This window comes from Schistocerca americana, chromosome 2, assembly GCF_021461395.2.
Source record: "Schistocerca americana isolate TAMUIC-IGC-003095 chromosome 2, iqSchAmer2.1, whole genome shotgun sequence".
Taxonomy (NCBI): domain Eukaryota; kingdom Metazoa; phylum Arthropoda; class Insecta; order Orthoptera; family Acrididae; genus Schistocerca; species Schistocerca americana.
In genome coordinates this window covers 812658857-812730945 of record NC_060120.1, presented here as the reverse complement: position 1 = coordinate 812730945, position 72089 = coordinate 812658857, and positions in this window count along the sequence as shown.

The following is a 72089-nucleotide window of genomic DNA, read 5'->3' as shown; positions in this document are numbered from 1 at the left end:
TTCTGCCGTGGTCGGTTGATGAATTCTGTGTCAATTCCCAACGTTTCGTTCCCGTCTGCGGAGGACATCTTCAAGGGGGTCTGTAGCTAGATGGAAGGTCCAACACACCCACCACAGTCAGTAGCGAGCCAGTGTGTGTGGTGGACCTTCCATCGAGCTACAGACGGGGACGAAACGTTGGGAATTGACACAGAATTCATCAACCGACCACGGCATAACAGCCCGGATAATTATAATGGACATGGAATGCAATTCGCCTCCCTGTAGGATTAGTCCTTGCCACAGATATGTGGCTTCAAGTAATTCATCCACGAGAGCAGCTCGATGCAGACGCGTGTTATCGCCCATAAATATATAGATTAGACCAATTGCTGCTCCGAAAAGGCGAGCATGTGATTATTTACAGTAATCCTCTGTCAGCCAACGAAGATGTGCAGTCCCGTATGGCAATTCAACATGATGCCTCCCCACACCATAACGCCATCATCACAGACCTGGTCCCTTTCCATCATGTTCGTGGGGTCGTATCGGAGACCAGGATCTTTGGAGAGTAATGTGCGACGACAATCATTTTGCAAACTGAAGGAGGACTGATCTATGAAAAGCACATTCCTCCATTCATTCATAGTCATTTTTGATGTTTCCTACTCCACAGCCGGCCAGAGCGGCCGAGCGGTTCTAGGCGCTACTGTCTGGAACCGAGCGACCGCTACGGTCGCAGGTTCGAATCCTGCCTCGGGCATGGATGTGTGTGATGTCCTTAGATTAGTTAGGCTTAAGTAGTTCTAGGTTCTAGGGGACTGATGACCTCAGAAGTTAAGTCCCATAGTGCTCAGAGCCATTTGAACCATTTGAGCCTACTCCACAATAAACAGGTCCATCTCCGTGCACGAGTGAGCGGGCTGTACATGACCGCTCGTCTGCCAAACAGCCCTGCTGTACAAATCCTCCGATACACAGTCTGTCGGGAAATAGCGACTCCTGAGGCAGATGCAAGCTCTGCGGATATGGGACGTGCAGTGAGGTCACTAGTCTTGGTCGACCTCGTATCGAGACGATGTTTCTATCAAAGCGACGATGTACCCTGTCATATAGCAGCAGATGTAGGGCCATGTTTTTTGGACAGTAATATGAAATTGTCAGGCCTGCCCAGAGTCCCGATGGGAACCTAATGGAACACCTTTTGGATGAATTAGAACGTCGACATTGCTCCAGAGCCTTGTCCAACATCAATGCCGTTTGTTGTTTCGGATCTTCCCGAGATTTAGACACTTCTTTGAAAATGTTTCTAGCAGAGTTCAAGCTGACGTAGAGGGAACGGTGGATATATCCTTAATAATATCCACTAATAGGTCAGGGTACCGTTAACAGGTTGTTAGGAGATAAGTACAGATATCCCTATTGATGACTGAGGACAGTGTACTGAACAGGATTACAACTGCATTTACTTCATATGAAGATTAATGACTATAGCTATTACAAGTAGTATGGTTTCAGCTTGGTTAGTATCTCAGGTACGGGTGGCAAAAGAAAGCCATTAATGTTTTTCCCTGGGCAGCAGATCAGATATCAAAGTGTGGACGTGTGGATGCAAAACGGACAGCGTATACTGACGGGAGTAGTCGACTTCACGGTGCAGTTTCGAGCATGTAGAAAACACCTGGCAGTAAATTATGTTATGTATTTGTGGAAATTCTTTTAGATGCAGAGAAAAACAAGAAATAAACTGAATTCGGTTTATATTAAAGAACCATTATGATAATAACTGTACCTATAACATACAATGAAGACTTTCACGACCGAATGTTTCAGCTGCCGGGAATTCTTCCGGGTTGTATGGCCGTGGTCGATGGAACTCTTCTATCCCTGACGTTTCGTCAGAAGCACCTCCAAAGATGTCCAACGTAGCTTTGGACGAAACGTCAGCGATAGAAGAGTTCCATACAACCGGGAAGAATTCTCGGCAGCTGTACCTATAACACTCCGTACAGTAGCAGTCTGAGTGGTATTTGCCTTGCGTACGTAGGACGAACGAAATGTCTGATCATAAGTGAGAGGGACGGGAATGATCACTTCTGTTACGTCACAGTGTGTCCACGACGATGGATACGTTCCTTATCCTCTGTATAGTCCACTGAAATAAGCCGAGTATTGCGACAGGAAGTTAGAATCAGACGCTGCTGTTAGATCACAAATTTCGTCTCATTCTCTTTCCCAGAGGTGCAAGACTCACGGATAGAGCCTCAGTGGGATTTGAAAGAAACGGAAAAAAACTGTTTGGGATTTAAAAGACGCAATCGTTTGAGAGGCGCGGTACCGTGGGTCAATACTTGCAAAAGTATGGTATCAGTCGCGTGTAAATCGTCAGATACAATCAAGAGTTAACTTGTTTGCCGGCGAGGAGCCGTTTGGCACACAGCGACGTGTCTGGGAGAGACCGGCGGCGGCAGATGCTGGGACCACGCACGCAGACACGCGCCTCGGCGTGCGTGCCTCGGCGTACCCCGCCCCCTCCCTTCGCCGTCTTCCCCTCCCCCAGGCAGCACGCTTTAAATCAGGTGGAGCGCGCACGCACCTGCGTCTCGCACCTGGCCCCCAGCGCTTTCGGCTCGCCGGACGCACCCGCCGCCTAAATGTTACCGAAATCCATTTTTACGTAACCGCCTGTAATTAAAGTATTGACCACCCTCCCTGTACCCAGCCCATCCATCGAGTGGGGGTGAATAGATAGTAGTTGGGCCCGACGGGTTATCTTTTTTTGTGTTGCGAGCGGCTCCTGCCGCCGGCCGATGACCACCATCCGGTTGCTCTCCTTCCGGTACGCGAAGTATTTGTCGCGAGTTATCGTTTCTAACCTCGTTCCCTCCACTTTGCAAACCTGATTTTTCGTGCAGTTTTTCAGCGAGGGAGCTGCCAACTCCGGTGCGACTGTGCAGAGAAAGCAGTGCGTGTGTATAGGGAAGGTGCGTCGTTACTCCGAAAAGCCGCCAACACGGGAAACCGGACGGCGACCGGCCGCATTCTCGGGGCCAGACGGCCATTCACGCTACCGCGCCGGCTGCCGGCTGCGTGGAATCCACAAACTGGATCTGGAACAAAACGAGCAGAGGAGCGTGGCCCAGTGACCAGCTTGCGGCCAGGCAGCGCCGCCGGACACTCTCACTTTCGTGCAGCTAATGGCCGTGATAGCCGACCCTGCCCGGCCGACGTCAGCCGCACTGGCTTCCAGGATTTCCGTATGTGCAATACAGCGCCGGCCGCGCACATATCTCGTGATTTCATCTCCTGCTTGCGGCGGCGGGCTGCGCTCTCGTTTCGTATGCAGCCGCCCACTCCACGGGCCACACCGCAAGCTAGCGGCGTCAGTCCAAACTGTCGAAAGGAACGGATTCAGTCTCTATCGAGAGACGCTCTTTTGAAGTTAAAGAGTTCATACGTACCAACTCAGAGGGCCATAGACACGGGTTCCCAGGTAGGTGCTGTGTTTCTTAACTTCCGCAAGGCGTTTTTATACAGTTCCCCACAGTCGTTTAATGAACAAAGTAAGAGCATATGGACTATCTGACCAATTGTGTGATTGGATTGAAGAGTTCCTAGATAACAGAACGCAGCATGTCATTCTCAGTGGAGAGAAGTCTTCCGAAGTAAGAGTGATTTCAGGTTTGCCGCAGGGGAGTGTCGTAGGACCGTTGCTATTCACAATATACATAAATGACCTTGTGGATGGCATCGGAAATTCACTGAGGCTTTTTGCGCATGATGCTGTGGTATATCGAGAGGTTGTAACAATGGAAAATTGTACTGAAATGCAGGAGGATCTGCAGCGAATTGACGCATGGTGCAGGGAGTGGCAAATGAATCTCAATGTAGACAAGTGTAATGTGCTGCGAATACGTAGAAAGAAAGATCCCTTATCATTTAGCTACAATATAGCAGGTCAGCAACTGGAAGCAGTTAATTCCATAAATTATCTGGGAGTACGCATTAGGAGTGATTTAAAATGGAATGATCATATAAAGTTGATCGTCGGTAAAGCAGATGCCATTCTGAGATTCATTGGAAGAATCCTAAGGAAATGCAATCCGAAAACAAAGGAAGTAGGTTACAGTACGCTTGTTCGCCCACTGCTTGAATACTGCTCAGCAGTGTGGGATCCGTACCAAATAGGGTTGATAGAAGAGACAGAGAAGATCCTACGGAGAGCAGCGCGCTTCGTTACAGGATCATTTAGTAATTGCGAAAGCGTTACGGAGATGATAGATAAACTCCAGTGGAAGACTCTGCAGGAGAGACGCTCAGTAGCTCGGTACGGGCTCACTCTGCCAACAGCCGTGTCAAAGGGCTTTCTCTGGCCCTTGGGATGGCAGACTGTTCGTAAAAGGAGAAGAATCCGCAATGATCAATGGCATGAGGCTGCAGAAAGCAATGGAAACCACTGCGTTAAAGATACAAAGCGTTTATTCACAGGACATGTGGCCAGTGGCCCGGAGAAAGCGTTCGACAGTGTCAGATGGTGCAAGATGTTCGAAATCCTCCGCAAAATAGGGGACAAGCTATAGAGAAAGACGGGTAATATAAAATATGTATATCAACCAAGGGGGAACAATAAGAGTGGAAGACCACGAATGAAGCGTATGGATTAAAAAGGGTGTAAGACAGGGATATAGTTTTTCGCCCCTGCTGCTCAATCTGTCCGTCGAAGAAGCAGTGACGCAAATAAAATAAAGGCTCAAGCGTGAGATTAGAATTGAAAAAATGTTTAAATGTGTATGAAATCTTAGGGGACTTGACTGCTAAGTTCATCGGTCCCTAAGCGTACACACTACTTAAACTAAATTATCCTAAGGACAAACACACACACCCATGCCCGAGGGAGGAATCGAACCTCCGTCGAGACCAGCCGCCCAGTCCATGACTGCAGCGACTTAGACAGCTCAGCTAATCCCGCGCGGCATTAGAATTCAAGCTGAAAGGATATCAGTGTTAAGGTTCGCTGATGACATTGTAATCCCCAGAGCAAGTGAAGAAGAACTGCAACCTCTGTTGGATAGATGAACAGTCTAATGAGTACAGAATATAGATAGAGGATAAATTGCAGGAAGACAAAAGTAATGATAAGGAGCAGAAATGGGAACAACAAGAAACTTAACGTCAGGACTGATAGTCACGAACTACAGGAAGTTAAGGAATTGTACTAGATTGGCAGCAAAATAACCAGTGACGGACGGAGCAAGAAGGACATCAAAAGCAGTCTAGCACTTGCGAACACTTCATTCCTGGCCAAGAGAAGTCTACTATGTCAAACAAAGGCCTTAATTTGAAGAAAGAATTTCTTAAACTGAGTGTTTGAAGCACAGCATTGTGCCTCGCGGGATTAGCCATGAGGTCTAAGGCGCTGCAGTCATGGACTGTGCGGCTGGTCCCGGCGGAGGTTCGAGTCCTCCCTCGGGCACAGGTGTGTGTGTTTGTCCTTAGGACAATTTAGGTTAAGTAGTGTGTAAGCTTAGGGACTGATGACCTTGGCAGTTGAGTCCCATAACATTTCACACACTTTTTTTTTAATCACAGCATTGTATGGTAGTGAAACATGGACTGTGGGAAAACCGGAAGAGAAGAAAATCTAACCATTTGAGATGTTGTGCTACAGACGAATGTTGAAAATTAGGTGGACTGATAAGGTAAGGAATGAGGAGGTTCTGAGCGAATCGGCTAGGAAAGGAATATATGGAAAACACTGACAAGAAAAAGGGACAGGATGATACGACATCTGTCAAATCATCAGGGAATAACTTCCATGGTACTAGAGGGAGCTGTAAAGGGTAAAAACTGTAGAGGAAGAGAGGAAGACAGAGATACATGGAGCAAATAATTGAGTGCGCAGGTTGCAAGTGATGCTGTTAGATAAAGAGGTTGACAAAGGAGACGAATTCGTGGAGGGTTGCATCAAACCAGTCAAAAGGAAAAAAAAAAAAGCAGTCTTGTTGTTCCAGATGACAGGTGGCACAGATGCAACGAATAACTAAAAAATGCTTTTGTTCCCATAACGGTAGCAATTAGAAGTACTTGCACAATTTCCACGTAATTTCATTCAAATTTCTTTCACTTTTCATTCAAATATATTGTTAAGCTGCAAGACGTGAAGTACGGACACTCTGATAATACCACAGAAATGCCGACAGATGTCTAATAATCGACAAGAAAAAAATGTTGGTTTTATAACAGCTACTACAAAGCTAGTAAAATATTTAATGTTCTGTAACTAATTTCGACAATATTTCATTACCTGTATGTCATCATCCAGAATTCTTAGCTCTGCCAGCTAATGGCATTCAGTCGAGAGTAGTTTCCTTTAACAGGTTATCGTGTGTATATTTCCCTCTCATTTTAAACTATTCCCTGGACCAGTTTCTTGTTTACTTCGTGTTTAAAGACAGTGCCAGGGTCAATGTTAGAAAGCCTTTATCTGTAGTTGTAGCCATTCCCACCAGTGCCACAATACAGCATGTATGAAAAGTTTCTGCTTCGAAAGTAAAAAAAAATGGTTCAAATGGCTCTGAGCACTATGGGACTTAACATCTGTGGTCATCAGTCCCCTAGAACTTAGAACTAGTTAACCCTAACTAACCTAAGGACATCACACACATCCATGCCCGAGGCAGGATTCGAACCTGCGACCGTAGCAGTCCCGCGGTTCCGGACTGAGCGCCTAGAACCGCTAGACCACCGCGGCCGGCCTTCGAAAGTAAGTTTAGATTGACAAACATTGTTGCTTGACACCTCTGTGACTAGATAAGAGCGGCTTCGAAAAAAAGTTTGCTCTTTTGTTAGGGCCTTAACAAGTTGTTAGATGCTTCGCTGTCCATTCGAAGAAAGTTCATTTAATCATCGGGGTCTCAGAGCGATATTTCCTTTAGCAGAGTTTCATGGGTACTCTCTCTCATTTTAAGCCATTCCCTGGACCAGAGTCTTGTTTTCTCCTTCTCCTTCTTCTTTGTACATAGTGGTGAACTCAATGCGCCGGCCAGAGTGGCCGAGCGGTTCTAGGCGCTACAGTCTGGAACCGCGCGACCGCTGCGGTCGCAGGTTCGAATCCTGCCTCCGGCATGGCTGCGCGTGATGTCCTTAGGTTAGTTAGGTTTAAGTAATTCTAAGTTCTAGGGGACTGATGATCTCAGCAGTTAAGTCCCATAGTGCTCAGAGCCATTTGAACCATTTTTGAACTCAATGCCGGCACTGCTTTGTCTGCATTTGTGATCATTATCTCTATTGTCAAAATGCTCAATAACATGAACATGAACGTCTGGTTCAAAGTGACGTTATCTCAAACTTTTGAAACTTCCTGGCAGATTAAAACTGTGTGCCGGACCGAGACTCGAACTCGGGACCTTTGCCTTTCGCGGAAAAGTGCTCTACCAACTGAGCTACCCAAGCACGACTCACGCCCCGTCCTCACAGCTTTACATCTGCCAGTATCTCGTCTCCTACTTCGAAACTTTACAGAAGCTCTCCTGCGAACCCTGCAGAACTAGCACTTCTGAAAGAGAAATTCTGGATCTCAAACGTTTGTTTGTATGTGTACAGGCTTGTGTGACGAATACGAGGGTAAAAAAGAGCGAATTTGAAAAACAAGTTTGCTCTTGTACGGGGGCGTCCATAGGGAGACTAATATTTTCTCTGGTGAAAGGTTCCACTGACAAGCAGAACTGAAGAAACAGAATTCAGAGCTGCTAGATAGTATGACGAGATACATCTCAAACCATTAGAGCTTGGCGACCTGAGAAGGATGGTGATGCATAAGCTCTCAGCGATATAAGCAAATGACAAATGTGGACAGATGGACAGCCCGCCCAGCAGATTGCTGTCACTGTTGTCGTAGTAGGTGAGCACAGAGGACAAGATCAGAGGGATGGGAGCAGCGACAGGTGTTGTGGGTTGTGAGGAGCAGCGCTGGGTGCCGGCGAAGGGCGCGGATTGGGCACGGCTGCTGTGCTTTGGACGCAGCCGTCTCGGTCGGCGGCGGCCAACCTTGGCTGCCTCTTACACTGTGCTTCCTGCTTCTTGCACCGCCCGCTGACCCGCTGCAGCTATCAGAGCCCGTGAGGCGGCCAAAGGAAATATCTCCTCTCAAAAAGAATTGACGCAACAAGATCAGGCCAAAAATTTACTTGCGATACATGTCACTACCACCATCACCATTCCCAGTAAACCTGCAACTTACAAAATTCACTAGTACTTAGAGATGTAACAAAACTTTACAGATATTTACCTATAACTTTGTGCATATTCTACCACAATTTGACTAACGGAAATTAATAAGGCACCATCAATACCCTCCCACAGATAAGAGTTCCTTTCGCAATGACATCGCAATGAAGACCCTTGCAAAGGAACTGCAACTCTCATGAAGTTACAAGCCAGAAACCTACAGTGCTGTAGTGAAAATGCTACTGGAAAGAGAGTAGACAGCCATTAATTACACTACTGGCCATTAAAATTGCTACGCCACGAAGATGACGTGCGACAGACGCGAAATTTAAACGGCAGGAAGAAGATGCTGTGATATGCAAATGATTAGCTTTTCAGAGCATTCACACAAGGTTGGCGCCGGTGGCGACACCTACAACGTGCTGACATGACGAAAGTTTCCAACCGATTTCTCATACACTAACAGCAGATGACCGGCGTTGCCTGGTGGAACGTTGTTGTGATGCCTCGTGTAAGGAGGAGAAACGCATGCCATCACTTTTCCGACTTTGATAAAGGTCTGATTGTAGCGTATGGCGATTGCGGTTTATCGTATCGCGACATTGCTGCTCGCGTTGGTCGAGATCCAATGAGTGTTAGCAGAATATGGAATCGGTGGGTTCACGAGGGTAATACGGAACGCCGTGCTGGATCCCAACGGCCTCATATCACTAGCAGTCGAGATGACAGGTATCTTATTCGCATGGCTGTAACGGATCGTGCAGCCACGTCTCGATCCCTGAGTCAGCAGATGGGGACGTTTGCAAGACAACAACCATCTGCACGAACAGTTCGACGACGTTTGCAGCAGCATGGACTATCAGCTCGGAGACCATGGCTGCGGTTACCCTTGACGCTGCATCAGAGACAGGAGCACCTGCGATGGTGTACTCAACGACGAACCTGGGTGCAAAACGTCATTTTTTCGGATGAATCCAGGTTATGTTTACAGCATCATGATGGTCGCATCCGTGTTTGGCGACATCGCGATGAAGGCACATTGGAAGCGTGTATTCGTCATTGCCATACTGGCCTATAACCCGGCATGATGGTATGGGGTGCCATTGGTTACACGTCTTGATCACCTCTTGTTCGCATTGACGGCACTTTGAACATTGGACGTTACATTTCAGATGTGTTACGACCTGTGGCTCTACCCTTCATTCGATCCCAGCGAAACCCTATATTTTAGCAGGATAATGCATGACCGCATGTTGCAGGTCCTGTACGGGCCTTTTTGGATACAGAAGATGTTCGACTGCTGGTCTGACCAGCACATTCTCCAGATCTCTCACCAATTGAAAACGTCTGGTCAATGGTGGCCAAGCAACTGGCTCGTCACAATACGCCAGTCACTACTCTTAATGAAGTGTGGTATCGTGTTGAAGCTGCATGGGCAGCTGTGCCTGTACATACCATCCAAGCTCTGTTTGACTCAATGCCCAGGTGTATCAAGGCCGTTATTACGGCCAGAGGTGGTTGTTCTGGGTACTGATTTCTCAGGATCTATGCACCCAACTTGCGTGAAAATGTAATCACGTATCAGTTCTAGTATAATATATTTGTACAATGAATACCCGTTTATCATCTGCATTTCTTCTTGGTGTAGCAATTTTAATGGCCAGTAGTGTATTATGTTTACAATTATTTAACTCGCTCAGTTTTGCCAGCCGTAGCCACAACGGTTGCCGCGAAAGAAAAAATAGTGCCATCTTAAAATTCTGTCGCGAGGTCCGGATGCAGTCCCTGTTCAGTTTTTCAGAGAGTACCCTACGGCAGTGGCTCCTTACTGAACTTGCATTTGCCGCGAATCTCTAGCCCAGTGCAAAGTCCCAAGGAGTGGAAACAAGCGCAGATGACTCCTTTATGCAATAAAGGTACAGACCAATATCCGTAACATCAGTTTGCTACAGACTTCTTATAATGTAATAAAGTTTCTTCTAAATACAAAAGCTTCTTTCCACGAATCAGAAAGCGTCATGGTGTACATCTGCTTGTCATTTTCTCACATAACACCCTGCAAACATTCAAAGCATTTGACACGGTGCCGCAACTGCAGACTGCTAACGGAAGTACGAGCATACGGAAATATGTTCCCAGACGAGAGATAGACTCGAAAACTTAAGTAATGGAACTCATAAGAGAAAAGGGGATAGTCAGAAGTGCTCCAGGGAAGATGGTAGGACCGCTCTTATTATCTCTATATATAAATGATGCGACAGACAGGGTGAGCGGCAACTTATGGCTGTTTGTTGATGATGCTGTGGTGTACGGGTAGGTCGTTGAGTGACTGCAGGAGAATACATGATCACTTGGACAGAATTTTTATTGGTGTGACGAATGGCAGCTTGTAGATAAATGTAAATTGATGCAGAGGAAAAAATATCCCATTAATGTTCGAATACTGAGTTAGTAGCATTCTGCTTGAAACCGTCACCTCGACTAAATATCTAGGCGTAATGTTGCAAATCTGCATGAAACTGATGTAAGGATGGCAGAAAATGAACGGTCGACTTTGGTTACTGGGAGTACTTTCAAAAAGTGTAGCTCATCTACAAGGAAGAGTGCCTATAGAAAACTAGTGCTGCCCATTCGTGAGTACTGCTCGAGTGTGTGGTATCCCTACCACGTCGGATTAAAGGAAACCAAAGACGCAAATTGCTGCCCCGCGTGGTCAGTTCGCGCGGCTTCTCCACCCATCGGAGGTTTGAGTCAAAAATGGTTCCGATGGCTCTAAGCACTATGGGACTTAAAAAATGGTTCAAATAGCTTTGAGCACTATGGGACTTGACATCCGTGTCATCAGTCCTCTAGACTTAGAACTGCTGAAACCTAACTAACCTAAGGACATCGCACACATCCATGTCCGAGGCAGGATTCGAACCTGCGACCGTAGTGGTCACGCGGTTCCAAACTGAAGCGCCTAAAACAAAACGGCCACACCGGCCGGCTAAGATATATGAGGGCTCATATGGAGGTATATAGACAGTCGTTTCTCCCTCGCTCCCTATACCAGTGGAACAGCAAAGGAAATGACTAGTAGTGATACAAGGTACCCTCTGCCATGCTCCATACTCAGGCTTGCGGAATATGTATGAAGATGTAGATGTTGAGCCTACTATACCAAACAGGAAGGAGGAATCAGCTTCGAATAAGATGGCTACAGATTCCTTGAGACACTGATATAAATTTTTTGTTCCAAATTATTTAGACAATATGCGTATATTGATAAAACCAACACTGAACATTTTTACGGTCACCGAAAGGATGACAATATCTCAAACAGTTTATAATAAGTGGATTTAGTCAATAATACTTGGGCAGAGCATCTCGGCGTCAGATACGATCCCTTCTTCGGAATGCAGGGGAATTACCCAAAGACTGAAAAACCGACTATTCGCCTATGTTTAGTGACAGTGTAAGAAATCGAATTTTAAAGTGAATTAAATATATGAACTGAGGCACGTGCCAGTGAATATAAAAATATTTGGAAGTGCTGTACTACGTAGCATCACAACCGCATCTAAAAAGCTTTTTGCAATGCTCCAAACATGTTTCGTCTCCATTGGCAGAGCGAATACATTTTAAAATATCCCAGCGTAGTTCCGCAACAATTCAGCTAAAGTTACAAACGAGGAACGGTCTACGTACTCGAACTGCATTCTGAATTTATTGCTGTTGCAAGTGAAATGATATGCTTGATAAACTGCTTCTTACGAGAAAGGATAAGGAAGAAGGAAATGTTCTTCTCTGACAGTGTTCAAAGTTTTAGGACGGTAAATTCATTTTCGCACATAGCATTACAATATTTTCTACGGTAGCTATTACGATAATATGGTTTTCCTCGCAATGACACAACAAAAACATGTCAAATGTACTAACAAGAAAATGAAACCTCATTACCTTCCTTTTCTTCTGGCAGAGCATGCGAGTAAAGTGACAAGTGCTCGCAACGGCGAGATGAAATAAGCACGTTTGAACACGTTAACTTCTTACACGGCCCACTGAGCTCTTAGCTACAGCTCTTTTTTCCCTTTTTTCCTAATTTAGTGCCCTTAATTCTCTCAACAACACACATAGACGAACATGTAGCGAAGAGCGCGTCAAATAAAAGTTCTGGGGCCACAAGACAAATGTTCTCTCAGTGCCTGCCGGATAAAAAAAAAGTGGGAAAACGGAGAAAGGGTCCGGAGCGAGGAATGCAGATATGGGAGCAGAGCAATCAAAAAGCTGTTAGCTGGCCGCGGCAACTCCTGCCTGCGTCAAAACAAACAGCACGCCGGGCCGGGTACAACACATCACCCGCCGCACAAAAACCAGCTGGCCAGTGGTTACGCTGCACTCACTCATAGCCAGCGCCAAATACGAGATTGCTCTTCCCTGGAAAGATAGGCTTCCCAGCAGCAGCGCTTAGCTGGGTGCATCGTTGACTATGACGGTGAGGTTTAAACGCTACGGAGCAGCACAACCCGAGCAGCAAATCTGAAGATATAAGAGTATCATCAAACATTCCGTCAACTTTAACAAGACAAAATTTGGCAACGAATTTTTTTTGGTAGCAAAAGATTATGAATTTACGTCCACGGCTAACGCATAAAATACACTGATGAACAGCCCGTTGGCCCACTTTGGAACACAATGTAGGATGGATTTTGCATGGCATGGATTCGATAATTCCTTATTAGGAGGTATGTGGCACCAGATGGTCACGCAACCCCGTAAATTATGGGTTTTAATTAACCATCATCGTACAGGGAGAGGAGCGCACGGGTTTCATCTCTTTTTCCCTCTCATCATTGGTCTATTTCTACTCAGGTTCCTTGCGTTCTGTGGTCGCCTGTTCATCACTGATACCTTCGTGTATGTTATACATGGGCGTGCTGGAAAGTAATGCTTCTTAAAGATTTTTAAACGAAACAGACGTTATTAACACTGTGTATGTCACTGGGCAACAGCTGCTCGCGTCTGGTTTGGAGAACATTCTGGACAAGTGTGGATGATCTGACCACCCAGATCGCTCGACATGAATCCCATTGGACATTTATTGGACGTAATCGAGAGGTCAGTACGTGCACAAAATTCTACAAGCATACTTTGCATCAGCAACAATAATTATTGCTGTACCTACAGGAATTAAGGTATTCAGATGATTAGCTACACTATGTGGAACTAAATTCAACACTTTCGCAATTACTGACTGCTGTAGTGGCAGCAGGGCTCAATATTTCTGCAGAGGACTTCCAACGACGTGTTGAGTCCATGCTACGTCTGGGTGCTGCACTACCCCGTACAGAAGGTCCGACACGATATTGGGAGTTATCCTATGACATTTGTCCTCTCAGAGTATTGCGTGCAATTGAAGGCTGCCTAGCAATTTGTTGTTACCTTTATTTGATTGTTTCATGGCAATACCTCCAGTAGTCAGTTTCTGAATCCAGGTTCTGCTTCAGCTATCTTTTTAATGTCAGATCTGCAGAAGGCCGGTAAAAGTTTGCTGTCTGTTTTGCTTCCGCAATTCCGCAGTGTCTGTTGTGAGCTGTGAGTGCCGTTCTGGTAACCTGTTTTCTTTCCCCTATGTTGCAAGTAAGCCGAGTGTTACGTGATTCCTCGTCTGTATTAAGCTGGCTCCTATTGACAGTTGAACGAGAGTGTAAGGTGTAAGCAGCACAGCGCTATTTCGCTCCTGCGTACAGAAACCAGTTCTTTCACCAATTTGGTTCATATGTTTCTTATTATTAAATATTCTCCTGGTGTAACAGATGTATGTCCCGTTAAGTGTATCGGAAGCTTCTGAAGTAACGCTTTGACAGTCGTAAGTTTGATCTGGTTAATTAAGTTTTGTGTAAATTCATATCAAATAGTGAAAGAATCACTTAAATCCATTTGCGTTAAAACACGATAGGTTTTCTTAATTCCATCTTTTGTTTTATCTGAAACCTTTTATTTCAAATTGAAATAAAGGCAATAATAACAGGTCTCAGTGCATTAGTCTGGTGATTTAATTACTGTTAATGAAGAGTTGATTCGGTTTAAGGATTACTATTCCACCAAATTTCCTTAAAAAAAGAGAGAGAAGAAACGAGACCACTCTGGGAAATGATTTTTTCACAGTTTAGAAAAAAAAATTCTGGGTAACCAGCCACTTTACTGTCCGCGCCTTCGCTAACCTGTTCGATTTCAGGTCCCCAGTAACGACCTATACGGAATCAGCAGCGTAGAGACCTTACATACAAGAACGACCAAATGACGTGCAAACTGTGGAAGACAGATCGTAACTAATCACTCAGACGTGGAAGACACCTGCTAACGACCAGAATGCCTCCATGGATTTGCCCTCCCCCCCTACCCGCTCCCCCCCCCCCCTATCACCCAGCTGTTCGGGGGTGAAAACACACATCATCGTCTCTCTCTGACACGCACACACACACACACACACACACACACACACACACACACACACAAATAATGGATCATGCAATCACGCAGCGAATAACTAAGACTTGAGTCCAAAAGTTACATAGCCATAATATTGAAGACCTCAGATCTTTGACGACTTGTCGTTCCATGTCCATTATCTTCCCGTCATTTCTTCTCCGCCCCATTCTGGATATCCTGGCTGCCCTCCTTATTCCATCTCTACTTCCTGTAATCTGCTTCTCTGCCACTCCCCCAGGCTCCATCTGTTTGTATTTACTTGTATACTTTCTAACTTCCCAACTTTCTGTTTTTATATGAACCCACGTGGGAAAAAGTGGCCTGCCAGCCTGTCACACATTTACGTCGTTATGCCATGACTTGGGTCTGCTGTGGAGAACTACATGTCGAGCTGGTATGGGAACTACATCATCCACAGGGCTCCAAAGCGGGCAGCGTGACTAATACACAGTGGTCCACAGGAGGAGTTCTTTATTATGAGGTTTAGCGTATGTGGGTTTAACGTACATACATATACCCTACATCTTTCGCAAAGCATTGCCGATTATGGAAATTGTTTGTGCGATGTACTTCTCAAAAAACAAACCTGTGTTTGGTTTTTCAGTAATACCAATGTGCATAGAACAGATACACATTGCGTTACTGAAAACTCAAACACAAGTTTATTTCTTAAAAAGTACTTCACACAAATGGCTTCCATCATTGGCGCTGCATTGCTAAAGACATTTACGGAAGCTCCTTAAAGTACCCAACCATGTCTTGAGGAATAGCCTCTGCCTCTTCCCGGATTATGGCCTTCAGCTCATAGGTATTGTAGAGTCTCTGTGAAAAATTTTTGTTCTTGAGATGTTCCCAAAGAAATTAGGGGCTGAATGATAGGGTGATTTCACCTACCACGAGTCATCATTGAACCGTGAGAGTAATCGATGTGGAAAGAGCCCCCTCATTATAGTCACTGAATTACGGGACGCATGGGTTGTATCCTTGTCTTGCTGTAACTATATCGCTTTTAGAGGGAAACATTCATGCAGCTATGGAATGAAAAACTTGTTAGTCATGGCCGCACGCTGTTCGGAACTGACACTCACTGGCTGGCCGTTGTTGTCTTCGAAGAACATGGCGCAACGAATCCTATGGACTGTGCAGTAGCACACCAGACGGCGACATTTGGTCTATCCTGGGCTTTATGACCGAATAATATCGGAAATTTTGTTCATTGGAACACATTGAGACGAAAGTATGTCTCATATGGTTTTGCAGGAAGGCGCCATCCTGGTCAATTCTGTCCAGTACTGTTGTGCAGACATTTCACCTACTCACTTTATATCCTAGCCGTAATTGTTGAGCTCGTTGCAGCTTATAAGAAGGAATAAATCCTGTTTCACAGTCCTCCGCAAAAACATGCGAGGGATTTTTAATGTTCTGGAATGGTGACGGACAGTTCGGTGTGGGGGTTCGTTGCAGGGCAGCACGAACTCGTGAGGTATTTTCTGGTGTTCATATTCTCATTCCAGGTCTCTTTTGTTTCACACTGGTCACATAACCCCTCTCACGAGTTTGTTTTATCCATCTGGATATTGTCTTTTTGTCTGGAACAAGAAAATGGCGGCGTCTTCCACGGCGCACTGCGCGTTGAACCTTCGCAATGCTCTGCGCACAGCACGACTCCTCCACTGGCTCGATACGCACTTCCACTGGCCAACGTCCCATACTGAACTGAATGGCATGCCATGCGGGTCCGATTAGATGCAGTAGATGACGAGAGCACACATCTTAGTACGATTGCCAATTAAAAATGTATGTATGAAATTTGTTTGCAATTGCGAAATTTTTCTGACGTTAGTTCCACTAGATATGAAAATATTACGTACTGGTGACACATGAAAATTTGTGATGGATCGGAACAGAATTTCCCGCTTGTCACGAGCGGTCGCCTCATCACTTACGCTGTCCGAGTACGCTTCCAGGACTCACCCCAGCTTCCGTGTGACGATCGCAATACTAACGTCGTATACATTTGTCTCCTTGAAACCCAGTGGTGAGAATCCATGTCTAGTGCGATCGGTGGGTTCACAGACAGTATAATACACTACTGGCCATTAAAATTGCTACACCAAGAAGAAATGCAGATGATAAACGGGTATTCATTGGACAAATATATTATACTAGAACTGATATGTGATTACATTTTTACGCAACTTGGGTGCATAGATCCTGAGGAATCAATACCCAGAACAACCACCTCTGGCCGTAATAACGAACGATCTTGATACGCCTGGACATTGAGTCAAACAGAGCTTTGATGGCGGCTACAGGTACAGCTGCCCATTCAGCTATCAAAACGATACCACACTTAATCAAGAGTAGTGATTGGCGTATTGTGACGAGCCGGCTGCTGGGCCACCACTGACCAGACGTTTTCAATTGGTGAGAGATCTGGAGAATGTGCTAGCCAGGACAGCAGTCGAACATTTTCTGTATCCAGAAAGGCCCGTACAGGACCTGCAACATGCGGTCGTGCATTATCCTGCTGAAGTGTAGGGTTTCGCAGGGATCAAATGAAGAGTAGAGCCACGGGTTGCAACACATCTGAAATGTAGCGTCCACTGCTCAAAGTGCCGTCAATGTGAACAAGAGGTGACCGAGACGTGTAACCAATGGCACCCCGTAACATCACGCCGGGTGATACACCAGTATGGCGATGACGAGTACACGCTTCCAATGTGCGTTCACCGCGATGTCGCCAGACACGGTTGCGACCATCATGATGCTGTAAACAGAACCTGGATTCGTCAGAAAAATGACGTTTTGCCATTCGTGCACCCAGGTTCGTCGTTGAGTAAACCATCGCAGGCGCTCCTGTCTGTGATGCAGCGTCAAGGGTAGCCGCAGCCATGGTCTCCGATCTGATAGTCCATGCTGCTGCAAACGTCGTCGAACTGTGGGTTGTTGTCTTGCAAACGTCCCCATCTGTTGACTCAGGGATCGAGACGTGGCTGCACGATCCGTAACGGCCATGCGGATAAGATGCCTGTCATCTCGACTTCTAGTGATACGAGGCCGTTGGGATCCAGCACGGCGTTCCGTATTACCCTCCTGAACCCACCGATTCCATATTCTGCTAACAGTCATTGGATCTCGACCAACGCGAGCACCAATGCCGCGATACGATAAACCGCTATCGCGATAGGCTACAATCCGACCTTTATCAAAGTCGGAAACGTGATGGTACGCATTCCTCCTCCTTACACGAGGCATCACAACAACGTTTCACCAGGTAACGCCGGTCAAGTGCTGTTTGTGTACGATAAATCGGTTGGAAACTTTGCTCACGTCAGCACGTTGTAGGTGTCGCCACCGGCGCCTCCTTTGTGTGAATGCTCTGAAAAGCTGATTATTTATGTATCACAACATCTTCTTCCTGTCGGTTAAATTTCGCGTCTGTTACACGTCATCTTCGTGGTGTAGCAATTTTAATGGCCGATAGTGTATGTTGAAGTTTGGGTCGGTCCTGGGTGCATGCTCAGACAGCCGAAGTAGTTAAGTCAACCGCTCGCGACAAGTGGTAAATCCGGATTTGAATCCCAGTTCGGCACAAATTGTCTTGTGTCACGAGCAGGCAATACATTTATATTTAGCAATTAGTCAGAAAGAGAGCACAATTCCACATGAATTTCATAAATTTACTACAAATGCAACATCGTCGCCAATGTCTGTTTCTTCAGATACTGTTAAAAATGAGTGCAAATGTATTGTTTCCCGTGGGCCACCTGATGAGCTAAGGTACAGCGAAACGACACGGAGGGTTTGGAGAGGTGTATTGACCACGAAGGGGAGGCGTTAACAGGGAGCTCAGTGTGAGGAGAAACGGCCGTGTTTCCGGCTCGTCAGCTGGCGCGGTGCTCCACGCATAGCGAGAGGCGCGCGGCCTCCACGGCAGCAGCTTGGCTGGCTGCTTGCCTGACGTCCCTGATTTATTTGACAGCTGGGGGCGACGCCACCCCGCCCGCCCCGCCGATAGCTGTCTGCGTGAAGGGATCAATTCACACCCAATTCGCCTCCCGTACACAGACGCGCCACAACGCCAGAGGTAATAAAATCGTTCCGGTGGCTTCGCGTCGCTGCTATACCGCGGCTTACCATCCGCTACGCCGCTTGCCCCGCCAAAGCCAGCGCGCTCTCCACCTACGATTACTTCCATCTGTCTTCTAATGACCGAGCACTTGTTTTTGTGTATTAAAAGCGCTCTCTTCTAGGTATCCCACTACCACTCTCAAGGATAGATTCACGGATACAACAATACAATACGTTTCACAACAATAATAATCCAATGTACACTCCTGGAAATGGAAAAAAGAACACATTGACACCGGTGTGTCAGACCCACCATACTTGCTCAGGACACTGCGAGAGGGCTGTACAAGCAATGATCACACGCACGGCACAGCGGACACACCAGGAACCGCGGTGTTGGCCGTCGAATGGTGCTAGCTGCGCAGCATTTGTGCACCGCCGCCGTCAGTGTCAGCCAGTTTGCCGTGGCATACGGAGCTCCATCGCAGTCTTTAACACTGGTAGCATGCCGCGACAGCGTGGACGTGAACCGTATGTGCAGTTGACGGACTTTGAGCGAGGGCGTATAGTGGGCATGCGGGAGGCCGGGTGGACGTACCGCCGAATTGCTCAACACGTGGGGCGTGAGGTCTCCACAGTACATCGATGTTGTCGCCAGTGGTCGGCGGAAGGTGCACGTGCCCGTCGACCTGGGACCGGACCGCAGCGACGCACGGATGCACGCCAAGACCGTAGGATCCTACGCAGTGCCGTAGGGGACCGCACCGCCACTTCCCAGCAAATTAGGGACACTGTTGCTCCTGGGGTATCGGCGAGGACCATTCGCAACCGTCTCCATGAAGCTGGGCTACGGTCCCGCACACCGTTAGGCCGTCTTCCGCTCACGTCCCAACATCGTGCAGTCCGCCTCCAGTGGTGTCGCGACAGGCGTGAATGGAGGGACGAATGGAGACGTGTCGTCTTCAGCGATGAGAGTCGCTTCTGCCTTGGTGCCAATGATGGTCGTATGCGTGTTTGGCGCCGTGCAGGTGAGCGCCACAATCAGGACTGCATACGACCGAGGCACACAGGCCCAACACCCGGCATCATGGTGTGGGGAGCGATCTCCTACACTGGCCGTACACCGCTGGTGATCGTCGAGGGGACACTGAATAGTGCACGGTACATCCAAACCGTCATCGAACCCATCGTTCTACCATTCCTAGACCGGCAAGGGAACTTGCTGTTCCAACAGGACAATGCACGTCCGCATGTATCCCGTGCCACCCAACGTGCTCTAGAAGGTGTAAGTCAACTACCCTGGCCAGCAAGATCTCCGGATCTGTCCCCCATTGAGCATGTTTGGGACTGGATGAAGCGTTGTCTCACGCGGTCTGCACGTCCAGCACGAACGCTGGTCCAACTGAGGCGCCAGGTGGAAATGGCATGGCAAGCCGTTCCACAGGACTACATCCAGCATCTCTACGATCGTCTCCATGGGAGACTAGCAGCCTGCATTGCTGCGAAAGGTGGATATACACTGTACTAGTGCCGACATTGTGCATGCTCTGTTGCCTGTGTCTATGTGCCTGTGGTTCTGACAGTGTGATCATGTGATGTATCTGACCCCAGGAATGTGTCAATAAAGTTTCCCCTTCCTGGGACAATGAATTCACGGTGTTCTTATTTCAATTTCCAGGAGTGTATTATACAATGACAAACAATGAAACCCAGGGAACAAAGTGATTCGTATGAGAGCTTTTGGAAACGTATGCTGGTAAATTATGCAGACTTGTGGCAGTTAGGTTGTACGGACTCGAGAGAGTTTGGACGGACATACATCGCATGAACGCAAGATGAGATGCAGCGGTGACGGTCACACTTAAATGCACCGAAGGGCCACAGAAGCTAGTACACCTGCCTAATGTCGTGTAGGGCGCCAGCGAGCATGCAGAAGCTCCGCAACGCGATGTCGTATAGACTTGCCTCGTGTCTGAAGTAGTGCTGGAGGAAACTGACACCATGAATCCCGCAGCGCTGTCCATAAATCCGTAAGAGTATGAGCGGGTGGAAATCTCTTCTGAACAGCACGTTGCAAGGCATCCCAGCTATGCTCAATAACGTTCATGTCTAGGGGCTATGGTGGCCAGTGGAAGTGTTTAAACCCAGAACAGTGATTCTGGAGCTACTCTGTAGCAATTCTAGACATGCAGGGTGCCGCATTGTCCTGCTGGAATTGCCCAAGTCCGTCTGAATACGCATCGGACATGAATGGATGTAGGTGATCAGACTGAATGCTTACGTACGTGTCACGTGTCAGAATCGTATCTAGACGAATCACGGGTGCCCCACATCATTACAGAGCCTCCAACGGCTTGAACAGTCCCCAGCTGACATGCAGGGTCTAAGGATTCATGAGGTTCTCTCCATACCTGTACACGTCCATCCGCTCGATACATTTTGAATCGAGACTCGCCCGACCAGGCAACATGTTTCCAGTTATGAACAGTTCAATGTCGATTCTGACGGGCGCAGGCGAGCCGTAAAGGTTTGTGTCTTGCAGTCATCAAGGGTACACAGAGCCCATATCAATGATGTTTCGTTGAATGGTTCTCTCGCTGACGCTTATTGACAGCCTAGCATTGAAATCTGCAGCAGTTTGCGGAAGGGTTGCACTTTTCTTACGTTGAACGATTCTCTTCAGTCGTCGTTGGTCCCGTTCTTGCACGGTCCCTTTCCGGCCTCAGCGATGCCGGAGATTTGAAGTTTTACAGGATTCCTGTAAATTGTCGCACGGGAAAATCTCCACTTCATCGCTACCTCGGAGATGCTGTGCCCCATCGCTCGTGCGCCGACTACAACACCACGTTCAATCTCACTCAGACCTTGATAATCTGCGTTTGTAGCAGCAGTAACCGATCTAACAATTGCGGCAGACACTTCTTGTCGTATGTAGACGTTGCCGACCGCAGCGCCGTATTCTGCCTGTTTTCGTCTCTCTGTAGTTGATAACGCAGGCTTATACCAGTTTCTTTGGCGGTTCAGTGTACTAGGATATGTTTTTAAAACGGATCTGAAGATGGTCATCGCTGACCGAAACCTGTAGTCTGCGGACATAGCGATTTTGTGATCAAAGAGGGGAATAAAGAAATTTAGTTCTGTTATTGTCATATACTGCCATACATCGACGGAGAATCCAGTGAATTATTCACTAAAATTGTCACGTTTGCTTCATAAGAAGTTTACTGCGTAAAAGATAAATTAAAACGATTACATATGTCAGTCACTTTTATTTTCCCCTACGACGCATTTCGAGGGCTCGTACCCCTATTTTCAACTGGAGCAGTGAATTACATTACACTTTTGTTTGCTGACTATAGCCAGTTGTCTGTTTTGAGTTTCATTTAGCAAATAAATTGTAATTAGCAATTGTTAAGGAATATGGCACTTGGATTACAAATTTTAAGCACTATTAAAGTTCTTAGACTTTCCCGACGATTCGCTGCCGTCTCATTGAGACAGAGTGTTCTGTAGGCGATCCGCATCTTCCCGAAACTTTATTTCGACCCCGTAGCGTGACGTCTTCGTCAGGTGTTTCCTGAGAGTGGTCTGGACTCGAAACCTGATGAAAACGCCGAGTTAGGGCGCCGAAATACCATTTTGGGAAGGTATAGAACACCAGCAGGACATCCGATCTTGACAAAAGACAATAAAAAAGCTACTTACAAGATGTTTCAGATTTGCAGTTTTGTTGGCAGTCAGTGATTGCACTTACCGGCTTCGGCCCTGTTCAAAGGAAGAAAAGGTAGCATAATGTAAATACTACGGGTGTATGATTTAATGATATTTTGAACACGTTGTACTGTACCATCATTGTATTGTGACTGGCTTCACATTCTTTTTCGATTCCTTTGGGTGTGGTGGGTTTTCAGGAGGTACTATATGTTTTTTTTCTTTTTTTTTTTTGGGAGCTGATCAATGAAACTTACTTTGAGTATGTTTGATGCATCCTTTTAGTTTGTCCTAATGTAGTTGTAGCAAAATTGTAATTTATAGCCTAATGCACCAGCTCCGTCTTCAGTTTACTTTTATTCACTGCCTAGTTTTTATTGTTTCTGCTCTGCACTGGTCAAATAACCTAATTTGATTCCTACTTTACGAGCTTTTACAATACAGTATTCTGCTGCAACATTTTTCCGAAAATTGATCAAAAGGATGCTGTCATCGTAGATGGCTATAGCCACTGACTGATGATGACAGTGTATATTCCGTACTGCAAATTCATACCTACGAATGAAAATACAAACTATGAATCTTCAACGACATGCATTTCAGTGCTCAGAAAATTCACGATTTACGGTTTTATTCGTAAGTATGAAACTGTTAGACATATTCGTGACGGAAAAATTTAGCTCCATCTTATAGATCCCACAATTCGACTAGTATCTCCGTGCAAGTGGCAAACGTTTTTTGGGCTGTCTCTTATGTTGAAGAGCTGCAACATTCCAGAATCCTAGTAATGAGGAAAAGACTGCTGTTAGCTTAATCGTGAGTTACATTTTCTCTCCGACTGACTCGGGGTATTTGTAGAAAATGACTGACTACCATTGTGAGCCATTTAATCGTAGTGTCGAAGGCTACGACATTTGCATGTTTTCAAATGGAGTAATTTACATTTACAACTGCCTGTCTTCAAGGAAAGTCGTTAGTTTCAATTGATTTTCCTCTTTGGTATCTGTCTGCTGCGGGAAACAATAATTCTTATCTTTTAAAAGAGTTTGTTACTATTCTGTCTTCTCTGCTACACGGAGAGCAGGTTGACTGAGGCGCTAATGGGAGCTTGTGCGAGTATTAAGACGTCTCTGTTGTGGACCTTTTTTTTTTGGCAGATAATTAGGGCATCGTTTATTTTCTTTCTTTTGAAAGATTAGAATTCTGGAACGAGACCAGGTGTCGGCTTTCCGACAGCCGTTTCCTGGTGAATGTTGCAGAAGCGACCAATATCGCGGTTGGGTAAAGACATGAGAGCACCTTTCCCGCTTTAGTGGGTGCGTGTGCGCGATGTGTATCGAGACCACTGCCGTTTACGTGACAGCAATCAATATTGATTGTGCAGGAAACAGCAACAAAATTATGTCATCGACGTGTTGTTGTCCCGTCGCCATTAATATATTTGACATTTACTACCAGAACCGCATAGGTTTGCAATATGAATGACAAAGAGTTGTATTTTCTTCTCTTGATCTAAGATATGCTACATATTCGTGATGCTCTACAGTATTAAGGTAGACACTCACTTTACATTCATGACTAAACATAGTGCATACAACTACAGCCCCCTCCTTGCGTTCTCTCCTTGTTTTAGACACTACGCTATACACGATTTGTCAGGATTTACTCCTTCGGTCAGTCGGACACCCTAAAATCGAGGAACACCATAACATGATTTTTAAAAGAAGTTTAAGTCATTTCGCTGTTAATTGTTCATTTATTTTACACAATCGTGATTTCAGCTTTGTGACCATTGTGAAGTGCACGTTCAAATGTTAAAATGTGTGTGACCCGTCTGTGACATGTTATCGTCGAAAAAACGCATTTCTGGTGTAGACCAGTTGTCGTATTACAGGATAAAAGTACATATCGAAGATACGTAATATGGCTGACATCGTGCACTATGAGAAACCATTAACATACAGTAAGCGTACTTAACAGATGTTAAATGGCCTGGGGAACGTTACCTGGCATCTTGCGTAGTGCCAACAGTAAAATATAAAGGAGGTGGTGGTTAGGGTGTGGTCCCCTTACAGCTCTTAGAAAAACGCTAAATGCCGAAGGGTCGCCTACTACGTACGGTAGAGAAACAGTTCGGTGACGATGACTAATTGTATCAGCGTGACAAGGCACAGTGTCATAAAGCAGCACCAGTCACACAGTGTTTTGTGGGCAGTTACTTCCCTGAAATGAACTGCCCCGCCCTGAGCCTCGACTTGAACCCAGTGGAACAGTTGTGCGATGAGTTTCCTCCAGAGTCAGTCATTACTATCTCTGTTTTCGGCTCTTCAGGAAGAACTGGTTCACATTTCTTCGAGTACATTCCGACATCTCTTAAATTCTCATAAGCCGCTAAAAGAAGAGGGCTAACACACCGCATATTAATGTCCACCTATTTGTATCCGGACACATTTGATCAGATAATAAGATTGTCAAGTTCATTTAAAGTACCAGGTCGTTCGAGCCCCAAGATACATTGATAAATTTTAGGTGAAGTGGACAATCTGTTATTTATTACGTCAACTGATGCTGTGGTACGGCAATTAGATATTCTTGTGGGTGTATTTAATTTTGATAACTGTGTCTATGTGTAGATGCAGCCATAGAAGGCTTAGAAATCAATAACAAAGTAAACAATGAACGCATCAGAGTGAAAACTTAATGTGAAAATAAATAGCCTGGGTGCTACCCAACAAAATAATAATTTACGGCAGAATACCGCATTCTGTAGCGTCATTCAAGCAACAAGGCCACTTTCATACTTTTGCCATTTCCTGTGTAACATGTACTCGCTGTTCGCCACTTATGGTCCCAGGTTCTAAAATCAGTGGTCTGTTCCCAAATTTCTTTTGACACACTGTCATTTAAATCGGGTGACTGATTGCAGTGTTCTAGTCTTCGGTCGTATGAGATTTCGTAAATCTGGACACAGTTCCGTTAATGGAAAATTCGGTGTAGTGGACAGATTGTCCATAACAGGACTGTTTTGAATAAGAACCCAACAGACAAGCAGCTCTAAAAGCGAATAGTACAAGAAAAAGGAGGAGTGATTGCGTCGTTAACTGCCAGTCACGTAGCACATGACTTAATCAGGAATAACGCCAGAGGGAGACGTAAATATGCGGGGCCGAGCACGTTTGATAATTACGCTCCGCCACGGGATAACGTTGTTATGTTAACGAAATATTCGACCTTGATGTGTGGCGGCAGCTGGTGACCAGTTCCAGTTATTGCGCTCAACCCAGGCAGATGGCTGCCTGCGAAAGAGAATATTTCGTACGCGATAACGTGAGCCAATTACAGTTCACTAATTGCGAAGTGAGCACGGAGAACCATTCATTTCCTGTTTTGCTATCTCTCCATATTAATGTAATGAATTCCAATGACAAAGCTTGACTTCTGCAGGCAGCACGGTTAATACATGCGCGAATCTGACATTCTTCCGCCTTACAGAGGCATTACATAGGGAGACTATGATCTCATATCTTTATTCCGTTTTCCTACTTCTATAGTAAAGAGAAGCATCGGTCAAGCATAGAGTTTAGTCATCTTGCGGTGGTATGCCAGTTCAATTCCAGCGCTGTTTACGGCAGTGGGAGGCAATTTTATTTCTCGGTAAAATCGGAACAGCGGTGCGACTTAGCGCTTTGCTCAAAACACGAATTTCTGTAGAGGAGGATTGTACGGTAAAATAATTGAGCAACTCTACGCAGTGATAGTCACTTCGTACTATCTTCTCACTTGTAATCATGAAGTTGTACACATTTTCTCCAGATTACAGCAGATTTCAAGCACTACGAATTTCACCATTCAGCTTGTCCTTAAATGCTGGTCTGAAAACAAAAACATCCGAGAAAGCTGTGCACATCATTATCCAGCAAACGGGCTGGTACACTATTTGTATTACTTTGGTTTAATAGCATATGGAGCTTAATCATTGAAATTCCAAAGAAAGTTGTTGCTGACGGATGTGAAAAATACCGGACTGTCATTTTAATAACTCATAGTTACAGAATATTAACATGAATTCTTTACAGAAGAATGAAAAAACTGGTAGAATGCGACATCGGGGAAGATCAGTTTAGATTCTGGACAAATGTAGGAACACGCGAGGCAGCACTGCCACTACGATTTATCTTAGAAGATAGGTTAGGGGAAATTAACCTACGTTTATAGCATTTATAGACTTAGAGAAAGCTTTTGAAAAATTTGACAAGAACACTAGCTTTGAAATTCTGAAGGTATCAGGGGTATACTACAGGGAGAGAAAGGCTATTTATAACTTGTATAGAGACCAGACGGCAGTTAAAATAGCTGAGGGATACGGAAGGGAAGCAGCGGTTGAGAAGGGAGTGAGACACAGTTGTAGTCTGTCCCTGATGTTATTCAGTCTGCACATAGAACAAGCAGTAAAGGAAACCAAAGAGAATTGGAGCAGGAATTAAAGTTCAGGGAGAAGAAATAAAAACATTGAGGTTTGTCGATGACATTGTAATTCTGTCAGAGACAGCAAAGGACTTCGAAGGGCAACTGAACGCAATGAACAGTGCCTTGAAAAGAGGATATGAGGTAAAAGTCAATAAAACCAAGACAAGAATAATGGAATGTAGTCGAAATAAATCAGATGATGCTGAGTGAAGTAGATGAGGAAACGAAACAAAGTATAGATAGGTTTTGCTATTTGGACAACAAAATAACATCATGGTCGAAGTAGAGAGGATATAAATTGTAGGTGGCAATGGCACGAAAAGCTTTTCTGAAGAAGAGAAATTTTTAACATTGAATATAGACTTAAATGTTAGGAAACATTTTCATCTTTCCTGAGTGTATTTGTCTGAAATATAGCCATGTATGCAAGTGAAACATGGACGATTATAAGTTTAGACAAGAAGAGAATAGAAACTTTTGAAATGAGGTGTTACAGTAGAATACTGCTGATGAGATGGGTAAATCACGTAGCTAATGAGGAGGTACTGAAGAGAATTGGGGAGACAAGAAATTTGCGGCACAACTTGACTAAAAGTAGGTATCGGTTGAGAGAACACTTCCTGTGACGTCAAGGGATCACCCGTTTACTATTGGAAAGAAGTTTGGAGGATAAAAATTGAAGGAGAGCAAGAGATGAATATAGTAAGCAGATTATGAATGATGTAAGTTGCAGTAGTTATTCGGAAATGAAGAGGGCTGTATAGGATACAGTAGCATGGAGAGCTGCATGAAAACAGTCTTCGCACTGAAGACTACAACACAACAGTGCTTATAAGATGAAAAAAAAACTTGTAAGATGAACATCGCAGAGTTTATAAAACAAGGGCAATGAAATTTAGGCGAAATAAATGCGGTGATAGAAATAGATGAGGAAATGAGACGATAAAAGTAGTCGATGAGATTTGCTATTTGGTCATCAAAATAACTGACGATGGCGGAGCTATTTGTTAACATCAACATGTTGCGGAGTGTTTTGTGAAGGTATTTGTGTGGAGTGTAGCCTTGTACAGAAGTAAAACGTGGGAGATGAATAGTTCAGACAAGAAGAGATAAGATACGTTTGAAATGTGATGTTATGCGCAGAACACTGAATATCAAATGAGTAAATCGAATAAAAAATGAGGAGGTTCTTAATCTAATTCTGGAAAAAAATAAATATGTGGCACAACGTGACCAAAAGAAGGGATGGGTTGTTAGGACTCATTCTGAGGTAGTAAGAAATCGCCAGTTTGCAAAGAGAATGTCTGTGGTAGGAGGCTAGAAATTATAGAGGGAGACAAAGGCTTGAATGCAGAAAAGTGCGAAAGGATTTAGGGTGTAATAGTTACTTGGGGACGAAGAGGCTAGCGCAGGACAGTCTGGCGTGGCGAGCTGTGACAAAACCTGTCTTCAGAATGAAGAAAACAACAACTAGCATCACTATGAGACACCATATGTGACTTAATTTTCACGTTCTCTCGATTAAACCTAGTTGATATTACACTTTCTTTGTCTTATGATGTTGAGGAAAATACTGAATGATCAAATGCTGCAATTATAATGCGCACCCTACATTCCTGTGTAAGATATTAGGAGATCTTATCAACTCTTCCTAATGAAATGCGTCCTTGGTTACATACAGTCCGAAGGCGTATTTACCATATAATTGGTTTGCTTTATCGGCTACTTCAGAACAACAATCGCTAATATCTATCCGAAAATACCGCATTTACAAGTCAAAACATTCACGAGACACAAGATCATACGAATTTTTCTCCCTCGTAAGCCAAGTAATGCCACAAGCCCGGCTGCGTTACAAGCATTTACTGATATAACTTGGCTAGTAACATAGGAGAAGCTACACATGAACCCAGTTCCAGAAATAATGGTAGTCCTCCCTTTACTTCTCAGTCTGTGTAAAAAATCATACACACTATCTTATAAAAAACATCCGGACTGCTCTATGTAATACGGAATTAACCAATGGAGAGACGGACCCTGCCAGTATAAATGGAAGCAGTGAGTGAAGCTGCCCACGTCGACTGCTGGTGATATGAAGTGGAAACGCGAAGGAACAAAAACAGTTAAAACAAAACCAGATTGACTCCACGTACTGACGGACAGGGATTATCGAACACTGCAAAGGACAGCTGTAAAGCATCGCATGGAATCAGTGGAACGAACCACTCGTGACTTCCAAAGGGGTACCAGCAGTCCAGTGACTTAAAAGAATTATGTACGTCGAGCAACTTCTCATAAGTCACACATTTCTGTAGTCATTGCTAAGCGACGCTCGAGACAGAGTAAAGAGCGACGCCACAGGACGGTAGATGGCTGGGAATGAATGACGGAGTGATGAATCGCGCTGTATCCTGTGGCAATCTGGTGGAAGGGTTAGGATTTCTCAAATGTCTGGAGAACGGTACCTGCCATCATATGTAGTGTCAACGGTGAAGCTCGGAGGATGAACGATACGAGGGTGTCTTACGAGGTTATAGTGTGGTTCTCTTACTGTGCACGGAAAGACGCTAAATGCGGAAGGATAAGAACTCTTTTAGAGCACTGTGTACTGCGGGCAGTAGAGGAACAGCTCGGAGACGATGATTGCATCAGCATGACCCTGCATCATCTCACAAAGAAGTACCTGTGTGGTCGTGAGGCAATTGTGGACAATGGTGAACCTTAAATGGACTGGTTTGCCCAAAATTCTGACCTGAACCGAATGGAACACCTACGCTATGAATTAGAACGTCCCCAGCGTCTAACATCACCACCCTCTCTGGTTCGATTCTCGACGAATAATGGTCCACCATTGCTCCACAGTTGTTCAGATACGTCACTGAAGGTGTGTTCAACAGTGTTCAAACCGTCATAATTACTAACGGTGGACACACCCCATATTAGTGTCCAGTAATAGATGCACGGATACTTTTGATCAGTGTGCCTACCATGGTCTGCAGTTTCCAGTATCATTGCCATGAGTGGCAGCAGTTATTTGACATCCATTGCTGGATAAAAGCGTTTTCCAAGCACCTCCATACGTTACATTCGTAAGCTATACATTTATCCACTTTGTTCTTGCATGATTTCTGAAATCTACCCATCCTTCAGTAGGTCGTCATTTCGGTTTTATCTGTTGGGTTCCCGCAAAACACTTCCTCGGACAACTTACAGCACACGAGCCTGACTGTACGTCATTTCCACCTACATTTCATTCTAATAGTTACGTATTCCTCTCCGCTTTGTTCCCTGACCCATGTCTTTGTTTGGCTGTCCCTCCCAGCTGTTCCCAACGTGCATCTCTCCACTGTTCGCTGGGCGCCCTCGGTTTTCGAATGGCAATCCTGATAAAAACTCAATTGGAAGTACATATTGTGAACATTTCTGCCGCACCAGTAGCTTAGTTTTTAAAAACTCTCTTTAGCAGATATACACAAGGTACTTTTATTCATCTGTTTATTTCTTTACCTGCCCCTCCAGACATCGTCTTCAATTGCTCAAAACAAAAAATAAGAAGTAATAAGAAACGTGAACTAGTTCTGTTTATTTCTTTATCTGCCCCTCCAAACATCGTCTTCAATTGCTCAAAAAAAAAAAAAAAAAAAAAAAAAAGAAGAAGAAGAAATAAGAAACGTGAACGTGTTCTATGACTTCATTGTTAATTTATACAGTTTTCTTTTCTATATGTTAATTAATCATTATTTTAAACTAACTATATCTCATTTCAAGGCCCACTTTAAAATTTCACTAACAAGCTCTTCCACTCGTTTTTTGTTTTGTTGTCTGTGCTTATCTAGGCACTGAGGTACGTTCCTTCAGCTCTTATTTCGTCTTCTTTTTCCTATTTTCAGGATTCGTAAGCTTCTAGGGTTCCAAGTAGTCTCAAAATTGGTACCCAAATTCATAATTATGTTTAAATTTCTGATCCCTCTGTATCTTTCCCGATTTTTTGTTCACATTTTTCAACGTCATTTTATAGGTTTTGGTTGTATTACACAGTCCTCTTGTAATATATATATAAAACAAAGTCGGGTTTGTTACAACACTTATAACTCGAGATCTGCTGGACCAATTTTCATGGTTTTTGATTTGTTGGATTTGTCTCCGCCCCGAATAGCAGAATACATCTTAAAAATAATGAAAAATTGACGAATACTTGAAAAATGCGTTATTTTCCCTAAAAGTTCTTTAGTTTCGGAGCTGTCAAATTTTTTTGTCAAAATCTGTAAGTAATGATTGACATTTAAAATGGATGAATAAACTATTATGTGTATTTTTTTTAAAAAAGATTGAAAAATATTTCGCGTGCGTTCAGAAATGTGTAATGAATACTTAATCTATATATATAAAAGAAAGTCGTGTTATTTACACTATTTATAACTGAAGAACGGCTGGACCGAGGTGGCTGAAAATTGGTGGAGAGGTAGCTTAGAACCAGGAGACGGGCATAGGATACTTTTTATCCCGTTCGACCGCTATAAAACGTAGTATAACAGAAACGCATCTGGCGTGGAATAACAAAACACAAATTAGATTTAGTAGTTCAAACGAATGTACCCCTGTTGAACCCCCAACAAAAGGAAGTTTATGATACATTAATGAAGGCAATTGATGATGGAAATAGTGGTTTATGTTTCCTGGATGCCCCTGGTGGAACTGGCAAGACATTCCTCATGTCAGTAGCTTTAGCCACTGTTCGTGCGAGATCCAACATTGCGGTTGCAGTTGGTTCTTCCGGAATAGCAGACACAATGTTAGAAAGATGCCGTACGGCTCAGTCAGCATTAAAATTACCGTTAAATCTTCAAGCTATTGAATAACCAACATGTAATATTACAAAAAACTCAGCAGTGGCCGAAGTTTTATCAGCATCCAAGATCTTGGACGAATGCACAACGGATCATAAACGTGCATTAGAGGCACTTAACCGAACATTGAAAGATCTACGCAATGACTCGAGATGTTTTGGAGGAGCAATGATTTTACTGTCTGGCGAATTCCGCCAAACACTGCCAGTAGTTCCAAGATCAATGGCTGCAGATGAAATAAATGCTTGCCTCAAATCATCGAATCTATGGCGCTTTGTGAAGAAACTTTAACTGACAACAAAGATGAGAGTTGCATTGCTTAATGACACATCTGCTGAAGATTTCTTTGATCCGTCTTGCATTCGCCATGACCATCAACAAATCACAAGGCCAATCCTTGAAAGTTTGTGGTTTAAATCTGGAATATCCATATTTTTCAAATGGTCAATTATATGTGGCATGTTCACGGGTCGGAAGACCATATGCGTTGTTTGTTCTTGCGCCTGATAATAAAACAAAAAATGTCGTGTATCACAAGGTACTGACTTGAAGAGTGGAAGCTATGCACCAAAAAACATAAAGAATCATTAAAATACTTAATTTTTATTTGTCCTAATAAAAAATTGAACTTAACATCCAAAATCTGATTATTTATTGGCTTTAAGGCGGAACAGAGTTCGCCGGGTCAGCTAGTATTAAATAAAACGCAGTTTAAGATTTCTCCTCTGATTAGTTTCATTTAAGTCCTAATTCTCTACAGTTCTTGCTACACGTCTGTTACAATTTATTCATCCACTATTTCTTTCATCTATGTTTTATATGATCGTAAATGTGTTTCAGAGCGCCATATCTAATGTTGTTTCTACATGTGTACGTCTTACCTGCCTTAAAGTGTAATTCTACGTACTTACTGATATGTGGTTTACCTTACGTATTTCCAGACATGTAACAAATTCCACTGATATGTTTTACTCTGTTTATGAATCTTCCATCGTATCTAATGCCTTTTCAAGTTATTCTCGAATACTCTTATATTTATTTTATTTTATGATGTCAATTTCATTTCTATGCAAACCTGCTAAATATGTAGTTCTGCTACTAATTTAGATTCATGTGTGGCAATATCTGTTTTTGTTCATATCATTCCCAGCCATTTCAGCCTTACCCTCGCACTCTGAGACATAAATTTTTCAGTGTTTGTTTTGTATGTTTCCTACAATGTTCCCTTCATATTTATTTACTGCTTAGTTTATTTTCAATTATTTTGCAATTCCACTCTCGTAGATGACATCCCTTCGTTTTTTGCACCTCTTTCTCCAAGTGTAGGGCCTAATATCATTTTCAAAATTGTCAGCGTAACTGTATCACCGTTGATGATAATATTCAGTTATAGTCTTAGCTTAGTAAACCTAAAACCGCTTATTAAATAAATTCTGTTAGACATTCACATTTTTCTGATTTTAATTTATAAAATTAATAAAAAAATGGCAAACGTGTAAGTGACGCAGAGCACTGCTACGGAAGTAACTGCCTTCGCTCTGTTAGTGGCAAAGGCCGACTGGCCTCGTAGGGAGACCAGGTCTGGCCGCAGCCTTGAGGATGAGAAAGAAGTGCAGGTGGCAAACGTCGAACCGCCGGCTCTGACCGGCCCGGCAACCCTCGCACTGGTCACCCCGGGTTAAGCGGCGCCAGCTGCCGGCGCAGGGCACTCACCTCCACCGCTCTTCCAAGGACTTCCCGGCCTTCAGACAGCACCTGTAATTGTTTCGAATTTCGATCCCATCCTCGGGATACACCACGGCACGGGCCGCGGTGCTGGGTTAACGATGCCCCGCGCGTCGGGCACAACGTTTCGACGCTTGTTCCGGCAGATGCGCTCTTGACCTGAGACAATGCATGTAACGAGTGTTAATGGAGCCCCTACAAGCCCCACCGAAAGGTATTCCTGCGAGGCAATGTAGTCCGCTGTTTTATGGGTCGTGCGAGCAGTGATGTAGAGTCTTGCTTGACAGTATCTGAAGTAACAATTCTCGGTCAAACTGTTGGTAATTATGGCCTGTTCTGTGCGTAATTAGCGAAATAAATGACCGAACTCGGTTGTTCATACATGCTACTAGTACAATGGCTACGTTTACACCAAACACGCAACGAAATTACCGTCGTGGATCGCTCAGTGCTGTATACAGGAAACTGCTGTCTAGCTTCACTCACGAACAACTTCCATTCATTGATAACTAACTTTGAAAGTCTTAGTATAACAGGAACCGCTACCTATCGTGACAAATGCAGAGCCACCCAGATGGTGCAGTGAACCCAACCTCATATTCACTTTTGCCAATGAACATAAAATGCAACTAATAATTGTCCCTCCTTACTGTATTGTTTAGTATAATTATTACTCCTATCCAACAATTTTCTTGTTTAATACACCCACTCCATCATTCGCCTATGAACCACTCACCTCGCCCAACTAGTCTTCCTCCCCTTCTTTTCACAAATGTGAAAAGTTTTAAAAACTTAAATAAAAAGAATCATGTCTCGTTCCTCTAATGAATGTAACCACAAAAATCTGCCGAATTGACTATTCCTTTCGCGAATGTATGCATATATGAAGAGAGGATTTCACTCCATTTAATAAATCTAGACCTCTACCTATTATTCTTGCCACTAGTGTTGTTGACAACACAACGGGAACGTTACGTCAGCTATAGCAGTGTGTGCCTTTACTTGCAGTTTTCATATTCTATATGTTACAGTTATCATGTTCTATAGATTCTATCATTCTTTGTCTATACTTTTTATTTATTGACGATCTCAAAATTAACAATGACCTGACGGAATCGGCTACTGTTTGTGAAATGCTTTAAGAGTTGTGCCTTTCAAAGCTTAATAAATAAAAGCACAGGAAATGGGGAAAGAAGTTATGTGGACCAAGTACACACAGCAGAATGTGGCTTGCAGAGTAGTTATTTAGTTGTATGTGTCTTACATCATTTGAAAGATTCTTTTATCGAAATGATGTGATGCGACTCAGTCTACAGGATGTATGCAAATGATTAGTGTTATATGGAACTCTTTCTGAGCCACTGACTGTTTCAGTTACGGGCAATAACGACCTATTTTCCTATAGTGTTGCTTGTATGGACATCACTATTCTTCCGAAATTGTGAATGATTATTTATGACGAATTTCATTAGGGAATATATCTACTGGGACGGCGCAGTTAAAATGCTAGGTCTTTGAAGGTGGGATGACGTCCATGTGTGAACACCACATATGACACATACTCCTCAATTTCGTGCAATCAGTACTTTCTTCGTAAGTTACTGGTTATTCCAAAAAATTATTCCATAAAACATCATTCAGTGGAAACATGCAAATGTGTCAGAAGGTGGAATCGTTTGTTTTCAAGGCTAGCAATTATACGACAGCAACAGTAGCTAACCTCAGTATTTGAGAAGCACAATAATATGCGTCTTCTGGTTTAAGTTTTCACCAATACGCACGAAAATTTGGGGCATTCCACGTTGTTTACTGTCTTCTGTACATGTGCTACATCAGTTGTTGGTATTAGTCTTCTTCTAGTACAGAAATGAATATGGTGCGTTTTCAGAATTAAATTTTCAATATGCAGCAGGCTGTGCGCTGATATGAAACTTCCTAGCAGATTAAAACTGTGTATCGGACCGAGACTAGGGTATTCCGACTTCGAGTCTCAGTACGAAACACAGTTTTAGTCCGCTAGGAAGTTTCATAGTGTGTTTTTCTTTTATTCAAGATTTAGATAGATTTCTTTTTCCAGGAATCACTTAACAATTCTTTGAAAAACAACATTAACAGTGTCTTCTGATGCTTCCTCTCTAATGGGATTTATTATAACGTTAAATATCGTCTGCAAAATGTACCACTCCTGCTCAGATGAATGTTAAGTTCAACGTCATTCACATGTAGCGAGATCTGGGTAATGAGTCCACCCTAAGGAAACGTTGTTTCTCTCTGACGTCATGTCACAGATAATCATATGGAATATGTTTGCAAAAACTGTATACCTTCTATAAGTACAATGGAAATGTATTATAATTTAAATCCTCCTTTGGTATGAAAAATGTGAAGTTAAGTGAAAGTCTGCACTGGTCTCTTTGGACGATAAGTGGGGCAAAGCGGCCAGAGGCAGAGAAAAGTAAAATTAAGACTCAGATGGTGGAATCTGGTTTTCTAAGGCTTATGTGTGGACGTCTCTTCCTAAACTGTGTCACTCAATCGCTGCTAGCGACGTTTTTCTCTTTTTGTTGAAAATGTTCAAATGTGTGTGATATCTTATGGGACTTAACTGCTAAGGTCATCAGTCCCTAAGCTTACACACTACTTAAACTAAATTATCCTAAGGTCAAACACACACACACCCATGCCCGAGGGAGGACTCCAACCTCCGCCGGGACCAGCCGCACAGTCCATGACTGCAGCGCCTCAGACCCATGTCCGAGAGACGGCTCAAACCTCCGTCGGGACCAGCAGCACAGTCCATGACTGCAGCGCCCCAGACCGCTCGGCTAATCCCGCGCGGCTCTTTTCGTTGAATGAGAATGACAGATTATTGCGCTCAGCAAGTAGAAATGCCACGTAACGCAAGTCAGTTACTGATACACCATAACGCATTGCCGGAAAAATAGTACATCTGGAAAGACGACTTCGATTTTGATCCAATGAGGGCATTTGCCACCTGAGAGTAGTATATGTATTGATAATCGTTTTAATGTCCTCCGCTAACAGGCAGCGTAGTGGATAGCTACCAGAACGCCATCTGTCTCTATTCTACAATAGGGAATGCTCACAACCAGGAGGCTCAGTGTGGTGGAAACGTCTGAAGCAAGCAGGCGACCTTGCCGCTGAGACGCACTCGCGTTTCCTACAGCCAACTGAGCGAGTTTGAAAGGAGGCAAATTGTGGCCCTCCGGCTGTCGGGATGGTTCTTTCGCAGAATTGCCGTACAAGTTGGACGTGTAGCGTCAGTGGTCCAGTGATGCTGGTATCAGTGGTCACGTGTACTTGCTCAACCTGCAGACGAGGCTGTGGATATCCACACAACACAGACGACCACAAGGATCGTTGTATTGTAAGGGCAGCAGTGGCAGATCGTACATATACCACAGCACAAATAAGAGTTCTTTTAAGCCCAGACGTGTCAACACGAACTGTTGCGGATCGGTCATTAGCAGCGGGATTACAGGCACGCACACCTCTATCCCGTCTTTCACTGGCACCACAGGGTCGACGTACACGGCTCGACCGGTGCCGTCAGATCACTTGGAGATGGAACGGCTTGTTGTGGTCTTCAACAATAAAAGCAGATTATGTCTGAACGCAAGTGATGGTTGTTCGTGCGTACAACGTAGGTCTGGTGAGCGGTGTCTCCAAGAGTGCGTTCGTCGAAGACACGCTGGCCCCAACCAGACCTTACGTTCTGAAGTAGGATAAGCTACAACTCTCGTTACTCTTTGGTGTTTCTGAACTGGTCGCTAACCAGCGCTCGGTACGTCGGTACGTGGAGAATGTTATTAGACCCATTCTTTTGCCGTTCCTGCAACAGGAAGGTGAAGTTCCAAGAAGATGATGCTCACCCCCACACTGCCAGTGAAACTCAACGCGCTCTGCAAGACATGCATCAACCACCCTGGCCAGCATGATCTCCGGACTTGTCTCCAATCGAAGACATTTGTGATATGATGGAACGAGAAATGACTTGTGCGATTCGTCATCAAACAACTCTTACAAAATGACGTGAATAGGTCGAGCAAGTGTGGAATAACGTATCCCAGGACAGTATTCGCCAACTGTACGATCGACTGGTTCCCAGAGTCAGCGACTGCGTTGCCGCTCGTGGAGGCTCCAGCACATACTAATAGATGTTTGGGCGTGGGTCAGTACGTGGTACCTCAGAACCACTTCTGCTATTGAACTGTAAATGTAATTATTTCATGCGCACTGTTGCAACGATAAATACGACGTAAAGGACCTGTAAAAGGATGTGCTAATTTTTTTACGGCACTGTATCATCGTTTCTAGTCAAAAATATGACTAAGAGAGTTCTGTCCTTTGCTCTAGGCTGCATATACATCTGAAGTTCCCAAGAATCTTCTCGTCATCAGTCATGGTTTTTTATAAGACCTGTTCCTTGAAGTGTGCTTTTAGAGACACTGGTATCTGTAGCAAAAGGCAACTTTCCTTTTCTTACAGCATCCAAGGCCAGTTGCATAGCTTAAGGAAACATGATTGCTCAAAAATGGTTCAAATGGCTCTGAGCACTATGGGACTTAACATCTGAGGTCATCAGTCCCATAGAACTTAGAACTACTTAAACCTATCTAACGTAAGGACATCACACACATCCATGCCCGAGGCAGGATTCGAACCTGCGACCGCAGCAGCAGCGCGGTTCCGGGCTGAAGCGCCTAGAACCGCTCGGCCACAGTGAATAATTTTGTGGAATCTGGACATACAGTTGTAATATGAGAACATAGCTTGTCACCAAGTTGTTTATACGCTAATGCCTTAGAATGTTTATTTTATGAAATATTTCGTTGTCTTGTTCAAAGGTTGAAGTATGAAGTTTGACTCGTAATTAACTGTTTGCCGTTTCCTTAGATCAGATGCAGAGAAAAGACAAAATATTACACTGCAGAGGAGTCCGTTTTTTCACTGCGTTTTTAAATGTTCGCCCCTAGGCGGCAGCAATCTCCGAGAGAATAAAACGAAGTGGTCACGTAACCCGCCTTGGCCGCTATAGCCGTCCTTCTGTAAGGACAGGAGTGGACCGAAAATTGAACGTTGTGGGACTCCATGATTACTCGCCAGTCCCCCAATGCAGATGATGCAGATGTACCTGCAGTAGGCAGCTGCGATCATGTGACGCATGTGCCGTGCCAAGTGGCAGTGTTGTAGTGTGGAGAAGGCGAGAGGGAGAGGGGAGGTGGGGTGCCGGTGGCCGGCAGGTGGACGCGGCTTGGCGGCACGTGGTCCAGCGCTGAGTTACGGCGCTCCACAATGGCCAGGCGACACGTGAGCGCCGGCCCAACCAGTTGGGCGGGCTGGCCGCGGCCGGCGCGGGCCCAGCCGCCGCTGCATAAATTGAAAGCACGTGCCCGGCGCGCGGGCACAAATTGCCGTTTGTCCGCGGCTTTAAATACCCCGCGGCTCCGAGGAGCCTCCCACAACAGGTTCTCCGGGCCGGCCGCCGCGTCCTATTAGCATTTCGTGCGACGATGCCGCCGACGCTGGCGCCACCGACGCCACGTCGAATCTCCACCAGTACCGTCCGGCCAATGCTTGGGTTCCGTGTGTGTGTGTGTGTGTGTGTGTGTGTGCGCAGCTACTGCCTACCTGTCTACTCCCCAAACAGGGAGCACTCGGGCGAGCGATAGCGAGATTTCTATTTGAGATATCAGCCACTTCTGCATTGTAATTGACGCTATCACATGCTCCACTACATGCATATCAAATAAGTCAGCAGGAAATGAAGATTCAGATTCCTCGTTAAAGACTCACGCAAAAAATTGTGGATTCCCCAACAGTTGTGGACTGGTGGACCTACTGAACTGACGGAACTGATTTCTCCTTCAGTAGATGACAATACGATGCAGTCGTTCTCGAGAGTGTGAAATTCGTGTCTCGACTAGATGCTTTAAATCTCCAAATGATTCCTGAATTCACTTGGAAAGATCATCTGATTGTTTAATCATGGTACTGCACAGCTAGCATGAATTTCGGGAGCGACATCGTATTTCAAAGAACGTCTGTCAGTTGGAGCGATTTCGAGCTTAGTTATCTGTCTGGTCATGAGATTATGAGTAATATGTGCGGTGTTCAATAAGTAATGCCACATATTTTCCTTCACGGTTAATTTCGAATGAAAAGGTACCGAACTTAGTGTGGAACATCGTGGAGTTTTTTCGCTTCATCCCCCTATAATTTTTTGCGGTTCCCATACGTGGCGGTGCTATGCGTACACTTCAACATCACATCTGTAACGGAAATGTGTTCCAAGCAGAGAGCTGTCACTGAGCTTCTTTTGACGGAAAACCGGTGCATCCCAGATACTCATAGGCGCTTGCAGAATATCTACAGAAACATGGTGGTGAACAAATGCACTCCGAGTCACTGTGCGAGGCGTCAGTCATCACCGTAACAAGGTCGCTCAAAGCTGTCCGATCTCCCGCGTGCCGCCGGCCGCACACAACTACGACTATTGCAATGTTAGAACGTGCGGACACTCTCACTCGAGGTGATCGAAGAATCACAATTACACACCTCGTCTCTGTTGGTAGAGCTGACACACCCGTTCACCAGTTGGGAAACTGAAAGGTGTGTGCCCGATGGGTTCCTCGTCGCCCTTTCACTTCGGAACCGCGCTGCTACTGTCGCGGGTTCGAATCCTGCCTCGGGCATGGATGTGTATGATGTCCTTAGGTTAGTTAGGTTTAAGTAGTTATAAGTCTAGGGGACTGATGACCTCAGATGTTAAATCCCATAGTGCTTAGAGCCATTTGAACATCGTCGCCCAGTAGAAACCTTAAAGAGCAACTTAGGACCGTTTGCGGCAGTTTTCTTCCACGTTACGAGGGTGATCGTGACAATTTTTTGTCGAACATCATTACAGGCGATGAAACTTGGATCACTTAGAACTGAAAGCAGGACGGTGATTCATGGAGTGGGGCCACGCCATCTCTCCTCCGAAGAAAATGTGCAAATCAGTACCCTCATCCGGGAAAGTTATAGCGACGGTCTTCTGGGACTCTAAAGGGGTTATTCTGTTTGATGTCCTCCCTCATGATGCAATGACGAACACTGAAGTGTACCGTGTTACCCTCAGGAAATTGAAGAAACGACTTCAGCTTGTTTGCCATTACAAAAATGCAAACGACCTTACCCTTTCCATGGCAACGCAAGGTGTCACACAAATCTGCACACCGTAGGGAGCTCACAAAACTCCATTGGTCTATTTTACCTCATCCACCCTACATCCCGGACCTCGCAACTTCCGACTTCCATGCGACTTCCACTCTGCGGCAAGCACTATGTTGGTGATGGGGAGGTTACTGATTCAGAAAGACGTTGGCTGCGATATCGAGTAGAAAAATGGTTCAAATGGCTCTGAGCACTATGGGACGTAACATCTGAGTTCATCAGGCCCCTAGAACTTAGAACTACTTAAACCTAACTAACCTATGGACATCACACACATCCATGCCCGAGGCAGGATTCAAACCTGCGACCGTAGCGGTCGCGCGGTTCGAGACTGAAGCGCCTAGAACCGCTCGGCCACACCGGCCGGCTGTCGACGAGTAGAGTGGTACCATAGATGCATGCGGGCCTTCCCAGCAAGGTGGCGTAAGGCTGTCGCATTGAAAAAAGATAATGTTGAAAAATAGAATCTTGCAGTCATATGAGTGGGGAATAATATCGTGTATTGAAATCTAGAAGAAAGAAAAAAAACATTTTCCTTTACTTATGAACGTCCCTCGTTAGTCACCCCTTTAAAAGAGAACACTGATCCCTTTGGAGCACCGTAGATCTAGAACTATTACCAAGCGGTCATGTGACCCGTCACCGCTGAGGTTAGTCAGGACTGTGAAGTGACCTGTAGTTGAATGGAGTCAGCGTATTAAGATAGGCTGATGTGGAGGCATGACAATGACAGAATGACAGAAAGAAGCCATCGTGTTTGTGTGAGTTCAAGCCGCACCGTGAATGAAGATGTCCGATTGGTTCATGTATCAACGCATCTACGAGGAATGGTGTATCACTCGCAGTTATGTAACAGAGTGATGATGATGACGATTTTGGTTTGTGGGACGCACAACGACGTAGTTACCAGCTCTCGCACAAATTCTCAATCTTTTCAATTTCCGAACAGGCAATTTTCCTGAATGATGATGAAATGATGAGGGCCACACAGACATCCAGTCCCCATGGGGAGAAAATCCCCGACCCGACCGGGAATCGAACCCGGGACACCGTGATCCAGAGGCAGCACTGCTAACGACTAGACCACGAGCCTAACAACAGTGGTCGTAACGAGATCTCAATCGACGACTGTCGATGAGAATGGATGTGAAACCCGACAGGAATCGCTACTGTCAGTGAATGTTAGGTCCATCTCAAACGCGGTAAAGTGAACATTACGTCGGGAACTACGTGCTTTGGACATTTGGTATCGGGTAATTCCCAAGAGGATATTACTCACTGTGGCAAGCACACAGAGCTGCACGTCTTTGCCAAACAACACAGCAACTGGGAAGAAACAGTCAGAAACGAGTAGTGAAGTCTGACATTGAAGATTTTGCCGCTTTTAAAGTGATACAAGGCGTCCAGGGAAGTGACGGCCCAATGTGGTGTTTCAGCCACAGTGTGTGGAGTATATAGTCTAACCTGGAAGTGATTCTCTGATGTTATGGAGGTGTTTTGCATATCATGATTGAGTCCATTCACTTAGTTTGCTGTTAACATGAACTGGGATGTTTATTTCAACATTGTAGGTGACAGAATGTTGCTTTTTTTTCCACATCACCACGGTGAGCATAAGATAGCCACATTCAAAGACAACAGCCGTGATCACAGAACTGTATGATTACGTCACTGGTTTAACTGTCTATCGCACTTAGGCTGGCCGGCTAAATTATCTTCCCTTATTCCTGCAGAAAATGTCTGGAACTACTTGGAACAGCGAGGAAAAGGTAGCAGTCAACATACCTACGGTTGATTGGCTCTACGTGATGTAATCATCAATGAGTGGTTGCAGCTGGATTTGGCCTAATTGAGACCAGTACCAAGGATAGAGATCGCTTTACACGACAGCAGTGTGATGTCTCCTGGTGTGACCAAGCTTTGTCTTTTGTGCTTAAGATATTCATACAGGTAATGTAATGGTAGCTATCTCAGTAGTATCAGTTTACTAAATGTCGACTGCATCACAAAATAGCCTCCGCAAGTGTACCCTCCGTTACTCGGTACATGCCTCGCGAAATCAATCAATTAATAGTTACTAACCAGGGGAAACTAAGACGAAGTGTAGTCTTAACTTTTTCGGAACACTGGCCCACATATAATAAAATAACGGAAGCCGATTATAACCTCAAAATTAAAATAGATGGAGGCAGTCTTCCAATTTCAATGTCTCTTTCAGGTCAGTTAATTTATTTGAGGTACAGTGATCACTTTACTAAAACAATAACATCCCCTGAAATACTTTTTCTATGAAAAGATAAAAATGCAGAACTACATTGTTTTATTTTATATCCATCGTCCATAGCGATAGGTTTCAGTGGCTCAGCCCCATTCTCGAAGAATTCTGTGTAAAAATAGTGCGTAAGGATTGAGTCACATGATATACGTGGGCATGCTAAAAACTATTTCCTTGAAGTTTTAAGTTAAGGAACTTAAAACTTTTACAATAAAAGAAACGTTAGTAACATTCTCCATCTTTGTTCTTCATGTTTCCATATTTAAAGCCCTCTGCCGCTAGAGGGCTCCCAATTTTTGCTTGTAACATGGCTGTGTGTAACGTAACTATGTCCGTGCATGAGAAACAGCTTGGTGCAACCGTGTTTCGAATTCGAAGAGCTCGTCCGCACGTGGAACCCAACTTCCTTCAGCATGATAGTGACAAACCACTCGCGACCGCTGAGACATCTGCCGGAATCAGATGCCTTCGATTCGCTGCCATCTATCCTCGTCCATACAGTACCGACTGGGCGCCATCCGATTTTCACGTGTTTCCATAACTGAAAGAACAGCTTCGAGGGCTTCGCATTAATAGGGGTGAAGCGGTGCAATCAGAAGTTAGGTTGTGGCACCGTCAACAAAGTCAAACATTCTGCAGTGTCGGTATCAACAAACTGGTCTCTCATTGAGAGAAGTGTGTTCGTCGCCAGGATGACTACGATGAGAATTAAATATCTAGTCACGAAGAAGAACGATGTAGAATGTTAACAACGTTTGTTTTATTTAAAAATTTTCAAGCGTTTTCACATTAAAAATCGGTGGCATTAACTTTCAGCACGCCCTTGTAGAGACCAATATCTGCAAATTCGACGCGCAGGTCGCCGAAGTGGCGTCAAATTGAAAGACCTGCACCAGGCGAACGGTCTACCCGACGGGAGGCCCTAGCCACACGACATTTCCATTATCTGCAAATTAGATTATAGCAGTGTTATGCGGTCATTAATGTGTGTGACAATCAAAGGTTAATTTCTAAAAAGCATAAAATATAGTCATGCAACAATTATCAACGGAATCTGCAAGCAGATAGTTCTATTTCGTCATAGGAATAAAACAGGTATGGCAGCCTTGAAGATAGTGAAATGGCAAAAAAAAAAAAAATGGAATGTAATTATAAAGCACGTAGTATATGTTCAACATTTGTTGGTCAGAGGAGAATTTATCTCTTGGACACTTAATTTTATTCGTCATTAAAATTACAAAAATTCGGTATCCGTCCATTGTTATAGGTAGCTTCAGCTTCCACAGGCGTTTTCAAAACTAACACACTTTGCATTTATTCGGTGATCACTGGGGCTTTCCTTCTACGTTCGAACTCTTGCTGATGAAAGAAATTAAGGTGGAAAGCTGTTAGCCGCCACGACGTTTGCATACGCTGTCATCTGCCAGCCTCAGGCGTGCTTTGTTTCCGGTTGCGGTCAGAATACTCAGGAAAATTGCTCTGACAAATGTCGATGTCTTTAGCAGCTCACTTGAGGAAATGGAGCGTACTTAACGAAAACCGTCACTCAGAATTGCAAAGTAGTTCCAGAAAAAAAGTGGTTCACTATTACAGACGTGCACTTATCACAAATGAGGATCACGTTCTTACTATTTTCGAGCCTCCGCTCTATGTGTTGAGCATCACAGACGAAAATTTCTATCTGAATTAGCAAGGCAGAGCAGAGGAAACATCGAATCAGTCGACCGGTCTCATTTAAGAAAGTAGCTGCTAACCCCAAATCAGGACAGCTCGGAGTGAAAATGGGCCACCAGCAACAGTAAATACGAATCCGGCAGCCTAATGCCCTGTCAGTCTGAGTTGCGCGATCTGTATCTCCGGAAGGGTCATCAATGTAAGTACGAGGTGCGCGTCACAGGCAGTCTTGTTTATCCGACAATTATCTCGCATGCGTCCAAAGCACCTGCCCTGGCGAGGAATGTCTTCTGCGCGCGCCCGATTATGTATGGCTCCTAGCAACTGACCAGTTGTCGGCTCCCAAACACCGCAAGCGGCAGCAACAGCTGTACGCTGCTGAACCTCCTTGACCCCAGAACCTGACTCGAATGCGCATTTGCTTCGTATGCGGAACCTGCGGGCCTGACATGCCGCTTAAATTGCTCCGTTTCCCCACGACGCGAGCGCAAGGCCGGCACCGCGGGTTCACTGACCTCCACCGTCCGCAGACTCGTCACTTTCAGTATCAAAATGGACAGTGTTTCTCAGCATGACATGAGCTTAAAACGTAGTGGAAAAATCATTGATCTATTTACTTACGACTTGCTGAGAAGTCCGATATTGCTCGGGTATATATTTCATTTATTCTGCTATTAGTCCATCTCCTCCTCTGTCTGTCCATCTCGTCCTGCCCCCTCTCTCTGTAGATCTGCTCTTGTCCCCCCCCCCCCCCGCGCTCTCTGTCCATCTCCTTTTGCCCCCCTCCCGCCTCTCTCTCTGTCCTTCTTCCCCCTATTTCTATCCACTTCCTCCTTCTCTCTCTCTACCCACCCTCTCTCTCTTTCTATCCACCTCATCCTCCTCTTTCCACAACCCCCTATCTCCCTGTACATCACCTCCAACCGTCCCCCTCTACGTCTGTCTTCACTACCTCCTCTTTCTGTCCATCTCCTCCACCCCTAGTCTTTCCATCTCCTCCTCGTCACTCTCTCTATCACTCTGCTTCTTCCCCCTCTATCCACCTCCTCCTCCCACCTCTAATTCCGTCTCCTCCATCCCTCTCTTTGTCAATTTCATTCTCCCCCTAACTCCTTCTCCCCCCTCTCTCTCTCTCTGTCCATCTCCTCCTACCCATCTAACTCGACCTTCCCTTCCCTTTCTGTGTCTATCTCGCCCCCCCCTGTCTCTGTCCATCTCCTCCTCCTTCCCTTTTCTGCCCATCTCCTCCTTTCCCCCTTCTACATCTGTTTCCCCCCTCTCTTTGTCCTTCTCCTCGGCATTGTCAGCTTCACCCCAATAGGAAGCTTGTGGTTTTTACCGTCTCAGAATTTCTTTCTAACGTTTACCAAATTTGGTTGAGCCTTGTATCTACTGCTTTACTCCCATACATACATATAAAATATATTTCACACTTATCAGAATTTCTGTTTCACTTGTATTTCTATCGAATTTCTCCCTGCTGTTTCATCTTCACACTGATCAATGTTTATCTCCTGAACAGTACGTCATACAATATATTTTTCTAGTTACATTCAGTGGCATTGTAGATAGTGTGTGCGAAGTGTGTTGCGAACAGAGCTAGTAGCAAAGAAGTAATAAATTTAAACGTTATGCGGGATGCGGCAGTTTTTAACGCATCTGTCTGATGTCATATATCCTGAACTGCCTGTCGTCAGTGATAATTTTGCTGGTACATTCAGTGGTATATGTGAGTATCGTCTGAAAATTGTGTTGCGAATACAGTTGGTAGTAAAGAAGTAATAAATTAATAAGACATGCTTCATGTAACAGTTTTCCTGGATGAGCAGTGGAAGTACAGTAAGCGATAAAAAGTATAGTTCTTAATTATGGAGGACGGGGAGTGTTGTGGTGTAGCCAGTTGGGAGTGGTGGCAGAGCGTGGTTATAATGCACGGCCCTCTGGATAATGGGTGCAGCGAGCGTCCACATCATTAATTTTACTTAACTGAAACTCTGATTAAAGAAGGCCTTCCTGTTTTCTATTTGGTAATTTTACTTAACTGAAGTGGTTATCATTGGAGGTCTGTCTGTTCTCTATTTGGTAATCTTACTTAACAGAGGATATTATCACTGAAGGCCTGCTTGTTTTCTATTTGGTAATGTTACTTAACTGAAGCTGTTATTAAAGAAGGCCCGGCTGTTTTCTATTTGATAATTTTACTTTGCTGAAACTGTTTTAAAGAAGGCCTGTCTGTTTTCTAATTTGGTAATTTTACCTAACTGAAGCTGTTATTATTGAAGTCCTACATGTTGGTATTTGGTAATTTTGCTTAACTGAAGATGATGTCATTGGAAGCCTGCCTGTTTCCTGTTTGGTAATTTTACTTGACTGAAGCTTTCCTTATTGAAGTCCTCGCTGCTTTCTATTTGGTGATTTCATTTAATTGAAGCTGTTATTAAAGAAGGCCTGCCTGTTTTCTGTTTGGTAAATGGAAATAAGCGTATGGCACCGTTGCCCGGGAGGCCCCTATTCGGGGAAGTTCGGCCGCCAGGTGAAAGTCTTATTTCAGTCGACGCCACATGGGGCGACTTGCGCGCCGGTGATGAGGATGAAATGATGATGAGGACAACACAATACCCAGTCCCCGAGAGGAGAAAATCTCCAACCCAGCCGAGAATCAAACCTGGGCGCGCTTGCTTGGGAGGCGAGCACGTTACCACCCAGCTAAGCAGGCGGACTTCTGTTTGTTAATTTTACTTAACTGAAGCTTTTGTTATTGAAGGCCTGCCTGTTGGTGTTTGGTAATGTTACTTAGTTGAAGGTATTATCACTGAAGGCCTGCCTCTTTTCTATTTGGTAATTTTGCTTAACTGAAGCTGTTGCTATTGAAGGCCTGCCTGTTTTCTATTTTGTAATTTAACTGAAACTGCTGTTACTGAACGCCTGCCTATTCGCTTTTAATTGAATTGAGAGCTATTTCGTAATTTGGGTTAGCTAAAACTTTTATTAATCAAGGTCTACCTATTTTTATTCCTCTATCATTGGGATCTGATGTAATGTTCAATCTGTGTTGTAGCAAACTGGAACTGTGACTGCCAAAGGTCTACCTTTTTCGGAGATATTTATGTTAATAATGTAGTAACAGGAAATTATGCATGATGGGGTTGGGTTGGGTTGTTTGGGGGAAGAGAGCAAACAGCGAGGTCATCGGCCTCATCGGAAGTCGGCCGTGCCTTTCAGAGGAACCATCCCGGCATTTGCCTGGAGCGATGTAGGGATATCACGGAAAACCTAAATCAGGATGGCCGGACGCGGGATTGAACCGTCGTCCTCTCGAATGCGAGTCCAGTGTGCTAACCGCTGCGCCACCTCGCTCGGTACGCATGATGGCACATGGGCCTAACCTTTGGTCTTACGTCTCTTTATCCGTAATTGTAGGTTTAAACTGATAGCAGCGTGTGGTTCACTCTCCAATTCGCCACACCGCAACACGCCCCGTCTCCCATCAAAAACCTCGAGCAAAGATCTTAGTGGCCTCAAACCAGAGGGACTTCACACGACAGATCGAGCTAGTGGCGCCAGGAATTCCAAAGGCGACGCCAGCAACCCCGCCAAGGCTCACTTACAAATGGATGAAACTGATCTTCCTAGTCGCTGACGGAAGGAATAATTTCCCACTGCCACATCATACGGCTGGCCTCAGCGAACCGAGTCGCGGGTGTAGTCAAATGCCGCCCAAAGAACGCAAACAGTCGCGAGAATGCGACGATTGCGCGCCTCGTTTCGTCAAACGGACCGTTTTGGCGCAAGGGACATATTTTGCTGGGAACAGAGCAAAGGAGAGGAGCGGAGCGGCAGTCGTTACAGAGTATCGTATCTTTATGGCGGCGGCGCATAAATCTGGAGGCAATAAAAGTCAGGAAGTGCAGAGCAGAGGCCGGCGGTGTTAGCCGAGTCGCCGCCTCCACTCCACTGCACTACACTCCACACCGCTGTCGCCGGCTGGCTGGCTGGCTGGCTGGGCGGACCCGCGTTCAACAGGTCGCCGCAGCCTCGCCACCCGGAACTGGGATCGCATCCCGACCGTCTCAGCTGCACGCACCAGCAGCCCGTCTCTCCCACAGCCGCAACCTCCGTCTCTCTGTCTCTCTTTTTTTTAGACATCAGCCGTCTGACAGGTTTGATGCGACTCGCCACGAATTCATTTCCTGTGTCAAACTGTTCATCTCAGAGCAGCACTCGCAACCTTTACTGGAAGTATTGCAGTCTCCGTCTTCTCTCACAGTTTTTACCCTCTACAGCTACCTCCGGCACCATGGAAGTTATTGCCTTACGCTTAATGCCTTAACAAATGTCCTGTCATCTTATTCATTTTTTTTGTCAGTGTTTTCGACATACTCCTTACCTCTCCTTATTCCTCACTTTACCAGTCCACCTTATTTTCAAGATTCGTCTGTAGCACCACATCTCAAATGCTCCGATTCTTTTCCCAGAGTCCATGTTTCACTACCATATAATGCTTTGCTCCAAACGTACATCCTGAGAAATTTCTTCCTCTAACCAAGGCCTACGTGTGATACTAGTAGACTTCTCTTGGCCAGGAATGCCCTTTTTGCCGTTCTAGTCTGCTTTTGACTTCATTGGTTATTTTGCTCCCAAGGTAGCTGAATTCCTTAACTTATGTTTCAAGGCCATCAGTCCTGATGTTTCGTCTTTCTTCGATTTATTCTTTGTACTCATTCAACTGTTCGTTCATTCAACAGATCATGTTATTCCCCACTTTCACTGAGGATAACAATGTCATCAGCGAATCGTGTCTTTGGTATCCTTTCACCTTGAATTTTAATTTCTCTCTTGATCTCTTCTTTTATTCCATCACTGCTCTTCGATGTACAGATTGAACAGTAGTGGGGAAAGACTACACCCTGCCTTTCACCCTTTTCGATCCGCGCACTTCGTTCTTGGTCTTTCACTCTTATTATTCCTTCTTGGCTCTTGTGCATATTACCCGTCTCTCCCTACAGTTTACCTCTAGGTCTTGGTACTGACGCTTTTTCCAGGTCGACAGATCCTATGAACGTGTCTTGATTTTTCTTTATTGTTGTTATCGACGGGGTGGTTCCTTCGATGTTGGCAGTAGGCCCACACTACCGATCATTGAGTGTAAACCTCGTTGCCAAGGCTTCTCTATGTTAGTCGTTAGTTGTTCTACAAAGAAACAAAAAGCAACAGCGAAAAAAAGGTTGGATTCACGCTATACTCTTGTAATTGATTAGTATTAGTGATCGAAACGCTGTACTGATAGGATAATAGTGGATAAATTTCTGCGGGCCTCATTGGAAAGTACGACCAATTCACACCCTATTATCATATCCACAATATAAAGTTAAGTGCTGTGGACAGAGACTAGGCATTGCAGTGTGAGTTACTTTGAATGACCCACTTAGAATTTTGTCCAAACTTAGGCCCAAGTAAGCCACTACAAACAAAATTTAGGTAATGGTTTTTCATTGTATGTTTCCTAATAGTATGTAAGTACTCTGATGATTATTCAAATATGTTGCTTTCCCTACCAAAACGAAAAAAAGAAGAAACTAACATAAGAAATACGAAATGAATTGCCGTGCAGTTCTAGGCGCTTCAGTCTGGAACCGCGTGGCCACTACGGTTGCAGGTTCGAATACTGCCTCGGGCATGGATGTGTGTGATGTCTTTAGGTTAGTTTAAGTAGTTCTAAGTTCTAGGGGACTGATGACCACAGATGTTAAGTCCCATAGTGCTCAGAGCCATTTGAACTATTTTTGAACGAAATGAATTGACACTTATTCACTTAGACATGTACAGTACTTAAACTACACTACTGCCCATTCGCGGGAACCGCCTGGCCCAATGAAGGAAACCTGGCGCCTTGACTTTACCGATGACATACGCTTTAATTTTCCTTATATTCACTTGGCGGTGAATGATTCAAATGGTTCAAATGGCTCTAAGCGCTATGGGACTTAACATCTGAGGTCATCAGTCCCCTAGACGTAGAACTACTTAAACCTAACTAACCTAAGGACATCACACACACCCATGCCTCGAAGCAGGATTCGAATCTGCGACCGTAGCAGCAGCGCGATTCCGGACTGAAGCGCCTAGAACCACTCGGTCACAACGGCCGGCTTGTGGTGAATAATTATGACTTCATTGTCTGCTGTTGTGAAATGTAAAAGATAAGGATCAAGTTACATGGATAATAAAATATTTATTACAATATCCGATGATTTTATTACACATTTTCCATAGGTGGCCCATTGACAGTAACCTTCCCCTAAGTAGTGGACGTATGGCCGCAATGTGTCAGCGTTATTGTGTCACGTATCGCAGTGGAGCAACGAACTGAACATCTATAAATAAACTGTTTAAGACATTCTCTAGAATGTTTTGGAGAAAAGAAAAGTGTGTGTCAAATCTGCCTCCGACACCTTGACCCCTGAACAGAAAAACTGAAATAAACAACGCGGACAATTCTTGGTAACATAGGTTTTTAAGCTGCCTACATGTTGTAGCCCTGTTTCCGTATGGTAGTCGCCCCAGCCAGTTTCCGGCAGCCGGGGGAAGAGGGTTTCGTTCGCCCTGGAGAGGATGGGCTGGGTTTTCACTAATCCTGATAAACGAGTGCTTAAAGTCCTGCCACGGGGCAGCACCTTACAGGAGCACCATAATCAAGGGAATGTCCAACGACAATGGCTGCGTTTTGTCCCTGCTTTCTGATTGGCTGAAAGCGTTATGTATGTATGTGGTGTCTGTTCTTTCTGACATGTCCGAAGGAACACAAACCTTATGTTATCCAGCAGCTATAAAAATACTATTCAAACGTTTTCAAAGATGTTGGCTGCGTTTGGGCATTGAAATCAGTCAATGACAACAGATGAAATTAAAATAAACAACGTGGACAATATATAGTAACATAATCGAGGCGGTTAAGGCGGCTGCTCGCTTTAAGTGGGAGATCCGGGTTTGAGTCCCGGTCCGGCACAATTTTTTCACTTGTTCCCATTGATTTGTTTCAGTGCCAGTCTTTGAGAACCTTTGAAACGACTACATTTTAACATTTTTGTGTGTCGGTGGGGAAGTCACGGAATTGAGGAAGTCTACCGGGAGCCCTCTTGGAGTTACGGTGGCAAACGTGAGCCTCTGGGGCGGGAATGGCGTTTTCATTGAATATTTCAGAAGTCGGGAGTAGGTGATCTACCAATGTCCAATCCTACCCAGAAGGAACAAAAATTTTTATCTATGCAGACGTCCGTGCAAAAGCAGCACAAGGGACAGGTTTCGAACATTTTTGAAATAAAGTGGTCCCAGCTCTAAAAGACCTCAAAATTAACTACCATCATAACCATTTAACACCCAATTCATCAGAAACTCAAGTATGCGCCTTTCATTTTAAAAAACAAACAAGCAAGAAAAAATGGCAGGTGACCTGGAAAGATACTCAATTAGAACACACCACTATACCCAAATATTCAGGAGATTGCCTTGATCGAACATTAAGTTACAGAACCCACTGCTTGAATACCAAAAGAAAAGTATTAGCAAGAAATAGCATTCTCCAGAAACTACCTGGTACAACTTGTGAGGACACAGCTTCGTGTTCTGAAATCAGCCGTAGCCCTCTGTCACTCTGCAGCAGAATTTGCCTTCGTGTGTGGTACAGCCCCAGTCATGCCAGACAGGTTGTCTTAAGAGAGCTGCATAGTCATCACAGGCTGCCTGAGATCAGCTTCACTCACTGGTCTACTGCGTAGCAGCTATCCTACAGTCCTACAGCCGTACTAGAAAGAAATCCGTACACAGTATAAAATGGATATATATATATATATATATATATATATATATGTGTGTGTGTGTGTGTGTGTGTGTGTGTGTGTCTGCGCGCGCCGCATGTTCGAGCGTATGTTCCACATCTTCAACCGATCTTGGTATACAAATCTACATCTACATCTACATTTATACTCCGCAACCCACCCAACGGTGTGTGGCGGAGGGCACTTTACGTGCCACTGTCACTACCTCCCTTTCCTGTTCCAGTCGCGTATCGTTCGCAGGAAGAACGACTGCCGGAAAGCCTCCGTGCGCGCTCTAATCTCTCTAATTTTACATTCGTGATCTCCTCGGGAGGTATAAGCAAGGGGAAGCAATATATTCGATACGTCATCCAGAAACGCACCCTCTCGAAACCTGGACAGCAAGCTACAGCGCGATGCAGAGCGCCTCTCTTGCAGAGTCTGCCACCAGAGTTTGCTAAACATCTCTGTAACGCTATCACGCTTACCAAATAACCCTGTGACGAAACGTGCCGCTCTTCTTTGGATCTTCTCTATCTCCTCTGTCAACTCGACCTCGTACGGACCCCACACTGATGAGCGATACTCAAGTATAGGTCGAACGAGTGTTTTGTAATCACCTCCTTTGTTGACGGACTACTTTTTCTAAGGACTCTCCCAATGAATCTCAACCTGGCACCCGCCTTACCAACAATTAATTTTATATGATCATTCCACTTCAAATCGTTCCGTACGCCTACTCCCAGATATTATACAGAAGTAATTGATACCAGTGTTTGTTCCGCTATCATATAATCATACAATAAAAGATCCTTCTTTCTATGTATTCGCAATACATTACATTTGTCTGTGTTAAGGGTCAGTTGCCACTCCTTGCACCAAGTGCCTATCCGCTGCAGATCTTCCTGCGTTTCGCTGCAATTTTCTAGTGCTGCAACTTCTCTGTATACTACAGCATCATCCGCGAAAAGCCGCATACCTTACTGTCAGGCGACAATCGCTGTGGGTGTAAGAACCACTTACCTATCAAGCAGATGGGGGTGGTAGTAGAAAAAAAAGCGTAACCCATGGTGCGTGAACTCCCAGAACTTATCCAGTGTTTGAGAATGAGAGCACTTAGCGACTTGCAATCAATTTTACACATAGTTTCAAAATTTTACAAATTTTTTCTCGCTGAAAACCTCTACAAAATGATGAAAAGAAAAATGTTTACCGCCTACTAATTTTCCGTTGCTCATCCAGGAAAAATATTGTATGGGGTATGACATTATAATTTATCACTTCTTTACTATGAACTGTATCCGCGACACATTTTGCAGACAGTATGCACATCTACCACTGAATGTAACTGCAAAATTATGTCATTGTACGACGCACAATTCAGCAGATATGACGTCATAAACAATGAGATACACGAAAAACTGCTCGTATCAAGCATGACCTTTAAATTTATTGCTTCTTTGCTACTAACTCTATTCGCAATAAATTTCGCAGACAGTATCCATATGCGCTGCCGAATGTACTTACATTGTTTTATCATTGAACGAGATATAGTTCCTGAGATATGTGGTCATAAACATTAAGCACAAGGCCAGATGCTGCGTGGTACGGGCGTGCACGCACGGCTATAAATAAATAACTGAGCAATGCCGGGTTTCTCTGAAAGCAATACAGCTAGACACTCGTTCTCTGTACGGGTGCTCACCATTTTGGAACACCTCAGTGGCATCAACAGTAATATCCAGTTCACTATGGAGGTGGAGAAAGATAACTTCCTCGACGTGCTTGTCCACTGTAAAATGGGTGCCTTGGCCACAGCGTCTACAGAAAACCCACCCACACAGACTTGTACCTGAACGACACCAGCCATCATCATCCAGCACAGAATAGCACAGTATTACAAACACTGGTGCATCGTGCAAAGTAATATCAGACGACGATAACCTTCCCCATCAACTGAGCCACCTACGCAAGGTTTTCAGGAATAACGGCTACAGCGCCCATCAAGTGAAAGAAGTGATTTCTGGGAAATATCAGAATAAGACCACCGACGAAGAGCAGGAAAAGAAACTTGCTTTGCTGCCATTCTGTGGCTCTGTGTCGGGCAAGATAAGCCGCCTGTTGAAAAGACACAAGATCAAATCAATCTTCAGGCCTCCAACGAAAATCCGTCAATTACTGAGACCAGTTAAAGACCCAGTAGGTCTCAGAACACCTGGAGTCTACGAAATACCTTGTGAGTGTGGCCAGAAGTACATTGGACAAATAGTGCGCACTGTGGAACAACGCAGGAAAGAACATGAGAGGTATTATCGCCTACGCTACGTTAGCTGAGCATGCGTTCGAAAACGGTCACCATCTAAAATTTGACGATACCTCTGTCGTGGCTCGCACTAACGGCTTCTCGGACAGTTTAATAAAGGAAGCTATTGAAATAAAAATTACCGCAAACACCCTGAATAGAGACGATGGCTTGCAGCTTAGCGCTGCGTGGGATCCAGTGATCGCGCGGTTGAAGAGGGCACATCGAACGCCGACTCAAAACATGCCCATATATGACAATGTCACGGGCACCAGTGACGTCACAGCCGGCATCTAGCGTATATAAGGGCGCACCAACAGCCCACTGGCAGTCATAACACTTGATAATGGCCAAGGAGTGCTTGGTCGAAAGCTCCTGTAGTTTGAAGCATTTGACGCGATAGGAAACCCAAGAACATTTTGTTCAATCTGGCAGGAAGCTTCTAAACAGCGCTCACTTCGCTGGAGAATGACACATTCATTCAAGGGGGTATTATTGTCCAGCCACTTACATCTTCCAGTGTCTGTTTTTGTAGCTGAGCTATGTGATCAAAAGTGTCCGGACACCTGGCTGAAAATGACTTACAAGTTCGTGGCGCCCTCCATCGGTAATGCTGGAATTCAGCATGGTGCTGGCCCACCCTTAGCCTTGATGACAGCTTCCACTCTCGCAGGCACACATTCAATCACGTGCTGGAAGGTTTCTTGGGGAATGACAGCCCATTCTTCACGAAGTGCTGCACAGAGGAGAGGTATCGATATCGGCCGGTGAAGCCTAGCACAAAGTCAGAGTTCCAAAGCACCCAAAGGTGTTCTGTAAGATTCAGGTCAGGACTCTGTGCAGGCCAGTCCATTACAGGGATGTTATTGTCGTGTAACCACTCCGCCACAGGCCGTGCATTATGAACAGGTGCTAGATCGTGTTGAAAGATGCAATCGCTGTCCCCGAATTGGTCTTCAACAGTGGGAGCAAGAAGGTGCTTCAAACATCAATGTAGGCCTGTGCTGGGATAGTGCCACGCAAAACAACATGGCGTGCAAGCCCTCTCCACGGAAAACACGATCACACTATAACACCATCGTCTCCGAATTTTACTGTTGGCATTACACACGCTGGCACATGACGTTCACAGGGCATTCGCCATACCCACACTCTGCCATCCGATCGCCACGTTGTGTACCGTGATTCCTCACTCCACACAACGTTTTTCTGCTGTTCAATCGTCCAATGTTTACGCTCCTTACACCAAGCGAGGCGTCGTTTGGCATTTACCGGCGTGATGTGTGGCTTATGAGCAGTCGCTCGACGATGAAATCCAAGTTATCTCATCTCCCGCCTAGCTGTCATAGCACTTGCAGCGGATCCTGATGTGGTTTGGAATTCCTGTGTGATGGTCTGGATAGATGTCTGCCTATTACACATTACGACCCTCTTCAACTGTCGACAGTCTCTGTCAGTCAACAGACGAGGTCGGCCTGTACGCTTTCGTGTTCCTTCACTTTCCACTTCACTATCACATCAGAAGCAGTGGACCTAGGGATACTTAGGAGTGTGGAAATCTCGCGTACAGGCGTATGACACAAGTCCGTGAGTTCCGCGGAGCGTCCCATTCTGCTCTCTCACGAGGTCTAATGCTTAGTGATGTTCTGATATGGAGTACCCTCCAGTAGGTGGCAGCACAATGCACCTAATATGAAAAACGCATATTTTTGGTGGTGTCCGGATACTTTTGATCACATAGTGTACTTGTAGACGGGCAGAGTACAGACAACAAGAAAGTAAGGACCTGTTACACAAAAAATCGAAATGGCAAGCCATGGCTAAAGCGAAGAAAATATGGGCAACAGACGTTCGTAGGTGGTGAAAGCTTTCTTAAACAAAATAAATCCCAAGGTTTCGAATACTGTATTTCATTAAGAGCTAATCAGTATCTGTACATGCAGCAGATAAGATTTCGGGGGAAGACTTCAAATGTAATACAGATACTTTTCCTGCTGTAATGTCTTCAGTAACGAAATAGATACGGCACGGAAAGATAAAATACATACACAAAGATCCATACACTGAAAGAATGAATTAACAAACGCCTTCAGTCACAACTTTTCGTGTTTTATTAAATACACGATGCGTTTCGGACCCCGTGGGTTCATCATGAGGTGTAATTTGTCTTAATACATTCTTAATTTTTATTCTTGAATGGCCCGCATCTCGTGGTCGTGCGGTAGCGTTCTCGCTTCCCACGCCCGGGTTCCCGGATTCGATTCCCGGCGGGGTCAGGGATTTTCTCTGCCTCGTGATGGCTGGGTGTTGTGTGCTGTCCTTAGGTTAGTTAGGTTTAAGTAGTTCTAAGTTCTAGGGGACTTATGACCACAGCAGTTGAGTCCCATAGTGCTCAGAGCCATTTGAACCATTTTTTATTCTTGAATGAGAGAAAAAATAAAGTATGTATTAAGATAAATTACAACTGATGATGATCCCACAGGGTCCGAAATGCATCGTGTACTTAACAAAACACGAAAAGTAGTGTGTGAAGGCGTTTGTTAATTCATACTTCCAGTGTATTGAATACAGTCACGTTTGAAGCTGCGAAATATTGATAAAATAAAAAAAAAGGAAAAGCAAAGATCCATTCAGTGACATGAAACTCAAAACAGAAAAGATTTCTTGAAACTTTTCGTAAAGTGGTAACCCGCTCAGAACATAATAACTTACTTCAACAAACATACGCATTAGACGATAGTCACATCGCTTGACGAAACGGAAACAATGATCACCCTTTGAGAATTCGTATTCTTCGGCTGTTTTCAAGTACCTCAACGTTGCAGTAGCATTTGGCAGAATAACATGTGTTATTAAAATTGTGCTTCACTTTTCCTAGTTACCCTACTTGCCGTTACATTTATGGAAACAGGTGATGACGCAAGTTTCCTGTTTTTACCTATCAGTAACTGCCAGTATATTCATTCACATATGGAGCGAAGAAAAATTTATCAGAATCTATCATTTCAATCTTTTTTGTTTTCCACGAGAAAAATCCATGTAATCGTTTCTAAAATTTCGTTGAGCGCTAAACCCATAAGTAGCACCAGTGATCTATTTGGAAGAAGTCGAGGTTTCAACTTGATATTGTGCGTCACGTTTTATTGCTACCTGAAAAGACATGTCGCAGATAGAACAGCTAGTCTGTAAATTTATCAGCCATCCTTGGTCAGTTCTACCTGCACCAGAGCCTTACACATTACCACAGTACTTGAGAACAGACTACGTGAATAGGAATAGCTTCCGAAAGGGATTCACATTTGTTACGCCTAAATCAATTTTCTTTTTCAGTTACTTGAGAGTCCAAATATCCTGTCGCTGCTGTTAAGCGCGTGCGTTCATGAATGTAGCATACATTCAGATATGTCATGAACACATAAATTTCAAAATTTCTTAATATGTCCTAAAACCCAAAATATCCTATTATTAATGTCACGTCATTCGCCACAGCGGAATATCGATAATTTTCTTAATGGCAACCACGAACCCAGCGCATTCCATTGCAAAGTGAAGAAGCCTCAAAACAAATCGTACTAAGAAAGGCACCACAAGGACCTACCCTCTTGGCTTTTCTCCGTACTTATTGAATTTAGAGGTCAGTGTCAGAGGAACATCAGTTTCCTAGGGCAATGCGATACAATTCTCATCAAACACTTAGAAAAATCAGCTTCAAAGATTAGATATACGAGCGTTGTTAGGTACAAAAAATTTCCAGGAATTCAACAGAGCCGCCGGTAGCTGAAAACCGCCATAGAACTAAACGTCGACTCCAGTTTGCAATCAGATTGGTTATGTTTCCTGTCGCTAAACCTAATGCTTTTGTTCGACTTGTCCGTGATTTGACGTTTTTCTCTCCTAACTCAAGGCCACCGATATACAGGGTTCTTATCGACATTTGTCATTTCAGCTTCGGCGTCTCCAATCTAATCTAGCAACCATATACGGATCGCCAGCCCACAATTATCGGATTATAAACCTAATACATGTTAAGAAGTGAAAACGACGATAGATAGTTAGCATTCGAGCCAGCAACACCATCACATGATGGAACAAGACAGTTCGAAAAATCACATACAATCACAAAGAAAATAGATACAATGCTGAATGTTTTGAGAAGTCACGTGCAAAACAAAGCATTGTTTAGTCCAGCTATGGACTTCCTTTTCTTCCAGTAACAGCAAACAAAATGATTTGTTTAATATTTTACGTGCAGTTTTATTGTGTGTACAGTCTAGTTAAAAAATTAGACAAATAACTACCATCTACAGCAAATCTTAAAAAATAATTTATATCACTAACAGAAATATCACATGTTCAGCTTCTTGTAATACACATGAAAACATTATTTTGGGAAAAAAATATATGTGGCAATCGCTATATCCCTGTCGTTTGACTTTCACATTTTGCATCTAGAAAAAAGCTCAACGATACAGCAAATGAGCACATGGAAAATGTTCAGGAAGAAGAAGCGAAATCAGTTTATGTTGTTTAACAAAAAGTACGTTCCTTTGGACAAAAATATACTCTGTTATTGTTTTTTTTAGTTCTTTGTTGTTTTATTATATTTTAAATTAATTCCTTGCTTGCTATATTAATTCGAAGGAGGTGTTGGTAATTCATTGTTTTTTAGCACAAATAACAGACTTTAAACAACTGCTAGCATATAGGTACTGAAATCGTGAAATGTACGGTTCAATTCTCACTTTTTCTTTTATTTTAATTCTATAACTTTTTTCAAATGCAAATGTTAATTAATCACATGACTATATATTAAAATTTTCTCCTTAAACGCGAAATTAAGTATTATGTATGCCAATAATACTGTTAAATCTCCAAATTTTAAACTGCCGTGGGTAATCACAATTTTAGCGAATAGTAATTAAAACAAAAAGATGTTACTTTTATTAAACATTAGAATTCAATATTTGTTAATTAATATTTCCATTTGAAATAAACGTAGAACTGAAATAAAAGTAAAAAGGTGATACCCTAGCGAGAATCGAATGAGTGGCTTCACCATTAATACAAGACATACCCAACTTGTAGGGCTCTGTTAAAATATGCGTGATGTATTTTAGTTCATAGCGCGCCAAAATCTTCACATATTCAACGGTATTTCCCTTTTTTCTACTTTGTCTGAGGTTTGTGTCGTACTGCTTTAGGAGACTGATATCTTCGCACTGATCTACAAATCCTACAAATATAAACAAAACAGCACAAGGACAGTCATGAAGGTGTCCCTGTGAGAGGAAGTTATTCGGGTTGTCTGTACTGATAGAATATGCTATGCGAAGTTCAGTGACAGGTAGTACTGCTTTTGTGTTTGCAGCGCTCAAAAGACAACGTTTTTCAAGAAACCTTCACAAAGTATAACTGCAAAATTCGGTGCTTTTGTACCAATTGCCAACTATAAGCGACTGAGACGTAATTCCTGCTTATCCTATGACAAACGGTGGGCATTTCTAATTTCTGCTACGATCGCTGTCAGCGGAAACGTATGTGCAGTTACATTATTTTCTTGGAGTCAGGGTCTACAGACTACATGAAGTTATTAAGAGGTGTCATTTCTTGTTTAATTGGAGTCTGCCACGATCAGCCGATTTCAGTCTCAACGGCCGCTATCAAGTAATTAATAAATGCGGATAATTTATAAAGTACTGATCACTTGATAGGGGACATGGAGACCGAAATCGACTGATCGGAGTAGATTAATAAAGAGTATAATAAAAGAAAAAATGACTTCAGTTTTCATTACTAGGTCTACGGTGTACCTTATATTGCAGTTCGTACTGTAGCTGAAACACTATAAAAGAGGCCCCGCGTTTTCACAGATTTAAACTGTCGTTTGTGTCGTTATCGAGACGCATATTGTTGCAATTGCAAGTTTCATTTTTATTTATGGCTATAGGCATCCGCCATTAATAAACAATTCGAAGTGGTTTGAAGCTCGATCTGGAAGCTTTTCGGCTTCGGCCTGGTCTAGATTTCAAACAATCATTCAGACTGTGAACTTACCCATATTTGTTTTGCTTTCCACGTAGAGTGAGAACTAAGGTCTTAGCATTCTCATTTCATGAACTTACAAACTTTCAGTGATTATGACAAAAACATGACGATGGATGTGTTTAAGAAATATGAACAAAAAATACTTTCTACAGACACAGCATTTACCTATCGTGGAAACAGGTAATTGGGAAGGATCCATTTTGCTGTATTTTCAACTATCACATACGACCTTCTGTAGTTGTTCTGTCGTGTTCCTGCTTTGTAATGTTCTCTTCAGTTTGGCATAGTTACCTGCTTCTTTCCTGACACAGTGTTTAAGCGGATATCTTCCTCGTATCCCGCCCTTTCCTTTTACGGTTCCTTCAATTCCTTGGTGGATTAAGCTCTCCGTTCTTAAGATGTGGCCTAGACAAATTTTCTTTTTTGTGTGTAGTGTCTAAGAAGTTTCTGTTTTTTCCATCTCTTCTCAACACTTTCTCGTTTCGTAGTTCATACCATCTGTTTACCTCCATACCCCCATTTCCACTATTATTGTACGATTCTCGTCACGCACACCTTCCCATCTCCCTGATTCGCTGGGGGAGGGGTGGGGGCGCTATTGGGATGACGACAGGACTGATTTGGTAGTTCTTAAAAGGAAGCTGAATGCTCGCCAGTGTATGGCAAGAATGGTAAACATTTCTGCCATACCCTTCCTGACCTAGGTACCAAATGGCATATTCCAGATGGATAATGCAAGACGCCACACTGCAGCTCACACTACAATGTCTTTCAGGAGTGTGACTACGGATCCTTGACAGGCCTGCAAGGTTTCCTTGTTTTTCACCCACAGGGCAGGCGTGGAAGGCAATGGAAGGCGCATACTTTAACGCTAGTGAAGTCACTTCCCTTCATGAACAAGCATGGCAAAATATTCCTCAATATGACATTTGGAGACTGCTTCCATGCTACAACAAGTACTAGAAGGCATTCTTAGCCATGGGGTTGAGACATCATACTGAAGACGATGACGGGTATTAGTTTCCAATGAAATGAGAGTATAATCATTTAATACCCGTTATGTGATGAACATCTCCAGAAAGTGGTGCATCGGACTATTGCATACTGTGAAACTTGAACAATCGTCAACTTGCCACCTGTGAAGATATTCCCGAGTTGACAACAAACTAACTTTGTTCAAATAATCCACCACTGCGATCGTCCCAACTTGACAATTGACAGCAAATGGTGTGAAATCTAGACTACGAACACTCCGTCTTATTGACCCTATATAAAGATCCAAGGGCTTCGAACTCCCACGGCATGAGAGGAAGAATATAAATCGCACCCGAACAGGACGCGGAATGTGTGCATACAATCTGCACAAATGGGGTAAGCAGTCCAGCGCAAACTGTAATATGTGGAGCACTGAAGCAGACAATCCGGCGCATTGACGAAGAGTGTAAATTGAGAGCCTACCTGGTAGAGTAGAACGATTTTTTCGTAGCTACACCATCAATCGTTGATTGGATAGGAAGACTGGACATTAGCATAGAGCAACTTTGTATAATGTATCACTGGTATTTGTCTTTCTTTTATGGTTCCGTACTCCAGTCGGTAAAAACTGAACCCTTATAAAATCAGTTTGTTTTCCGTATCTCTGACAGTCAGTCTGTTAAGACATTGTTTTCTCAGGAACTGGTGGACGTATCAATTTGACCTTTATGTCAAATGCTAAGGTATACGGTCCCTTATCGATGTTTCTAAGTCAGTGCCCACTGCAGCACACCTTCGTCCCCTATTCTCCCTCAAAGGAGAGACTCACAAAATGAAAATCATTACGTTAAAATTCCCATTTTTCAACACAAGCAAGGTTGGTACCGTAACCAGTAATACGATGAAGAAACAAACAGTCAGTCTCGGTTGCAGGACTGTGTTAATTATTTATTTACCAACGAAGCATTTCTCCTGATTGAGGGTTGCGGAGTTCATTGGACTCCGTCGGACACATTAACGAGGACACCGCGCAATTTTTTCGAATATTTGACGAGGGCGGTTATTTACTGGGACGTTCTGTATGCTCGGCATCTCATGTGCCTAACACCATCTAGTATTCAGCCACTCTCTCTCAGCGTGTGTGTGTGTGTGTGTGTGTGTGTGTGTGTGTGTGTGTGTGTGTGTGTGTGTGTGGAGCTAACAGGCGCTCAACATCGAGATTATCAGTGCACGTACCCGCTTTAATGGAAACGAATGTGGAGAAAATGACTAAAATTGTTGTCATACATTGAGAAGGAAGCATATAAAATGACAAGCATTCACTCAGTCCCACATCACTCGTATTGACCTACATTATCTGTATCTCGCACGCCTTAAGACAATGGAGAGAGGGTGAAAGGTGCTATGCATGGTATTAAAACAGAAACCGCGGAAGAGTTAAAAGAAAACCGTAGGAAAGTGTGACATCTCCTCAAAATTTCAGGAAACAAGTTGGATAATTCACAGAACATTCGTTTGTACGTTAATTAAAATGGATACACATCTATCGATAAGACGGCCGCTGCCCTCCTGTAGGAAAGTAAAACACGTCTAATAAAATATGGTGCAGAGATATCTACACACCACAAGCACCACATACTGGAGGGTCCCCACGACGGAGCAAGACGTCTTGCGTCATAAGGCTGTGACCTGTCCAAAGACGAGTACAGAGGATCTCGACCCGCCGAATTGGCTGGAAGGAGGTATGCCAGGGCCGCGTTGTATGCGTTACTAGACGGAGCTTATTGTCCGTCCCTTCCAGCCACTCTCCCGTCGACTCCAGACTCTGTACTACAATAGCGAGGCTTTTGCATGCAGGTGGGTGCATTCCGGAGTAACTGAAAATCGCTACACGCCTCCTTGGCTGCTAGATCCGGCGTCCCGCAATAGCCATGTTCCCTGGCACCCAACAGAGACACCTCCTTCCCTAGCTGCTGTAGTTGGAGGAGACTGTTCTGGGTATTCTGATCTACTTTATCTGCTGGGCTCAAACGTTGTAGAGAGCGAAGGACACTCACAGAATCGAAACAGACAAGGAGTTTAGGACTTGAAGAACGTCTCATCAGCTCCAGTGGCCCCAAGATCGCATATTATTCCGCGTCGAAGACAGTAAGATCTCGAGGCAGTCGGGTTTTGAGGACACGATCCAGGAAAACAACAGAGCAACCAACGGAATCCCTCTGTTTAGATCCATCCGTAAATACAGTTAGATACACTGGCGTCCAAAATTAAAACAACAAACCGCTGTTTCCCCGTTCTGTGTCTAATTCACGATATAATCAAACAAACTGTCAACCAGGTGTCCGATAGTGCTCTGCAAGGAAGCTGGTGTTCCAGCCAACGGACAATCATACCGGAGATGATGTCGGAGCACCTATGAAACGAGGCGCTGTTTGCCACGTAGCCCCACATCCACAATCGCTGTGTACACAGTCACAGACGGTGCAATATTGCACAGAGAAGATGCCTACCAGATTCTCTGCGGGCTGTAGAAAGAAAGAAAGCAGGTCAGTTGCAAAGTGATTAATGTGAAGCGTTCTGTTTTTTCTTGGATGTGGTAACAGTTTATAGAAACCGAAACTGTATCCCAAAGACCATGACAGGGCCGGCCACGCGTGACTTCAGAAGAGAGGAACGTTATTTGGCTGTAAGGACACGACATTACCCCCTTAGTACTGCACGGAAACTGGCGTATGAGCTCGCAGCGTCCGTTGGAAGCCTTGTATCGATTCAAAGGTGTACATAAGGCTACAGAAGGGTGGCCTTTATTGTCAGAGACACACCTCAAAGTCTAGAGTGGTCATGATCACGCCACCTAGACGGTCGAACAGTGGGCATTGTTGTTTTCACAGATGAGTCCCGGTTTGGGCTGGAGAGTGCCTCTTCGCATCTGGAGGGAACGTGGAACACGATTTCGGGACCCATACATTGTGGAAGGAGATCGAGATCGAGCAGGAACCCTAATGTTGTGGTCAGGGATTATGTTTACCACACGAACCCCTCTTCATGAAGTTGTATGGTTGAATCGGCAAGATTTAACTGCTACCAGGTATCGTGACGAGATCTCAGGACCTCATGTGCGGTTGTTGCGAGGTGCTGTAGGCCAAGACTTCGTACTGATGGACGATAATGGCTTGGTTCAAATGGCTCTGAGCACTAGGCGCCTTAACTTCTGAGGTCATCAGTCGCCTCGAACTTAGAACTAATTAAACCTAACTAATCTAAGGACACCACACACATCCATGCCCGAGGCAGGATTCGAACCTGTGACCGTAGCGGTCGCTCGGCTCCAGACTGTAGCGCTTAAAACCGCACGGCCACTCCGGCCGGCGATGGACGATAATGTTCGACCTCGAAGAGCACGGGTGACTGACGTTTCCTCGAAAGTGGAAGATATTGTACGCATGGCGCCGCTTGCTCGCTCTCCCGATTTGAATCCCATAGAAAATATCTGGGAAGCACTAGGGAGACGGGTCGCATGACGTCAGCATCCAGCAGCCACTCTCCAAGACTTGCGAGCTGCCCTGCAGGAAGAATGGGAGTTATTGCCTCAACATGGCATTCATACCTTCACTAACATCATGATTCTTCGTTGTCAAGCCTGTATTGCTGCCGGAGGTGGTCACACCCCATACTGAGCACATTAACCAGTTGTCGGAATGTGTGTGCAAATCCGTTAAGTTGGAAAAAACGAAGAACATTTTTGCCTGCCGTTATGCGTGTTGCAGTTGTTTGCGTTCTGTATTCTTTACATTGTTTGTACTTTATTGTCACCTGTTTACACTGCTTCGTGGCAAAATGATCGCAACCTTGCAAAATTTCCTTTTGTTGCTTTAATTTTGGCCACCAGTGTAGTTGCTGTGCTAATTTAGAACGTCTCTCGTAGAGCACCAAATCTAACATTACACTCGAAGCCGATCAGAAGATGCATCATTGGTAAATAGATAATTAATAAATCCCTCCAACAAAGACTGACTGTTCTTCATTAAAATTCCATTCGATAGAGGTTAAGGTACGTCAATCTTAGGTCCAATTTTAATTCTCAGAGGGCAGGTTACAGCTGACGAAAAGTATTCCTTTAATAAGTTCCCTTTCATTTCCGTCTAGGGTCACAATCTTTTCTGTTTAACAGATTACCGGTTTCGGTCTTTAATGACCATCATCAGATCTGTCTCATAAAAACAAAGTCCTAATGCACTGCAGCCATAGTGGCATAGTCAACTGTTAAATGCGGAATCAGCACCAGCTTCGTCAAATACATATTCCGCATTTAACAGTTGACTATGCCACTATGGCTGCAGTGCATTAGGACTTTGTTTTTATGAGACAGATCTGATGATGGTCATTAAAGACCGAAACCGGTAATCTGTTAAACAGCAAAGATTGTGACCATAGACGGAAATTAAAGGAAACTTATTACATATACGGGTCACTGTGTTTTTTCGCGACGATGTCGCAGCTTGTGAAAGTGTTGCTTTATTTAAAAATATGAGCTCTAGGACAGCATACACATAACAGCCGTTAGGCGTTTGTCCTACACACGGAAGAGGATTGTGCGGCCATGGAAGATGAAGTGTGGAGGAGGGGCAGGAGGAGGAGAGCAGGGCGGACAATGGCTGCGGCCGCGTGTTGTGCTGTGTGTGTCCGCGTCGGCCGGATCGCCCCCGCCGCGGGCAGTGCGCGCCGCTCGTGATGGGGCGTAGCGGCTGGTCGGGTCACGCGTGGCGCGCCACACCTAGGCGGCGCTGCCCAGCGCCTACACCACGCCGTACACGAGCGCCGGCCGTACAGCTACACGGTACGCTCTCGCAGCGCACCACAGGTGCCGGCCTCGCCTCGGAGATCTCGGCGACTGGCGCGGTCAGGCAAGACCCGGGCTGGATCCTTGCAGCAGGTGCTACACGGGCTGCCGCGCCTGGGAAAAACTCTCGCCCTGCGTCCAAGGCTGCGCCGCGGCCGCCAAATTCCCTGAGAGTTCCAGAATGAGATTTTCACTCTGCAGCGGAGTGCGCGCATATATGAAACTTCCTGGCAGATTAAAACTGTGTGCCGGACCGAGACTCGAACTCTGCACTTTTGCCTATCGCGGGAAAGTGCTTTACCATCTGACCTACCCAAGCACGACTCACGCCCCGTCATCACAGCTTCAATTCTGCCAGCACCTCGTCTCCTACCTTCCAAACTTTACAGAAGCTCTTCTGCAAAGGTCCCGAGTTCGAGTCTCGGTCCGCCACACAGTTTTAATCTGCCAGGAAGTTTCATCCCATAGAGTTGTCGGATCCGATTGAGTTGCACTATCTGCCCGGCGTTTCCGAAAATTGCTACATGCAGAAAGAGTCTCCGGAATTACGCAACTCTCGGAGGAGCAGCTTATCAATCGACACAAAGGTCGCAGTTAGTACTACAAGTGAGATGCGAAATAATGTGAACAGCGGTAGTAATGGGGTGGTTGTGTTTGACGGTCAACAAAGCAGGTAAATCAATTGTCGCGTTGGACTGTGCGTGTTCAGTACAGACTAGGCATCAGTGCAAGTTGTTTACTAGTAGTGCAAACTTCGTATCTGCATTCAGAGGCCGAAGTCAACGTGCATTGAAAGACCTAACAGAGTTCCAAAGAGGGCAGATTGTGGGGGCCGGTTCGCTGGAGCATCAGTAACCAAGACAGCCAATTTATTGAATGTTTCAAGAGCAACTGTTTCAAAAGTCATGACAGCCTAGCCGGCCGGTGTGGCCGAGCGGTTCTAGGCGCTTAAGTCCGGAACCGCATTGCTGCTACGGTCGCAGGTTCGAATCCTGCCTCGGGCATGGATGTGTGTGATGTCCATAGGTTAGTTAGGTTTAAGTAGTTCTAAGTTCTAGGGGACTGACGACCTCTGATATTAAGTCCCATAGTGTTCAGAGCTGTTTGAACCGTGACAGCCTAAACAAAACATGGAATTACATCATTGTGTAAACGTAATGGCGGGCGCAAATCAAAACTAAATGACAGAGATAGTCGTGCTTTAGCACGAATTGTGTCAAAACAACATAAAACTACGGCTGCTAAAGTGACTTCATACCTCAATAGCCATCTTAGAGAGCTAGTATCTATCGACACTGTCCGCAGAGAACTTCATAAAGCGAATATTCGTGAACGAGCTGCTTTACGGAAACCATTAGTGACGACAACCAACGCAAAGATGCGTAAAACATGACGTCAGGAGCATAAATCCTGACGGGTGATCAGTGGAAACATGTCGTATGGTGCGAAGAGACAACGTTTTCGTTATTTCCAACATCGAGACCGGTTTGCGTTTGGAGAACCCCAAAAGAAGCCTACAGTTTTGATTGCTTCATCCCAACGGTTAAGCATGGAGGTGGAAGTGTGATAGTGTGGGCAGCCATATCATGGTATTCTGTTGATCCTATCACTACTCTCAAAGGCCATGTTACAGCCAACGATTATGTGATCATTTTAGGTGATGCCATATTTCAGGACGATAATGCACCCATTCACACAGCCAGGACAGTACAATCGTGATCTGAGGAGCATGCAACTGAAACGCAGCGTCTTCACTGTCCAGCACAATTCCCGGACTTGAACATTACGGAACTCTTGTGGGCGCTATTGACGCACAGACTTCGGAGCAGATTCCCGCTTCACTCTTCACTACAGGAGTTAGAAGAGGTTCTGATCGAAGAGTGGCATAACATTCCACTGGAGATTATACAATCATTATGTGCCAATGTTCCAAGAAGAACTGCAGTTGTATTATAGGCAAATGTGGTTACAACCCCTTATTAATAAACTGTCCCCAAATAAATACAGATCTTCACATTATTTTGGCTGTCCCCTGTAATTGACGAACATCCATCTAATAAAAGAGTAGCAATATCTGCCGTTCACCAATGAATTATAGGTCCTCTGCTGTTCCTGATTTACATAAACGATAAAGGAAACAATCTGAGCAGCCGTCTTAGATGGTTTGCAGATGATGCTGTCACTTAGTGTCTTGTTAAGTCACCAGACGGTCAAAACCAATTGCAAAATTATTTAGAAAGGATATATCTACGGCGCGAAAAGTGGCAATTGACTCTAAATGATGAAAAGTATGAAATGATCCACATGAGTAATACAACGAATTCGCTAAATTTCGGTTACACAATAAATCACACAAATCTAAAGGCGGCATATTCAAACGCTTAGGTATTACAATTACGAGCAACTTAAATTGGAGCGATCGTGTAGAATACATCGTGAGGAAGGTGAGCCAAAGACTGCGTTTTATTGGCGAAACAGTTAGAAGATGTTACTGCCTTCAGTACGCTTGTCCGTCCTCTTCTGGAATGCAGCAAATTTTGTACTGCGAGCATCCACAGTTGTAGAATTGAGCCGTGATGAATGAGACCGCATCAGCTGTATGATAAATCTTTAGCTCTGATGCAACTAGTAGTTTCGCGGCGTGAGAACCACATCTTCATGGATACATAATTATAATTTATTGCAAACGCCACCTACGTAAGAAGAAATGATCATCAAAACAAAATACGAGAAATCTGAGCTCGCACGGAAGGATCTGAGTGTTTGTTTTCCCCGAGCACCATTCCAGAATGGGACGGTAGGGAAATGGTGTGAAAGTGGTTGGATGAACCCTCTGCCAGGCACTTAATGGCGAATGGCAGATAATCATGTAGATGTAAATGAATGTACCTGTAGTGAATGGCAGATACTGAGGAAGCGTTGCCAATCGAAACAGAAAAGTAGTAGTGAGGGTCGCTATTCCAAGTTGAAGTTCAAGATCGCAGTATAAGTGTCTCAGCCAGTTCAGAAGGACCAGAATGACGCATTGTGACACCCCGCGACACAGGTATGTATGGAACCAGTGTATACAGCAAAGTCGTACCCTGTGGGTAGCGTCTATCGCACGACGCAATACGACCGCAGCACGATATAGCCGCCATCTTTTGGACTTAGCTCAAACGAACCTCATAGATTCGTCCAATGCGAGCACTGTTGCTGGTGTGGACCACTATTCAACGACTGTTCCAGGCCGTCTGCTGTGCAGTGCACTGGTGGTACACTTTCAACTGTAGAAAATCACAACCACAAAAAGCTACGACATCTAAGGCCGATTTCGAGAGCTCCATCATCTTCAGATAATCAACCCTTTTATTCACCTATTGAAGCTACTCTGAGATGAAGCGGCTGGCACAAGAGAGACAGAAAAGAAAAACAAAGAGAGAGAGAGAGAGAAAGATACAGAGAGAGGGACATCCCAATTTTCCTCAGCTGAAGACGTTGTTAAATGTGACTGCAGATACAGTTATTCGACAATAAATGGCAGTCTCATTTCTCACAGTCATGTATGTAGTGACTGGGACGTCAATAGAAAGTTAAACCTTGGAAGTTGGTTCTATTGCCGATTTATATGGCGGTAAGCATTAATCACACTTTCATCTCACTTCTAGTACTTTGCTAGCCTTCTCAATATTGATAATTCTGAAGCAGGAAACTCCGTGCGCACTTGAACGCGTATGCCTTGTTAAGTAGGTACCAGAATGTAAAGACGGCTTCGGACTACAATTTTAGTATGAAGTGACTCGTTCCGAAGGAAGAGGAGGGCGTATTCCTGATGGTATGCGATGCAAGTTGTTGGTAACAAATTCTTATATATGTATTCGCGAAAGGTTTTTTCATTCATACTCCTTATGTTATCCACCAATATAGAACCGACGTTCTAGATTTAGCCGGCCGGGGTGGTCGAGCGGTTCTAGATGCTACAGTCTGGAACCGCACGACCGCTACGGTCGCAGGTTCGAATCCTGCCTCGGGCATGGATGTGTGTGATGTCCTTAGGTTAGTTCGGTTTAAGTAGTTCTAAGTTCTAGGGGACTGATGACCTTAGCAGTTAAGTCCCATAGTGCTCAGAGCCATTTTTCTAGATTTATTACAGTCGCAGAATTTAGATTAGTTTGCTTTCGCCAATATTAATGTGCATTACGACCAATCGGTACTTCTACATATGTTCTTACTTCTCTACTCGTTTACCCAATGTCAGTGAGTTTTTCAATACCTTTTTATAATTATAAACTGGGCAAGAGTTCGTGAGTCCTTTATTTTCTGTAACAGGTGGTTACTCTTTGTCTGCTGCTATTATTGGACCACGTTTATGCTTATATTGTGATTGGAACCTCCACTGCGTTTGATATTTATGTCTCGATACAGATATATTTGTAACTAACTCTTCCTGGTCACTCTGGTTAAATGGAAAAGGAAGAAAAGAGAAAGCACACGATTCTAATATGTATGGGAACTGGTTATTCGTCCTAACCTCCTTATCCTCCCTGACTCTGTCCATCTTCTCCGCCCCACCCTTCTCTCTCCATCTCTTCTTCCCCTCCCCCCCCCCCCCTCTCACTCTCTCTAGCCATCTCCTCCTTTCCGCTTTCTAGACTATTTACTCCCAACCCATACACACTTGCTATTCCCCTATTCGTTGAGCCCAGTATGTTGTTTCTATGTTGGCAGCCTATAGACTGTGTTGATATCGCTGACAGCGCTCGGCGCCCTTGGCAAGAGACTCTGTGGTTGGATGGACTAGCAGTTAGCGAGTGGATGGAGAAGTGTATGGACTATGGACATATGTTGTTCTTAGTGGATACTCTGTGTTGGTAGGACATGCATTGTAAAGTGAGACACAAGGAAATGTAGGAGGATGGCTGTTGTTGATAGTATTTGGGTAGTGGAATTATTGACAACTATATGGTTTTTGCAACTGGATGTCACATGAACAAGGTGCGATTTTCTAAGTACATTGTTTGCTCTTCAACAAAAGTTTTCTTTTTCTAGTCATGTGCCTCCTAGTGGTTGGAGTTTTTGGGGTTGAAATCTTTCTATTCGGCTGGCTGTACTTGCTGCTTGCTTTGATTGCTGTGGTTCGTGTTACGAGGATTTTCTGTGTGTGTGTGTGGGGGGGGGGGGGGGGGGGGGTACGACTTTTGAAGAAAAAAAATGGGGTTCGTGATTGAAATGAGTTTAGGTAATTGTCAGAGTTATAGGTGGTTTCATATTTCTTTAATTTCACATTTCTTGGACTTTTATTACTCTTAGGATTTCTTGCAATTCGGGGCCATTCTTTTGTGTTAATTGTTGGAAGTCATGTTGTCACTGTATAGCGGTAAGATTGCGTTCGGCTAGTCTATTATGGGTAATAAATGAATAGCTTGGGTTTGGGTTGTTTTTGTCA